This window comes from Trachurus japonicus, chromosome 9 (genome assembly GCF_045865225.1).
Source record: "Trachurus japonicus isolate A0001 chromosome 9, Traja_1.0".
NCBI lineage: Eukaryota > Metazoa > Chordata > Actinopteri > Carangiformes > Carangidae > Trachurus > Trachurus japonicus.
This window is the reverse complement of record NC_140915.1, coordinates 18,535,764-18,607,852: the sequence shown is the minus strand read 5'-3', so window position 1 is coordinate 18,607,852 and position 72,089 is coordinate 18,535,764. Positions and strand designations below refer to the sequence as shown.

The 72,089-nt window shown below is 41.4% G+C and overlaps 4 protein-coding genes and 1 pseudogene across 6 annotated transcripts in view; 2 read left to right on the top strand and 3 right to left on the bottom strand.

Annotated features, from left to right (window-relative positions):
• lmo4lb (LIM domain only 4-like b) overlaps positions 1–3,401 on the top strand; it is a 4,392-nt gene extending 991 nt beyond the window's left edge. The window contains exons 2-5 of the mRNA XM_085786334.1: positions 283–523; positions 647–743; positions 1,046–1,204; positions 2,140–3,401. Of these exons, the coding sequence (XP_085642460.1) occupies positions 309–523; positions 647–743; positions 1,046–1,204; positions 2,140–2,148 (480 nt within the window). The 5' untranslated portion in view covers positions 283–308 and the 3' untranslated portion in view covers positions 2,149–3,401. The remainder of the gene's footprint in view (positions 1–282; positions 524–646; positions 744–1,045; positions 1,205–2,139) is intronic.
• A 19,600-nt stretch (positions 3,402–23,001) lies between these two features.
• Positions 23,002–25,388, bottom strand: LOC146981281 (protein spire homolog 2 pseudogene; annotated as a pseudogene). The gene is made up of 2 exons (XR_015036641.1): positions 25,350–25,388; positions 23,002–25,318 (listed from the first exon to the last, which is right to left on the bottom strand). The product of XR_015036641.1 is annotated as a protein spire homolog 2 pseudogene (transcript).
• Positions 25,389–34,002: 8,614 nt separating this feature from the next.
• bcl2l16 (BCL2 like 16) lies at positions 34,003–38,754 on the top strand. Of its 2 annotated transcripts, none has more exons than XM_085786346.1 (3): positions 34,003–34,256; positions 34,353–34,964; positions 36,804–38,754. In XM_085786346.1, exons 2-3 carry the CDS (start codon positions 34,482–34,484, stop codon positions 36,930–36,932), a joined length of 612 nt encoding a protein of 203 aa, XP_085642472.1. In that variant the 5' UTR covers positions 34,003–34,256; positions 34,353–34,481; the 3' UTR covers positions 36,933–38,754. The 2 variants fall into 2 exon arrangements, with proteins under 2 accessions (XP_085642472.1, XP_085642473.1); XM_085786347.1 differs by having other exon boundaries at positions 34,143–34,256; positions 34,375–34,964.
• On the bottom strand, positions 37,578–40,164 carry tubb2b (tubulin, beta 2b). Its single transcript, XM_085786343.1, has 4 exons — positions 40,054–40,164; positions 39,059–39,167; positions 38,839–38,949; positions 37,578–38,753 (listed from the first exon to the last, which is right to left on the bottom strand). Exons 1-4 carry the CDS (start codon positions 40,108–40,110, stop codon positions 37,693–37,695), a joined length of 1,338 nt encoding a protein of 445 aa, XP_085642469.1. The 5' UTR covers positions 40,111–40,164; the 3' UTR covers positions 37,578–37,692.
• A 9,270-nt stretch (positions 40,165–49,434) lies between these two features.
• LOC146981278 (Golgi-associated plant pathogenesis-related protein 1-like) lies at positions 49,435–59,305 on the bottom strand. Its single transcript, XM_085787949.1, has 6 exons — positions 59,265–59,305; positions 52,495–52,541; positions 51,447–51,680; positions 50,544–50,621; positions 50,168–50,317; positions 49,435–49,632 (listed from the first exon to the last, which is right to left on the bottom strand). The coding sequence occupies exons 1-6, from the start codon at positions 59,303–59,305 to the stop codon at positions 49,628–49,630; spliced, it is 555 nt and encodes a 184-aa protein (XP_085644075.1). The 3' UTR covers positions 49,435–49,627.
• Positions 59,306–72,089: the final 12,784 nt, after the last annotated feature.

Here is a 72,089-nt window from a genome sequence, read left to right as displayed (position 1 = left end):
TAAGTTTCAGTCATGTTGAAGGAAAGGGTTGTGTGTGGACTGGCATGTGTGTGTGTATGTGTATTCTCAAATACAAGGAACCCCTCTTTGTGTTTATAACAACAACATACATCTGATGTACTCTTTGCCAATATTGCCCAATCAAAATAAACAGATTTCACACAGGAATGGTTCTTTAAAAGTATTTAACAAGCTCATTAACGTCCCTGTGTCTCAGAGAGGTGGGTGTACTGTTGTTGAACAAAGCTGGACCTTGACCTTACACCTGTTTCACACATCCAGGAGCCTCCAAGGAGCCACATCCAAACATGGTGAACAGCCAAGCGTCAGGCGTACCACCAGCCCCCAGGTTGTGCGCAGGATGCGGAGGGAAGATCGCCGACCGCTTCCTGCTCTTTTCCATGGAGCGCTACTGGCACACTCGCTGCCTTAAGTGCTCTTGCTGCCAAGCCCAGCTGGGGGACATTGGCACCACCTGCTACAGCAAAGGGGGCATGATTCTGTGTCGGAGCGACTACATCAGGTGAGAGGAAGGAAGGAAGAGGTGGAGGAGGAGGAGGAGGAAGAGGAGCAGGAGAGAAAGCTGCTGGTTTTTTAGATTTTTGAGGCATTACACACTGAGCAATCTGTGTTTTTGTGTTTGCAGACTGTTCGGGCACAGCGGGGCGTGCAGCGCCTGCGGCCAGTCTATCCCAGCCAACGAAATGGTAATGAGGGCACAGGGTAATGCTTACCACCTCAAGGTAAATCCCAAACTCTCACATTAAAGCATGCTGCTTGTTTGACAGAAGAAGATGGAGGGGTCAATCCTCTTCTCCCCTGAGACTGAAGGGATTGATACAGATTGGACCCTCCATCTTTCTTTTTTCTCCATCTTTTCTAGTGATGTGGCTTTTAACCTTTTGTTTGAGAGATATTTCAAGATTTATTTTTATACTTTATTAATAATATTAATTCAACCAATTCCACAACATTTGTTTTAAATGCTCCATTGTATATAAATAAGCTGTAATGACCTGAATTTGATTTGTTTTCACCTCTGCAGTGTTTCAGCTGCGCCACCTGTAGAAACAGACTGATGCCTGGAGATCGCTTCCATTACATCAATGGTACAATCTTCTGCGAGCACGACAGACCCGGCGCTGCCTTGCTCAACAGCCACCTATCTCCGCTTCAGAGCAACTCCGTGCTGACAGACCAGAAGGTAAATATGAGGGTTGCTGACGTGATGCCACAGAGCCATCTGTATTTACAGCAGAGCGTGAAGTGTTCTTACATGAATATCACCGTCCCCCTAATGCGAATAATAAAATCTGTGGATTTCCCTCGGGGACAATGGCTGCCACAGCAGGAGATGCTATTAATAAATTAAAAAAAGATGCAGCAATGTGGGAAAAGACTGACAACATAAGAATCAGGTGCTATTGTTATAATGTGAGCAACAGTGTTTACTCCAAAACAATCTGGAGAGTGAAAAATAACAGTAGAATTTTTTTTACTTCTTTTTACTACATTATTATTTATCTGAGAACGAAGTCACTAGTTTCGGCAATTTTTCATACAGATTACATCCTGAGTGGATAAGGCTTTTTTTTCCAGATAAAACTACAACTAAAGTTAACTCCACCTTGACAAGATGCAGCAACAGTCATTTAGATCCTGCTTTAGATTCTTTTTTGTTTACTTTATTATCATTTACACGAGTATTATTTTTAAAGATTATTTAAAAAAATGTTTTTTTTTTCTTAAATTAAATCAGAGACACTTCTTGTGGCATGAATAATCGAATGTGATAAAAATAAAGATAAAAAAATAATTCTATCTGGCAACTGAACTAGAAAATATCTTGAAATTTTACTTTATAATAGTGATAAACAGCTCATCCTGATGAACAGTGCATTATTATAATGTAACAAATTATTTAACGCTGTGTTGTACTCTGTACTTAGATGAAATATATATCACACATATAAAAACATGGAATTCATAGTATTTTCACAAGGTTTTCTCGGAAAAATGAAAATAACTTTAATTTGAAATAAGAATTGAAACAAATGTAAAGATCCGTGGGGACATACAGATCAATGAAGTGTGTGTTGTGGCAGTGACCTTCACCTTCTCCCTCTCTCTGGTCTGCAGGTTTGCTGAGTGGCAGCAGTGCTGGGTGTCACCATCGCTTTTTCTCCCAAACTTCACTTCTCCTCATTGCACTCCTCCTCCTCCTCCTCCTGTTCTCCTGCTACTGTCGCCGTTGTTGTGGATTTTCATCACCACCTTGCCTCTCTTCCCAGAGAGAGGGGTTACAGTTTTTCACCAACACGACCCGCCCTTCACCGTGTCAGAGACTAAATATGCCGCATACAAAAGTCACATTTATGTTTTGTTCGATATTAAAGTGGTCTGCGCGTTAAGCAAAGACTCAGTGTGGGTACACTGCAACGACAAAAGGCTCCTTCAGGACTAACAGAAAGCTCGAGGGGGGAAAAAATGACGATGAAAGCCAGCGCCAACTGGAAGAGGGAACAAAAGATGTTTGAATGAATGTTTGATGGACTGCTGTAAAATGACTGTGAACGCTTTTGCTTATGCCATGTGGCATTATTTCCCCTGAGCGTCAGTGTTTTTAATGAACTCTTGATCTCTCTCTTCTATATGTTAATGTGAGATCTTACACACTGAGAATTGAATGTAAAATTGTGGGGTGTCGGGAAAAATCCAGAGTGTCTGAAAAAATATCCAGTAATGAACAAGTGCAACCAGAAACTTTTTACAAGCACTTGAGGAAAACACAAATCTTAACATTTTGCTGTCACCTGTGATTACCGATACTTCAAACGCCCTGAACAACTGAAATTATCCAGTGAAGGTTTGGCTTTTTTTTCTTCTGTGGACTTTTATTTCTTTATCATGCCTGTTCAGTGTGTGGAACAAAAAAAAAAGTGGAGTTAACAAAAATCCTATTAAAACAATTTTCCTGTAACATGTTGCACAGTGAGCTGAGGTCATTTTGAAGCCCCTTAGTGGCATTAAAGTGACATTGTATTGCATCGTACCTAGCGTGGTGGATGTGGCTAACTCTCTCACTCTCTTTAACCCTGTATGGAGAAAACATGCCTGATTACCCCGAGGAATGGAATTAGGAGGCTTGAGCTCTGACCATTTACAGAAGCAATTAAACATGAGCCCTGTATCTTTGCCTCTGGAGCTCCTGTGGGGCTGAACTTGTGGCATATCCCGTGGCTGACTGGCTCGGTGGCTGCCTGCCTGCCTGTCTCTAATAAAGCCTAATCTTAAAGCAGGCTAATTAAAGGGGAGTGCCCCCCCTCTACATCCAAGGCACTTGAAACAATCTGATGTATTTACTCTTTACCATGTTCCAATTAAAGCTCCTACACAGCCTGGTTTGTTTCCCATCACAGCTCTTTGTTCTCTGCCACTCTGCATGGCTTCTGAAAATTATTTTCCTGAGCTGCATCTAATTCGCCCTAACTCAGTGTGCCTTTTTAATGCTATGTAAAAAAAAAAAAAAGAAAAGAGAAAAAAAGTCTTCATACCATCAGAGCTCAGGAGTTAATCTTAGTATGATAGCAGTGGTGGAGTGTGCAGTGTGCAAAAAGCAGAAGATAGCATCTGCTCTACTTTCACACCTTGCTTGGGAGCGTGGCAGCCATCAAACTTGCACCTTAATGCGCTTAGCTATTTCAAAAAGTCCCACTTGTCATGGTAGGTGCTGATACTGCATCAATTATTTATTCCACGTCTGATCAAGAAGCGTCACGCAAATTCATTAACGTATGCAAATGATCACAATTACAATTATCTTTGTATCGTGATGGTGAAGAAATAAAACCTCGGCACATTCCCGAGTCCCACCGCACCACAAGTTACACTTTGCATTCAAACTAATCAAGCCTCATCTGCCTTTTCCTAATTAGCCGGAACGTTTTCAGATGCCAATTAGCAGGTCTCATGAAAAGGCTCTTTGCCATGAGGTGATGTCTTTTATCAGAGCTTCTGCAGGTGTGTGGCTCACCATGTAGCCTGTGTCATAGGAAAGTGTTTATTCCCGCTAATTAATCATATTAACACATGCAGATGAGTGTAATTGCCTGAGCTCCTCCACCTCACACTGCGTGAAGACACAAGATGATGCCAGGATATTTTTACATGCTCATCATGGAGGGAGAAGAGGACTGGCAAAGGCGCCTTCTTGCCCAGACACTCCTGTGATATAGATCCAAGATGGCTGCCTTCCTTTAGCCCATTCTGATGCTAATCCACTGCTCTGTCAGCCAGAGACCCTTTCTGACAAAATGGCCTCAGTGCGTGGAGAGGTCCGACCAGGTGTTTGGACCCAAACAATGGGCTGGCACGAGTTTAACCACCTTAGCCCCCTGGTGTCGCCAGATGTGAACTCATCGAAACAGCAGGAAGGCCCAGAGGCTCAGATCTAACCTCAGCTAACAACTGCTGTAAGGGATGTTTTCTAATTCAAAACTAAGGCTCACTTCATTCTGACTTCAATGTTAACACCATCTTTAAAGTTGCTATTTATAAGCCTTGCTATTGCTACACAGCCGATGGTAGCAGTTGACAGGAACGCTAAGTTAACTCTTGTTTGTCGTCTTTTTCCATCTTGACTCTCCCACATAATTTGGCACGCTCACCAGCTAGCTCAAAGCTCTCCGAAAGCCAACCGCTCTGCTTCCAGTCTTCCCTGAAGTAGTGCATGATGGCGGCAAGGCTGGTAAGTACTCAAATGCCCAAACTGGGATAATGTACATGTACTCATCAGGATGGGGGGCAGTTAGGCTAATGTTATTTCAGTGCTTGCTATACCTACAGATCACACCTTTCAACACCATGGATGGTACATGAATGCATTTTTGTAGCTTAAAAAGAAGGAGTAAAGGGGATGATTGGCCTCCTATAAGAAAAAGACTCCAGAACAGCCTTGCCAACATACTGAATGACGGACATACAGAAACCATTTAGTAGAAGAAGTTTTAGTATGAATTTGTATCCACGGTGCTGCATGTTTTCATAATGAGTGGGACAGAACATGAGAAGTATCTGTGTAAGCACTGAAAATAAGTATAATATAGCCTAGTTACTGTTTGCATTGTGGTGAAAACCAGGATATTAGGATATAGGATTTCTTGTCATTTAGTTTTCCTGGAAGAGATAGGCTAATACATCTTTGCTTGTACGGGCTGATCTAGCATCAAAATTCATATTATCTCTATTGGAGTGGTTATTCTCTGTTTTTACGGATTCACAAAACCATACATCGCATGTTGTGTGAACTGTGCCTCAAACACCAAAGAATATTTGACCTAATTGCAGTTGTGAGTAATGTCACGCTCTCAGTTCTGGTTTCATTTTTCATCATTATATTTTGGTGGTGCATGATGTGTAAATTAGAGCTCAGGAGGACATATTTTAGGGACAAATTAGGGCAAATGGTATATGATGGCCTTTCTTAGTTAGTGGTTGCAGTTTACAATCTGGATATTTAAAATCTTAAAAATCCCCCCTAAAATGTACATAGCCTACATAACCCACCCAAATCCTGTGTTTATTAAATTGTCTGTTTACCTGAATTAGCTACACAATTCTCTCTTTCTGTAGAAAATTCCCTCAGTGAAAATAGTTTAGAGCGTTTGTCGAATATCCAATAAACAGGACATTAGCTCTCACTGCTATGTATATATCTATGTAATTTTTACCAGCTGTGACTGACTGGTCGTGGCTTTGGCAGGTGTTTTTGTCATTTTGTTAATGCCAGTCACAAAACTTCAGCAGTGTGAAGCTGAGATCAAAATGAAGACCAATTTGATGAGATGAGTGTGGCCCAACCCATGAGTTCTGAGTAGTTGCATAATGACTACTGAGGACTCATGGGTGTGAACATCAGCAATGTTGACAGACGTCGCAGCTGCTCTGATCCCATCGCAACGTGGTCTCTACTGTAGTTTAAATCTGCAAGATACAAAATTACATCCACCTACAGTGAATCAGGATAGAGACATAAATCTAGATACAGTCATCTCAAAAACAAGGCAATTAAAATATCTATATGTTACACCAGTAAAGGAGAAAATGGGTTGAAATTTCAGAGATCTGATCCTTTAAATTACTTTTTAACACCTCTTCAGTTCTTCAGCTTCCATCCTGCGATTGGTAACCACAACATTAATCTTTATGTACTGAATTTGAGCCCTGTAATATGTTAATGAAGGTTGTTGAGATGCTTCTGCCTCTTATAACTGCCCATGATCTATAGGCTATGTTGCGACCAAACCAGGCATTTAAAGTACATTGCATCCTGCCTGAGGAGTTTCCTACAGTACTTGGGGCTTTCTTGAACTTCATATTGTACATTGTTACGCCTTCGTTAAATAACAAATACTGTATATTGAAAATAAACAGATCAGTAAGGCCTACTTTGTGTCTTGTATTTAACTTGTTTCAAAGCCAACGTTAGGTTCTACTATATAACAACATTACTGAGAGGATAGATGGGTTGAGAATGAAGGTTGCCAGAGAGGTGCAGCATGCGCTTTAGAGATGAATGCTGATAGACAGGTCTTGTCCACCCTCAGGCACTCAGCTCAACGTAAGTATGTATGCTGTAAAATCGCCATCTGGTTGTCACTGATTTCGAAATGAGAGTATGTAAACGCAATGGCTCTATGTGTAAAGATGTCTGTGGCATTAAACTGTGCTGACAATCCTTCTGAAAGCTGTTCAGGCTGCGTAAGCTATTTATGGTAGCCTCCAATCCCAGAGCACCAGATGATTGTCGAGAAGTAGCTACTACAATTACCAACGCACACCTAATTTGTCATAACTGTATTGTGTTAAATGTTCCAATGATTCCTGAGTCCTCATTGAACTCACTGAGGTCTCCGGTGCTGCGTTGCGTACCCCTGCATTGTATGTGAGTGAAATATGAGACACTGCTGGAACATGTAGGAAGTGAGGCATGTTGCAGCCATAACTCACTGCCTTCAGCATGGGAGTAGAGGAGCATAATGACAAAGAGAACGACTTTACAACTCCAAGCCTCATACAGGAATGTCAGGGAGGGGAGATGGAGAAAAGTTCTCCTGGCCAATCGGAACGCTTTGAATAATTAAAGTGATCGGCTTAATTAGCTCAATTACGTTAATTTGACCACGGAACACGGCCATATGGTGAAAGGAAACAAAAGAGGGGGGAACTAATTAAAAGTAAAATAATGAGGATTTTAATTAACTGGCTCCCCAGACAGCGGAGCGCAGGGATCAGGAGCCTGCTACCATAATTAAAGTGCTGTAACGCTGGCAACATCTCTCCTCTCTTTCTTATATCTGTGAGGGCTCTATCCATCTAATTAAATCTGTAAATAAATTAGCAACATTGAGGGTTCCTGCTTGACTTAACACCGCCTGCAAACCACCCCCACCTTCCCAATAACACGCTCACCTTACTTTCAGCACACTGCGCCACCCATATGTAGGCAAAGGTTGAGCTAAGGTCTGTCATTAACAGAGGGATGTGAGGAGAGGACCATGTGTTTGCATGTGTGTGTGTGTGTGTGTGTTTCGCTGTGTGTTTCATGTTTGTGCGGGCTGGCGCTTTCTCCCTTTCATAACCAGAATCTGTTAGATTCTGTTTCCCAGCTCTATCTCCTGGAAACACTGGCTGACAGATCACAGGAGGCCAAAGTGGAGGTGACACAGGCATCACCTCCATGTGTTGCACATGTTCAGACTGAAACCAGCAGCCATGCATGTTCAAAGCGTGCCATCTGGGCTTCCCCTCTCTGTCCCCAATACATTGTACCTCAGTGTCTTTCTGTTATTCTGCAGCCACACCTCTCCTGTGCACTTCTCCCCTGGCCTTGTTCCCTCTTTCTCCCCTTCACACACAGCCACAGTCAACCTGCAGAAACCCCCGCCCCCTAGAAGCGGGAGCTTTTTCATTAAAATGCACTCAGATTGACAAGAGACTTATTTGCATATTAAATTAACAAGCACTTAAGAGTTCTGAGCGAACTGTTACACTGCCAGCTCTGAGTAAATGAGGAGCGAGTGAGCGTTCGACTGTCATTACCCATGGCTGTCACTGTTGGACACGGTTGAGGAATGGTGTATTCAAAGATAGAGAGACACACCGAGACAGATAAATGTGACAGAGTCAACATATGCATTGCCTCTTCCACCTCTGCTCTCCCAGCTATAGTTAGAGTGATGCATGGGTTTGATGATAATAAATGGTTTTTCATTATAATCAGTCAGTTTAGTCCCTATATGGAGTTATACACTGATGGGGAAGACCCCAACCTGATAATAATGAGTCATTTAAATCAAACTACATGTTTATGGATAAGTCCTCTCTGTACAATACAGTACATTAGAAGCAATATGTTCAGTAGAAAAATTCAACATGGCAGGTGCTAACCCTTTTTTAATTAGAAGAGAAATTGTAATTTGTAAGTGGAAAAGGTAAGATTATACTGTATTAATGCATTAAAAGTAAGGACTGGTCCCTATGTTGTTCATAGAGACAAATCCATCCAATACGAGAGGGGAATGACTGTAAATGTTTTAGGTATTTAAAAAAAAAAGTTTACATGGCCCCATCATACATGACATAGTTGTATATCCATGTAATGTATATCCATCCACTGGTCTATTTAATGTTAATGACTCTGACAAAGTAACTTTATCTTACTGCTGTATTTTAAGCTCCTCAAATCCAACCAAGGCCTCTAGAACAGAAGCTTCCATTCTCAAAAAAGCCCTGTTTCAAAATAAAAGCCCCTTATAAATATTATATTGTAAGGTTAATGATGCCCCGTGTTGGGGAAGTTTATGCTGAGTTTACAAATATATAACTCCACCAATTTCTGTGATGATTAGACAAACTGATTTGTAGCACAATTTGTACCCGGCTCATGCATATGTTTGGAGCTGGCGGCGACCCCCACTGAGTGATTTCAAAATAGATTTATACAGTACATGCGATTCAGCATTGTCATCAAACATGGCGTACAAGTTGTTTGTAGTGGTCAAAGATTCTCATTTATAGTCTGATTTGTGGAACATCATGCCCATTATTACCCCAAGGTATGTTTTAAGTACTTTAGTGGACACATTCGGTCAATTCAACGAGGTCAAGACCTTCTTTAATTATAGAGAGAAATGCAAGAGTTCCCACAGAGAGCAGCACTTGGTGACAGGGGGAAGGAAAAACTCCCTTTTAACAGGAAGAAACCTCCAGCAGAACCGGGCTCAGGGGAAGGGGGGTCTGCCTCAACCGGTTGGGTTTAAGAGGACAAAGAGGGGGTGGGGGAGGAGTGAGAGAGAAAGAGACTATGAAGAGCAGTATATTTTGTTGACTGTTAATTGTAACAGTGAAAAAACAAGAACTCATAGATAAAGGTGTTATTCTGCTGTTAATCATTAATTGCCAGAGTGGAATTAATTATACGAATACTTATAGCACTAGTGTTATCAATGACAACAACAATAATAATGATCACTAGAAAATGTCCTCAGAAAATTTGAGAGTACCGACGGGGGTGATCTTTGTCAACATGGGAACCAAACCCACAACCTTAACATCAGGAGTTACACATTGCACAGACAGAGCTAATCAGTCAGAGCAGAGCAGTCTGAACACTGACATGAAGGAGCTGTCAACCTGTCTGTTTGACAAAGCAAGATTGTGTATAAGAAAAGGTATATAGACTGAGCAGACTGGCCATTTACAGTGATTTTATCAGAACCTATTGGGTTTTGGTTCATTATAGGTACCAGTATTATTACAAAGTGTAATGTTAGACGTTGATCTGTATAACCGTTTTGAAGCAAGGCAAAGTGGCATGTCTGTGGTAATGGCACTGGCTGTGGATTGGAAGGCAAGGGGTACGAATCCCACTCATGGCTTGTACAGTATGTTGATGCTGCGATGACAGCAAAGAAGAAGAAGGAGAAGAATACAACATTATTATTTATTGCGCCCGGCCCTTTGGACAGCTGAAGACTCAGCCATGACTCATGCATGGCCTTCACCCAGCACTGGCGAATAGTGGGAGACAGTGTGGCTTTGGACTTGGAAACACTGTCAATCCAGTCTAGAGTAATATTTTCATCAAAGTTTGTGGGCCCTAAGTGTAAAATGCTTCTGTAGTGATAGGTGGGATTGCATCCACCACAGTAGCTGCTGAAGTAGGAAAGGTGTCAGGTGCAGGTAATGATGGCAACTTGCTGAAAGTCTGCAATGTCTGGAGTGTTTCTGGATGTCATGTGACTTCTTAAGTCTTGAATGGGAGAAAAAAGTATTTACCTTTCACATTTTTTTTACATTTTGTTTCTATTTACTTGTTATTTTGTTTCCAATCCCAGGTTGCACATTTAGTGGGTTAATGGATGGTTTCTAAGTCCACAAACAATAATGTCTTCACATGCTGACATTTATCAAAAACTACCTTTTGGAGCTTTTCAGACAATGTTGATCAATGAATTCACACCGATCTCAACAATGAACATCAAATGAATACTGGCTCCACTTATCAGGTATCAATTATTCCCGTTACGTCCTCCATCTCCTGAAAGCCAGGTCTCGTCAGTCTTTCTTCTGACCATATTAAAAATGATGCACCTCCACTCAGTGTGATAGTAATGACAATGTTCCCAACAGTGCTCTGTGTCGGGTGAGCTCACAGGGGTGTTGTATCAATACGAGCCCTAGCCGGCTGTGGGAGAAGCTCAAGGGAGGTCTTCTCACTGCGGAGACTTGCCGACAGCTGCAGAGCAACAGCAGAAGCCTGTTTGCAAAGTGACTGAAGCACCAGTTCACACCCCTTTTCCCTGAAGTGTTCTGCTGAAAAAACACAGCACCACCTCAACATCAGACTCCAAAGCATTTTAATGGTTGATTTGTCCTCTTAATTTTCCAGGGTTAATTCATCTTGAGAAAATTTGGTAATGTTTTCATGGTAATGTTGTTTGATTTTAGAAAATTGGCTTATGATATGAATTAAACGAGTGCTTAACAGAGCAATGACCCCTCCTCCACGAGGACCCAGCTCTGTGCGAAATGTTGCCAAGCATTGTCAGTCACCTCCTATGAATCACTCCAGAAACTTTCACAGAAATCTCTTTACTTTGTTTTTGAGTTTGACTGATTGCTCTGATCTTTCTGATTGTCATTTTATCATGTGTTGGATTTATTACTGTTCTTTATCACTAACAAAAACAGCTTCATCAATTTTTCATTTTGGTTTATTGCTTTTACTTGTGTGAAAATTCTGCAACTTTGTCTTGAAGAAACCCAACAACTTTCTAAATAAAGATATTCACAAGTATAATGTAATTCTCTTGTAAATTCTCTTCTGATTGGCTGATATTTTTCTGAGTGATCCAACAAAAACTGAAATCCAACCCTGGTTCCTGTGCTAAAAACTGCGATGACGGCTCACAACTGCATAAAGTTGACATTTTTAAATATCTTGGTGTATGTCTAGATTCTGAACTCACTTTTACACCTCATACTAATCACCTATTACGCAAAGTGAACTTTGGTATTAATATGTAGTATCGCTCTTGTAACTGTTTTTCACTTAGTGAAGCTACGTAAGAAACTGCTCAACTTATTCTCATCGATTATTGTGATGTTATATATCAAAATGTTCATAAATCTGACCTTGCTTCACTTAACATAGCCTACAATTAAAAGACTCTGTAGATTTGCCCTTGGATGCCCTTTTCTCACCCTTCACTGTATACTAGTCTCAACTGGCCATCATTGAATGTGAGAATACACATGCACTGGTTGCAACTTGTATATACAAATGCATTTACTTTAATTACCCACCCTATCTACAGCAGTATCTTAATACTGTATACAGTACATCAAATTATCATACCAGACATTCTATATTTTTCAGTTCCTAATTTCAATAAATCATTTGGTAGAAGATCTTTTCTGTTTAAAGCACCAGGAGATTGGAATAACCTTCCTGCTAATATCAGATCTAGCTCCTCTTTTGGTACTGTATCTTCAAGCATGCTCTGTCTTCTCACCTTATGGTGGCCTGCTCTTGTTTTCATTGAAGATGCATGTTCTTACTGATTATGTGAATTGATAGTAATCATTGTCTCAGTCTCAGTTTTGACCACTGTGGCCTTCTTACGGTTGTATTGTTCTAATGTTGTTATCTGTGGTCTGCCCTTTTTTGTTTGTTTGTTTTATTGTTGTCCATATTTGTCTATATGTTTGGACCCCCTCGAAAACAAGATGATTCATCTTAAGGGGTTTATCCAATTATAGAAATTTCAACCAGTAACTAATCACTCTGAGAAACCAAATCCTACAACAGATGGTCGGTCGGAGAGTGGTGGTTGGTGACTGTAATTGTGACATCACAAAGTGATAGAAGTTCTGACAGCCCTTTTCAAGACTCAGTTTTTGAATACAGATTGTGCGTATTTCCCTGTAGACTGTAGTACTTTCACAGTTTTAATACAGAACCTTGACCTGCTACATTTTCTACATTTACACTGTATGGACCTTTGATATTTTGTCTTCTCATATCCACTTGACTCATTATTCTTCAGGAGGAATCAAACATGATTGTGCAATGATTTATCCATCTGGTACGAAACTCGCCTGATATTAAGCTTCTCCAGAATACTTATTGTAAACATGCTTAAGTCTGAGAAGTATCCACTGACAATCATATGAATCCAGGAGATAGTTGAGACATATCGGAGGACTCCTGGGTTCAGCGTCACTATCTCTCACCAGAAAACCCTGATATCATGTGTTGTCAGTTCAGAATTTAGGTTGTATTTGGACAGATGGGTCAAACAAAGATTGTGACTGTGACACTTCTGACTTGTTAATTGCCTGCTTCATACCCACAGTCAGCGTTAGTTTCGTGTTGCCTGCTCTATGGAGGTGTCTGGCATGTAGGACGGTGTGTTTTCCTGCTTTAAAGGGTCAAGTCAGAGCTCACTGTGTTGTTCAAAGCATTGAAAAAATACATTTAAAATATTTATGAGGGAAATTTCCTCTCAGAAACAGCGTCCTAGTTGCTCCCTGATATTTTACAGAACTCGCTCTCGACAGTGTGAGAAGAACAAACCCCACTGTTTTGTGATAGAGACAGAAATGTCAGAGACAGGGAACCAGATACGAATAAAAACAAACATTATTTACATGGCTGGATTTTAGCAGCGCGAAGTGAGACAATATGATTTATTTTGTAATTTGCATGAAAATTCAGCAGCTTCCTTCGATCATCAGAAGCCTCCTACGAGAAGTACAGCTTATTATTGCTGCCACTCACTTTGAAATCATCTCTGGCAGATGTCTGCTGAGCTTCACTTTTACTGAGGATCCTGAACTCATCTGAACACATTGTAAACTAGCACAAGACGTTAACAGCACTCAAAGGTACATATACCTGTAGAGGCCTGATAGAAAATGCAAGTGTTATTCCTGCAGACATTTTCCCTGACTCCCTGACTGAGGTCCATGCTCCGTAATGGGAATCACATTTGTTTCCACAAAGAGTCACAGTCTTGCCCGGCAGTGCGGCCGCTGAGCATCACCTTCATCATTAGAGGAGGAACCGCCAAACTGTTGTCAGATGAGCGTCTGGGGATAGAGCTCCCCTGCTTGTCTTGAGACAGCTTTTACGATAGGAGAGCTGGGAAAGGCCAGGCCCTCATCAACCCCCCACTCCACCAAACCAGGTGGAACACACGTGCGTTCATTAGCGCCCTTTAATGAGGAGCAGATGCAACAATGCTGCCTCTTGCTCTCCTGCTTTCACACACAAAGAAAATGCATGACAGACACACATACACACACACACACACAGATACTCCATAATATGATGGAAGGTCATAGTAGAAATGTTTATATTCATGTGGAGACATTAATGCACAATGATACAGACTGTTTTTTTTTTATATAGTAGAATAAATAGATTCTAACACACAAAAATACATACTTGATGTGCACATGTGCTCCCACACACACACACACACACACACCAACACAGGCCCATTCATTCACTTCTATAGGGGCGGTCTTTCACAGCTCAGACGTTTGGGCCTCATTTGTCCAATTTAGATGAATGACTGAGATCATATATCATTCCCCTTATGTCAGACTATTTTTATCTTGAAGGAAGTCCATGTAGACGAGCGACGGAGGCCAGAAAAATGTCCCATCTGTGGAGTTGGGCTGAGCATTTACTGGTGTGAGAGGCTGAACTTGTAATCATGGACAACAAAAGCAGAACGGGGGGGTTCAATGTCTTGCAGGGAACATGCACAAACTGCTGATGGGCATATTGGATGTTCCTGTTATCACTTAACAGCAGAACAGCCTGTTTAAGCCTGAGGGTGAATTCACTTAATCCCATTCTGGATGGAAAAGTCCATGCTTTGAATATTTGCCAAAGCTAATAAATTTAATATGTTTTGGATGAAAAAGTAATAGTAGTAGCAGTACAAATATTATTATAATCTGATCAATTATTGTGTGGCTCACCAAGCCCATAAGCCTGATTTAAAGAAATTGTTTAACATTAACCTCATGTCCCTGTGTGTTGGAGTCTGGATGTGGTTAGCCTAGCATAGCTTACAGACTGGAAACAGGAAGCAAGAGGCTGCAATTAGACATAATGCTGCTTTTTTTGTTATATAATTCATCATCTTGCTTACACGATGCTCCCAATAGTGATACTAACAGTTCAGTTTAGGCCCCAAAATGCAGAAGACATTCTTGGAGACAGTTACAGAGGGATTTAGAGCACACTGAATATCTTGAGAAATGAGCTGATGGATCCAGTGAAGCAGGTGGTGGAACAAGGATGCAAACGAGGGGCAAGGAACGAGCACAGAGCTCAGTGAGGCAGGTAACTGAAGCATCAGAAGCAATGAGCCTTATTAAGAGTATACAGATGAACAGAAGGAAACAAAGTGGGCAGAACTATGGTCGCGGTATTGGTGGGACAACAGTGAGTAAAGAACTGGTGGGATTCAAATACTGCAGCAGCTTGGACAGAGTTGATGGGCTGATGAGATGAAAAACCATACACAAGGGAGCAGAATAGAGGGGAAAATAACAACAGATATATAAATAGGTATAATGTTTAACATAACTGTCTCAATTTTGCCTGCTTGCTGATTACCGCAGCGGAGGCAGAGGGTACTGAGAAACAGGAAGGGAACCTTAAAGTGTTATCTGATGATAAGTCAGAGCAGCATCAACAAGGTCATAACGGATCATCCTGTTTGCACAAAACAATCCAACCAATAGTAGTTGAAATGTTTCAGCCTGGCTAACAGACACTACCTCACAACACTGCCTGTCAGAGGCTGACTCCCCAACATTTAATAAAAAGCACATATAATTAGAATTTAGAAACTATGCTGTTTCTTATTCGTTTAATAGATTCAGTAAGAAACAAACAAACAAAATGCATGTATATAAGAACTTTTATAACATTTGTGATTGTATTTATTAGCAATATATAATATATCTGTAATACAAGTTTATCAAAACAACATATAAATACATTTTAATATAGAGACAGACAGAGAGCTTCTATCAACACATCTGTTTTCTAAAGGAGTTGGTTGTTTTGTCTTGAGTTCCCCACCACGTGAGTTCTTCAACCCCGACTGCTTTCTACTAGAGGGCCAGGCTTTAAAGTCACTATCCCTTTATTGCCCATTAAAGTTAACTCACAACATCCCAGCCTTCTTCCCTAATTGAGGCCTCTGAACCAGGGGAGCAGGTGGGGTTTGTGCTGCCACGTTGAATTTGGACTCAGCATGGGTTTGCAATATACTCGCTTAGCTAAGCTTGCTAAAGAATCACAAAAATATAGCAGGATAAATAGGCTAATGTACAAGATGTAGTGGTAGGTATTATAGACTGATTGAGGCCGAGTGTCTGCTAAGGTCTGCAAGTGTGTCCGCAAAAAGAACTGATCAGGATTATGCATCACAGACATCCTTGTCAGCCTAAAAGCATAATCCAAACCTGAACCTGAATTTAAATGTCTTCTTTGTTGGGTTTACACATTAACTCAGAGGGCATAACCCTGGCACTGGATTCCATAACTTAACACCACTATGTCAACTGGGGACCAGTTAGTTAGTTGACACCCACTGGTGTTTTCTGATTGCCAAGGCAAGGCAGTAAATCGTGTTTCAAAATGTGTTTCATTATAACAAATCAGTGTGATAGCGTATGGGCTCAAAATAGCAGTGTGATGAGGGAACTTCGCAGACAGTGGAACAGTGGTGATAGCCTAATGCCAACATACTGGGAGTGAGCCTGTGAATGCTGACTGGCCTGTTACAGTTACCAAGTGTACGTCAGCACATCACCCCGAACTAAGCTGCCAGTTTAGATGCCTGAGGTCAACTGAAAATATGAGCACTCATGCAACTGGATCTTTCTATTTGCCTCAGTTGCACGAGCAGTAAATTCACCATTGTTTTGGTGGTAGGCTAAAATGAAGTGAAAATTCACAGCAACATGAGTCATTTTGAAGGATTTTTTCTTTACTTTAATCATGTCCAGCAACAACTCTCTCTGTACAGGCTGTAGCTATAACTATGGTATGTGTTTATAGCAGCTTAGGCTACTGATCTAAACTTGCGAAGAACTACGGTCATATCCACACAAATAAAAAAGCAGTTTAAAATGTAAATAATTTCTATCCAGATAACTGTTTTAGCTATGTATCACACCTGAAAAATACACATTACATGACCATTCATGTACACTGTGGGAACTGGAAGCAGAAAGTATTCCCTGCAGGGAGTTGAACAAAATGTTCTTTACGAGGAACAGCAAAGAGTTGTAGAACCAGAAAATACAGAGTTACAGCAGATAACAGCTGGTAGCAAAAGGTCTGTAAGTCTTGTAATTCATCATCCATGTTGTATTTACCTCTAGTGAGGCTGATACCCAGTCAGGGAGCAACCATTTGTGTCTATATCATTGTTTCAAAAGGTCGCAATATCTGTCCTCCCAGACTATACAACCCCAGAGTTTTCATACTAAAACTAGTCCAGCAGAGTTTCTGACAGTCTCTGTTTTAGATCATCGAGTTAGAGTGAACACCAGACAAAATCCTTTCAAAAGAGACATGTTTGAAATTAAAATATAACAGTGTGGATGAAGCCTAAACCCCCCTGATACACACAAGAATAAACATTATTCCCTCTGAAATCAACAATACAAGCAGAGAGCTTTAGGGGCAAATGTCACAACTGTTACAGTGAGTGTCAGATTATAATGATTACATTGTTCACCTGGTAACGGCACAGCTGGGATCGAGTTGATACATGTGTGATTTTACTGCTATCATGAAAGTAACACTCAGTTTTCATCCATTATTTTCAATCAGTCCAGTTTTTTTCAGCTGCTCTTCTGTTTGTTAATGAAGTACATGTTAAGATTGTTAACATTACTGTCAGTAAACCAAAATGAAAGTGGGCGAACAAATCCCTCGCAAAACACAATACAATTTAGGCAAAAAGATGTTATTATAAGGAAAATAAAAATATATATGATCTTTAAAAAAGAGTTCAGCAGTGGGTGTATCGGACCTTGGGAATCAAGCTTCTGATAATAAATACGCAGACGGTCTATCTTGGCCACCATGGTTACTATAATAATGGTAATAGCTTGGTTAGGTTAGGTTTTGGAAAAAATCATGATTTGGGTTCAGATGTTTCCTCAACATTAGATTGTCTTTGTTGTCAAGGTTACACCAGAAACTGCTGGTAATCAAACCCACCTCTCCTGTGTCACATTCATCAATTCATGGACTCTTTTTACTGTCATAATTACTACAACCACTAGATGTCGCCTGGCAGCAAAACGTAACTATCGATCATCATTTTTTGCACAGGGTTCCTTTTTACAGGAGGACAATTTTCCTTTTTATTATTCCTCCCTTTGATTGTGCACTTAACAGACACAACTATAGCAAAAACCTTCAGAGTGAAAATGGATCACTGATAGCAACAGGAACGGTTAAAAGAAGAGACAGGTGGTGGATCAACCCGTGATCTCTCATCTGTCAAACAAAGAAGAAAACTGAGCTTCCCCTGCTTTCAGTTAAGACTTGAATGATCATCATTAAGATAAAAAGTGCACTGAGAATGTGGGCTTATTAATTGGCCCGTATATTGTTACCGGATCGGATGTTGGCTGCCGACTCTACCGTCAACACAGCTCGAGACAGAAGAACCACAATTCACACACTCTGATATAGGCTAAAGTGGCACTGACATTTTTCCCCTAATGAAAGAAATATAACCAAATATTGTTATTTTATTGAAAGTATGACCTCATTGTGTTGCTGCACGGTTAACTTACTTTACCTGAAACTACACAGTAATCTACACAGCTGTGAAGATCCAGCAGTGATCAGGGGAGGATGCTGATTAAAAGGGGGTGCCGCTGAAATGTCAGTGTGTGCGTGTATGTGCGCGCGTGTGTGTGCGTGAGGTTTGGCATTTAAGACAGAGATATCATTGCATAGCAGGGTGAGAGGTGTACAACACCGATTCAGACAGGGTGGGGGTGGGAGGGGGTTTCGTTCTCACCCTGACAGTGGTGGACTGTGGTTTCCCAGAGTCACGCAGAACCCTGCTGCCAGACAACAATGGGTGAGATGCTGTGATGCAGGGTAGGAGTTCAAGTCCCCGTGGCTCTTCTGGGTGCCTGGTGCTCAGTCCCTTGCTTGATAAGCGGCGTCGCTCCTGCCTTTCTCAGTAGAACCTCCCCCTGACTGGAAATGCCAGCATAGGACCCAGGGCTCAACTCGCCCAACACGGCCTCACCTCCGTGAATCACAGGGCACCTTTGCTTCTTATCAGCGCTCACACACCTGCACAGTCGCTACAATAGGAAAGACAGACGGACAGAGGAAAGCCTGGTAGACAAGGTGGCCTCTTACTGGTTTGTCTGGTGTACGAAGGAGAAACCAGAGCTGACAGTTTGAGGTTTGCGGATCCTTGCGTGCCTCTGACTGTATCTGCTGTTGAACTGAACTTTTCTATTCACAGTGGAGGTTAGCAGAGGTGCTGCTAGATAAGAGATCAGGCCAACAGCCCTCCAACAATCTCTGGCCCCCATCTTTTGCTCTGTTTGCTTATTCTGCTGGTCGTGACCTCAGAAATAAGAGGGAGCTGAAACAGAGCACCATTTCTGGGATGGTAGGTGAAAGCTATGATGGATTTTTGTAATAAAACAGGCATGGGATTGCTGCTGCTGCTGCTGTCTGTTAGGCCTGTAAGACTTGTGCTGTAATGGTCTGTGCAGCCACTCTGCTGCCTCGAGGAGGTTAAGTTGATCTATTTTGGATTTAAGTGGGCAGCTAAATGCCTCTTTGCATCTGTGTGTATGTATGCACGCAAGCGTGGCTTTGAGTGTATACGCCGCTGCACACTTTTGTGTGTGTTTTCTATAATTGCGTAAGCCAATGAGGAACTGATAAGCCTGGTGGAGCCAGACAGCAGACACTTAAAGATGTCTGCATTGATAATAAAGGGAGAGTTTAGTATAGCAACCTTTCTTCCACACACACACGCACACAAAAAACACTCACTGTATTTTAACCTGCGCTCCTGCAGTGAACTGTATACACAGTTGCATGTGTCTGAATAAACATTCCTTCAAGGAAGCAGGTAAACAGATTAATCTCATCACTGCTGGCATGGCAGGTAAAGCTCACTTTGAGTCCTGGTCTGTGTGTGATATTATCAGGACGCCATTTGTTGTCATAACCAGCCGAGCCCCGGTTCTGCTCTCTGCTGCTCTGGCGACCACAGACTGAAGAGGAAATTTATCTCTTCCCTCCAGTTTAATGTAAATCTCCATGTTGGAAGGAGGAAATCTAAACATGTGAATGTCTGTGGAGCCTCTCCTCTGGTAGTGGGAGATCAAAGCGCAGGACGGGCAGGCTTATCTAACCGCTGTGGCGAGGGGTCAGCGAGCTTAGAACAGCTATGATCCTGCTGCTCGTTGAAAGGAACCCTCCGTGGCCGTGCTCTCTGTGACTACGGCCTTGAAAGAAAACGGCCTCAGAAAGGAGGTTAAAAGCTAATTGATTTCATGTCGTCAGAGCGCATGAATCGTGTTTCGGTCTGTGCTATGTTGAATGTGTGTGTTTTAGCACACAGACCAACGCCTGCGAGCGTGTATGCGTGCAGTGCAGCGGTGGCGTCTCTCTCTCATCCCTCCTGTCTGTGTTTTTGAACTTGGAGATGAAGCCATCTGCACTGCTCTCTGGAGACACCAGGCTCCCTCGTCTCCTCATCTCTCCTCCATTTTCTGCTCCCGCTGTAATGGGAAAATTGCTCTGTCTTTCCGCTCTAGTTGGGATTGGCAGCCTTGATAAGCATTGCAGGGACAATTAGAGGTAGGAGTTTTCATTGAGAGGCTTTCAAACAACGCTGAGCTGTCACTGGTGGCTGATACCCCTTGGGACGTACCATTGTGCTGAACATGACTCCCTCCTCAGTGAAAGAACACCCTGCATTGAGGTAAAGTCCGTCTGGGTGAATACACAGTCTTTACATAGTTGTAATTGCATTGATCTGAAGAGCATTCACCTTCAGTCTGTACTCAGACAATAAACGATTGCAGCAGCTGGTCTAACTTCTCTTTGCTTCTTTTCATTTAGCCGTGATGTGAGTCACACACATTGTACACACCAAAAAAAGGTTTTTTTTCCCCCACCCACCAAGACTCAGTTTTGTTTGGATGTGTATGATGAGCCTGTTGTTATCTCAGTGGGCTGCAACCAACACAGCTTTACCTTTCCTTCCTCCTTCTCCCAGAGATGGGGATGAATTAGGGAAATATCTCGCTGTGCTGCAGTCCCTCAACTAATTACTGTTAAAAGGTCTGATATGACTTGGAGGCAGGCAGGCAGTGAGAGGCTGGAGCTCATAGGCAGGCAGAAATATGAAGGTGTGGAAGGGGCTGGGGGCATTGTTTATGAGCTAAGTGAAGTGGACCATCACAGAGGGAGTCAAGCAAAGGCCAAGTAAGTGATGGAGGGAACGATTAGAGGAGAGTGAGGGTGGGATGAAAGAGGGGGGAGGCAAGAGCAACATTCCTGCGTAGGACTCAATCCCGCCTTTCAGTAACAGGACACTCTTGTCTCTGCAGCGAGGGCGTCACATGAGAGGAGCCCAGAGCAAAGTTACAAGCAGCTCTGACTGCTACCACTGCTTTTGTGTTTTCCTGTACAGTGGTGAAGCTGGACGTGCCAAGTATCCACATCTGCTACTGGTATGTGTAGTTTTCAACCCCTTTCCAAACAGTCTGAACCATGATTCAGTCGCACAGATGATTCTCAGCTTTCTTGGAGCCATTCATCACACTCTGCCACCGTTTCCACTGTTTAGGACCGGCTCTCCAGTTTCATCATGCATCAAAACCCCTAACTTAGTAGCCACCAGGTTTCTCTTGAGCTCAGACAAAAGCTGTAATAACAACAATGCTAGGTGAATCAGTGGTGCTCCGTTCACAGCACACTGCTAATTGGCCATAAATGAGCCCATCTGGTTTGATTTGCTGTTCGGTGAGGCAGCAGGATAGCAGCTCCCTCCCAGCTAAGCTCCCCGAGCTGCCTGCTCAGCCCACGGCCCCGCTATCACCCAAGACCACCTAAGCTGAACTCATAACATGAAACCCAAACTACACCTCTCTACACCAGCAAAGTAAAGGAAGTTAAAAAAAACTGTAAGTGCAGATTACTCCTAAGCCATCTCTAATAGCTGCATTATAAATAAACCCTTGGCTAAGGCCTTCATTTGAGAAGTTGCATGCAATGTTCATGCCTAAGATTAGGAAAATTAAATACTGGAGTGAAACTACAGACAGCCCGAAGAAACATAAAGGGCAGTGAGGAAAGTTTAACTTTCCCACAATGCAACATGATGGAAAGGGGAGGACAGTGCTTGTACAGTTTGTCTTTCAGCTGAAAATGGCTCGCGTCAATTGTACATTCAGGTCATTAAATTAAAATTGTTACGTAATACAATAATGCAAATAATACATCCTGTCATAACACTTACCAAATTTTACAAGGCTTTATGCCTGTTTTATGGGGGAGAGGGGTTAAACAAAGTAACCATAGTATTTATCTTTTTAAATTCCAAAAATTTAATTGATTGCTGCTTGTCATTTTGATGCTTTTGTTATTGTAAGCAGAATGACTTCTATGAAAGGTGCTATATAAAAAAAGGTTGATTGATATTGATTCCTTCCTCTTTGATCTTCTCTTGATCTGGAAATAATTCCCATCTGTCATCATGAAGGCCACTTTGTTGCTCTTATTTCTCTCTGTCACTGAAAATCTATTAGTGATCGGAAGCTGTAACTGACTGCTCTGAAATCAGTCTGTCAATATACCTATGTTGACAGACATAAAAGATCTTAATTTCTTAGAAAGAAGATCTTTTATTTCCCCATTTTATCTGCATCAAATGATGAGGATTTTCCTTGAGTTTGATGTTTTTACAGTAACCAGTAATGAAATGATGTTCTATTCAGACCACTCTCTAAAGTTTCCATCACTTTTCTCTATACTAGTCAAACATCACATTGCTGAATAAAAACTCCAGATTTATTTACAACCACTCTGTAAAGATTCCGTTTGTTTTAAGATTAAAATGATGGCAGCATATCACAGGAAATCAAACACATTTACAGTAAAACTGGAGAAGCCGATGTAAAGACTTCTGCGTCCTACATCTGACAACTGTTGACTTGACTATACACTTAGAAGCACAACGTTATATCCAGGGAGTACATCTTAAAGATTTTAGTTTGTTTGTTTTTATTTATTTTTTAGAGTCACTGTTCTGTCTCTCTCAAACTCTGTGGTGAGCTGAGTGAGAGCTGGGTGTTGAGTTGAGATTTCAGCTCCTCTGACTCCTTCTTCAGAATCAGTTCCTGCTCAGATGTTCTTCGTTTGGCAAGGCTGATCTGTTCTGTCTGTCATGGTCTGTCTCTTTAGTTCCTGTTTTATTTTGAAGTTCTGTGTCCTGTTTTCATGGTCTGTGTCTTCTGCCTGAAGTTCAGCTGTTAATTTTTCTTGGCTGATTAGATTTGCCACATGGAGCTTCTCATTGTCCGCAGAAGTTCCTTTCTCTTCTGTAACATGTTTTTTCGCACCCGAGCAGTTATTTTAGCAGTGCGAAGGATTTCTGTATCAATGAACCTCTGGAGCCACTCCAGTTCCTTCCTGGTCTTTTTCTCCCTGTTGATACACATTTGTTTCAGGGATTTCTGTCTAGCCAACTGCTCTTTGGTCTGCTCCAACTCTCTGGAGAGTTGGATCACCCAATTATGTTCTTTTTCACAGTTGGCTCTCTCGTTACCCAACATGACATTCAGGGTGAAGATTTCATTTTGGAGATCCTTTGGCGCCATCATTTGGACATTGATCTTGTCCCTCTGTTGTTGGACTGTAAGCTCTTGTTTCAGTTCTGAACTACTAACCTCCACTGCGTTATCCATCAGGAGCTGCGGGTGATGCTGTGACTGTGGGTAAGGTGGAGAGTGACACTGAGGTTGAGGTTGGGAGCAGATGTCGTGCTGGGACTGATGTTGCAGCTGTGTTCTGGCGGCAGCTTTGGCTTCCCTCTTGGGGGTGTTGTTGAGGATGTCCAGACTCCGGCGGCTGGAGGAATTGACATCGGCAACAAATTTGGTGCATTCAGCACAGACGTCGTGCAGCGTGCAGCCGTGAGCGTACAGGTGGGGGAACTCCTTCTCCACCGAATGGCGGGATAAGCTGCGCAGGGACTTGTAGACTTGGCTTTTGTGTCCATAGCTCTTTGGGGTGCTGTGGAAGCCCACAGTGTACACGGGAATATGGGCCATCCTCTTTGAGGGAATCGTCATCTTTGCACTGCAAGAGACACAGACAGATCCTTTGCACAGTAAGCAGGTGGGTGGCTGTGAGAAGAGAGGGAACTTCACTCTGCAGCAGTAGCACACCTTGCCTCTCTGCAGGTTGTTATAAAGCTCTTTGCTCTGAAGAAACTTCTCCATCTCTGCTTTAACAAGCACTCGGCGCACCGTGATGACCTCATTCACTGTTGGGGCAAGACTCTCCACAGGGTGACTGAACTCCTCCATCCAATGGTGTTCATCTCCAGCTCTGGAGCCTGATGCCATGTCTGAGGCCTCAATGGTCTCGTCTGGGTAGCTGGGTAGAACCACAGGCCTGAGCTTCCTCCCCTGCTTGATCTCAGCCAGGAACCGGTCATGGAGAGACTGCTGCTGTGGAGGAGGAGGTCGTAGGCTGCGCTCTGTAACTGGTTTAAGACAAGGTCTGGATCTCATGAAATCCAGTATCAATTCATGGGCGTTTGCCTTGCCTGCGGTAGGAATGTCTCCGTCCACCATGACTTTGCCCACTTCCCAGAACTCTGTGGGCGGTGGGTTGAACGGCTGCTCCTGCACCTTCTTCAGCTTCACTCCCTGCCTGATCTCCGTCATTAACGGCACCCGCGCGTCTAATTTAGCTGTAGACCAGTCCTCCAGGACTTCCTCTGTGGTGATCTTCTTCAGCAACTCCTTAGCATCTCTGATCTTGAAAAGGAAGGCCTGCAGATCCAGAGTCTTCAGGAACAGAGCCCTGCAGATGGCCTGGTAGTGCTCTGGAGCCAAGCTCGGGTTGGCTAGACGAGACGCACACATTTCCATCACCTGGCGGAACGTACACACCGGCCTTATCGCTCCCTCCTGCTCCTCCTCCTCTTGCCCACTGCACCCCTCATCTGAAGTGCCGTTTCCAGCAGTTCTATTTCCCTCTCCACTTTGCTCTCCTAGAGCCATCCGTTCGATGAGGCATTCCAGCTGTGGGCTGAGCTCCCGCTCCACACTGTCGTCCAGTCCCCAGTCAAGAGCTCGGTAAACGGCCACGCCCAGTGACCGAACAAGCTCATGCTCTATGGGAGGAGGAGGAGGCCCGTCATCGTCATCATCATCGTCGCCTCGGGGCTCCTGCTGTAACGACACAGTTCCGTCCCGGTGTAGGATGATGGACGACGGGTCCTTCACCTGGCTGACTCTCCCGGCCAGCGGGTGGGGCATCCTCAGCCCGCTGCTGCACTGGTAGCACACCGCCCATGCCTGCTCCTCGTCGATGGGCTGCTCGTGGGACTTCAGCACCTCCTCCAGAGACAGTTCCCATAAGTTCCTGTCCTTGGCGCTTCTGTTGGTGGATCGAGACATGGCTGTGATGGGGTGGTGCCTATTCTGCACTCCGTAGGTAGTAGGGCTACAGTATTTATGATGTGCTGCCTCCAGTTTGGCCTGGTGTCTTGCCCGCTTCTTCATGAGCTACTGTGTTGCCTGACAGACATTTTGACTTTCAAGCTGACCGTTCCATTTGACATCTTTGCCTGATGTCACTGATGATGTCACAAAAGACATTTGGACTGAGCATTCCATTTTTTCTTATTAATTCATTTATTGATCGATTTATTGATCTATACATTGATCTATTTTTTGCGCCATGGGGCTAACGCTCCGAGGCACTGACATCTAGGGGTATGAAATAGCAGTTGATAGGTATAATGGTTGTATGAAATTGTCTGAATTTTTTCCCTTTATACGCTGCCACAAATTACACTGTAGTCTACGCACATGATCTTTTTTCCACATAAGCTTGTCCTCTCTCTCACAATATGCTCAAAAAAGCAGAGAGACTTACAGAATTTAAAATATGAGCATCTGATAGTCCTTTGGATGCGTCTGCTTCTTTTTCTGATCAACTTCTGACCCCTAATCTCCCATATAAAGTCTCTCTGAAACACATTAACCAGGGCTTAAATGTGTTATAGCTACAAGTTTAATTCCTCCCGGCCACTAAGTGTCACACTCCCACTCGCTTGCTCTCGCTCGAACTTTCAATTGTACTGGTTGCCAGGTACGCCTATAGGAAACGGCTAGTAGCTAAAGGGTTAAACAACCTAACGGTTAAGTATGTCCATGATAGAATTATTTCCCCCGCACATCCCACAATATGACAGTGATAAACAACAGTGCAACCACTATCAGTGATGATGCAAAAATGACAATGATGATGATTTACTTATTGTGGAATTGTGGTATTGTGGTTTTATATCTATTATATTATTATTACAACACAAGACAGAAATCCATGGTATAAATCAAACTAAATTACAGGCAGCCGTTCATTTTTAACAACACGCCCTTTAGCGTCTAGCATCACAACAATAAAGTTGCATTCCCAAAGTCAGAAACTCCATTAACCTTTGCTTAGTTTCAGCTCAAATAATGGTAAATTTGACTGGTTCCACTCTGTAGGGTCCAGGCCTATTGGCACCACTTCCCCACCTTTAGCCTCAGAACAATCCCAGCACACCCTGTCGGCTCTGTTTGCACAGCTTGCTGGCCAACACTCATACTAATACAGTACATTACCTCAAAGCAGAACAAACTATCGCAACCTGTCATAATGTGAAGTGAGTGCAGCTGGATCATCAAACAGGTGAACCTGCCAGCTCTGTGGTGCTCAGGTCAGAATTTGGATAAAATAGAGTAGAATAGAAAAATACTTTATTCGTCCCCTGGAGGGAAATTCAAGATTCAAGAATAAGCAGGTAAACTGACTGAATGGCTACTACAAGACACCTACAGTACTACAGTGTTTCTGATATAATTTTATCATCAGAAAAAAATCATTATGTTTATTGATATCACTGCTCCATTTAAAGGACCCAGGAGGTAAAAATGATACATTTAGGACAGATCATAATTGGTTATTATGAAAGTTGATCTCTGATGCTACCTATTCCCACACATTTTCACCTAAATTAGCATCAAAGAGCTGAAGAGGCATGTGGTGAATTATTTTAAGGTGTGAAAAATGTTGTGCTTTACTGTTATGTGATGACTAATGTGTGACTAACATGTAGTCTAAGTGATCTGTATTTAAATTACAGTTATTAATCTCAATAAAAAACATGTGAGATGTATTAGCTCAGTGAGTGGTAACAACTTTGTTGTGACATCACAAAGTTACAGAATCCCTGATGGCTTATTTTAAGGCCCAATTTATGAATACAGGTCATGTGCATTTTTCTGTGGACTGAGGCCTCGACACTTTCACGTGTTTATATCGGCCCTAGAATTTATTTATAGTCAAACAACACATGGACATCTACTTTTACATTATATGAAACCTTTAAACAATGGTGTTTAATAATACTGCTCTGCTGTCTGATTTGGATCAGTAACAATCTAGTAAATCATTTTGATGCAAGTGTGTAGTATCAGATGAGCATAAACCACAGAAGAGTGTGTTTCCCATCCACCCTCTTTATGTTTAAATGTGTACTTAGATGAATTATGTGATATTATAGTGTTACTAAAATTATGTAACCTCAAGCATGAGTGACACGCCACTACCCTCGGAGTCACTGAGGTTGAGGCTTATGCTGGAATAATGTACAAAACAAATAGGGGTAGGTAAGTGAGATAAGCCTCCACTAACAGCTGTGTGAGTGTGACAGGCGTTTTAATGGGAAAAGCTATTTTATTCCCATTCATTTTTGGTAATGGTTGTAGTGTACTGTGCTGCAGAATGTTTCCACTAATGCATCACTTGCAGGTAACTGACTGACAAAAATAGATTTTTAATCTCATTATCTCCAAAACAGCTATGCAAGAGGAGAGAGAGGGGAAGAGTGTGTGTGAGAGACAAAGAGTGTGTGTTTCTGTGCTTGTGCGTTATATTCCATGTGTATGTGTGTCTATGTGCGACTGTTCATAAATGAGCGTGTTTCAGAGGAAGAGAAGAGAGGAGGGAGGGGAAGCGGGAGAAAAAGCAGGAGGGGGTATGAGTGTACAGATATGCACCCTTGCTTCCTCCCACCCCCGGGTGCTCTAATTGAGAGGAGGCTTTTGTTATATAAACAAGAGGTACACCTCAAGTTGAAAATTAAATATTTGGAGAGCAGGTTTTGAAAGTGATATATATTCCAGTGAGTGAACGCTGGTGTCAAAGGGGTGCTGATGAAGAGGTGGTTATTGGCATGGAGAGCCTGCTCTCTGCACCGGAGAGTCAATTCTCACCTCGCCTCTCCTTCACAACAATGAACACAACAGCCTCTAAAGCTCTATTTCTGTACGCTCCAAATGGATCACGCTGCTGCCGATTGTTCTACATCTCAATAGGCTGTTAAAGTGGTAATCTGCAAGTTCCTTGTTATTTTCCTCTTTTACTTTGTCTCCATGTTTGGTGCTAAGGGCTCATTACTGCAGTTTTTGCTCTGTTCCCGGAGATCAATCAGTGTGTCGGGCGCTCTGACATCTTTTTCCTTGAATTTGTCAAGTTTCACTTTCTGTAAGTGGTAAAGCTTTTGTGTTTTCAGCTGTGTGGCTATTGCTGCTCGTGCTCATTTCTGTTCCACAGAGTTGGAAAGTCTCACTTCCTGTCAGGAGAAGTGCGAAGGAGCAGCAAGTCAGAACTCTTAATTGTAAGGACAATACTCAGACAATATTTCCTCAACGCAGATATGCCAGAAAAATATAATTGAACAGTGATAACATCTGAGACATGGCACTGAAGACATTTTCACTTATTAAAAAATGATTTAATCATATACAAAAATGAGGTTTGTGTACACGGAGGGTCATTATAGACGACAGCAACAATTAGCTTTCAATCACATCTCAGGTCACCTCCTTTTGCCTTTGAACAGAAAAGCTGGATCAAAAACCATTCTTCATAACAATTTCAATCTCTTTCTTGTGTCCTCTAACCTCCACCTCCTGTATTTCTCAAAGTATGACTGGTCTGCATGACTACCATCACTCCTGACACTTTTCTCCATCCACTCCACCTTGTGTGCACTTATCATCCTCTTACTTTGGGTGGTTGTCCCGTTTCCCTTTTGTGCCCCACCTTAATGTGTTTCACCTGTGTTTACCCATCACTGCAGTGTTCTCCTGTTGTCAGTGTTTTGTTTTTTTATGGACTTCTTCCGTTTGAACTTCATTGCAGTGAAGCCTTATGAACAAATGGAGCTTACTCAAAACTTTTCAAATGCACAGATGATGAATACATGATTAATGTATGAATAAATGTATAAATAAATAAAACTATTCCACAGTTTAGTATTGTGCTTTAGTTCTTATCTGTCCTTATTAACAAAGTCGATCCATTGTGAAAAGCTTTACGAATTAATGAGATAGAATCTGCATTTTACATTTTCAAGCAGGATTTTTGAGATTACACTACATTTGACTGAAATAAAGCAATACAGGTATAGTCAGCGGTAGATTTGGGTGTTCTGAAAATGTTCTTGTGCCTGCTGGAAGTGCCAGAGAGAAAGGTCGGGACTATTTCTTTCTTCTTGTAACAGATGCTGCAATTAAAGAGATACATTTGAAAGTTGAACAGCTTTAGTTTGAGATACAGAAAGTCCACATTTTCCTCTGTCTGCATTGATCAGGCACACATGAGGAAAAAAAACACTATGCTTATGCATTGCTAGAGCAGAATAACACCACTTAACAATAGCCACCTCTGCAGATACAGCTTCTATCTAAAAAGCTTGTACAGCTTAGCGGAGGATAAATGGGCGCTCGACAGTCTGGTTCAAATCGATAAAAGCCATCAAACACCTGAGGGGTCCCCCAATTTTCCCACAAACCACTCCACCCCCTGGGTAGGGGGGAAACAATGGCGGGGCATCAATACCTGCAATTGGGAGAAGGTGGGACAAGAGGCTGTGAGCAAACCACACAGGTGGGTCACCTCTCCTTCAGACAGCAAATGGGCGTGCAATCGTTTGCATCAATTCAGTGCAGTGGGAGATGGAGGACTGGATGGGGAAGGGGTGCCATTAGGAGTGTATTGGTATAGAAAGTGGGCGCCAGGGAAGAGGAAGGGGTGTGGAGGTTTTTAAAGCAGGTAGCGATGGATACACAGGGGGATATAGGTGTTTTCAATTACCCACAAATTCAGAGCAATTTCCTCCTCTTTCTGACCACACCTCCCACTGTGAGGCTGATGGGAGTCCTGAACAAAGAGGCGTGGAGATTGCGATTGTTTGACTGCAGATTGGTGGGGAGGAGCAGGAGGAGGTCGGTTTTCATCTGTCTGCCTTGTTCAACCTTTCTCTGTCACCTTGCAGCTTTTATGGAAGCCTTCTTTTTTTTTTTTTTGCAGTAGGAACTTCAAAGTGCATTTCAACTTGTGAGTAGATGTTGATAAGCCACTTCCTGAGAGCAAGAGATACTCTTACACTGCTTGACGATAACAGCCAAATATACACACACTGCATTGTTTCATTCAGCAGAATAGGGCTGTGCCATTTCTGCTTTGCAAAGTGGTTTCATTTGCTCTGTAGCGTCTCACTGATCACTGTCACCTTCAGTTAAAAACTCCTCTGCAACTCCTCCATCTGCTGTGTGTTCCTCTATTAGCAGAGAGGGAAGGTCTGTGATGCTTTGGATTAAATTATCACAGATACTTCGTGTGTGACATGTGTGCGTGTGTGTGTGTTTCCAGGAGCAGATACGTACTGACAAAAACACCTCAGCAGGGATGCAAAAAGACAGAAATGGAACCATTATGTTCATTAGAGAAGGGGGTGTGAACCATGGTAACAGTATCCACCCATTCGGGCCATTCAGGGTTTGATCCAGGATTTAAGGTATGCTTCAGAATCACTCCTGATCATACACTGATTAATTTAGTTTTTACTCCCGTAAATATAAATTGAACAGTAGGAGAGATAAAATGTCACAAGTCAGTAGGTGTAGGGAATTTCATCTGAAAAATAAAATAAAGCAAGTGGAACAACAAAGCAGCCCCACTGGCTACCAGTCCAGGACCCTCAGACTCTAGGGACCCCCATAAACCCATGCAGGTTCATTAATTAGGATTTTTGATCATTTGTAAGAATTTGCTGGTACAAGCACAAGTACAGTTTCAGCCTGGAGGTACTGGAGCAACCCTAATGCTGATATTCATTATTGGTTTCTGTATTCATAAGTGACTATGAAATCAAAAAGATATTTAAACAAATTGTGCCCATCCAAAGTCCTCAAAGCCCAAGGTGACACCTACAAAAAGCTTGTTTTCTTGGACAGACTGAAGATACTGAATTAAAATAAAAACATATTTGAGAGGCTTAAAATGGAGAATGCTTAATACTTTTGTTTAAAAATATTTTTTGGGATTAATAACCATATTGCTGTTCAGGTTCCTGTTGGTCAGCTGACTGAAAAGCTGCCATGTTCAGTGAAGGTCAACAGGGCCGCAACCACATTTTTTGGCCCTGGGGCCCAGTAGGTTGATCTGTCCATGAAGTTGGGGCCAGTGAATCCAAAGACATTTTTACAGCCCTGTGAGCAGCTCCAGGGATGGCAGTGAGCTGGAGGGATTGCCATGACTGTTGCCGATCAACTTCCTGTTGGTCAGCTGACTTATACATACTTTTAAGCATCATTAAAATGTAAACAGGTGAGTTATATAAACAGTTGTCACAAAGGAGGAAATTAGCTGCAGCTGTTTTTGTATCACGCTATTTATTGCCGTAAAATTGAACATTTTGGCTAACTGTTAGAGCTAGTGGTCATTAGAAGAACTGCATGTTTTTCACTGATTGTGCACCAGTCAAATCGGGTGACCAGTGCTAGTCAGGTAATGTCGCCAGTGAGCATTGCAAACATGTAGCTAAATATCTACACGTTAGCGCATAACCGCAGACACACAGTCAGCTGCAGCAAGTCACGTAGCAACAGTGAGTTAGACCATGTTTCCTGTTACCATTGCACCTTCCTCACTAATGCAACTGTACGCACATGAAAATCCTCTCTACAGGAGACAGGAAGCTCCCCCTGCTTGCAGATGTTGCCACATGAACATTGAGAGGCCTGATAGCAGCCACTATCAACCATGTCACTTCCTCTGTTCCATGGCTCAGCAATGAGGAACAACTAGGTAGCCATTTTACACACTGATGGTACATCTGAAGAAGTGTGTGTGTGTGTGTGTGTGTGTGTGTGTGTGGGTGGGTGTGTGTGAAGGGGGTAGGTTAGGGCTCTTTCTGGATGGTTAGCCATATCTTCCCTCCCATGCACATTCACAATATATGCTGCGCCAGATGGCCAGAGAACACAGAGCCACTAATGGTAGCATTTGATCATGTCTTTGTGCTGCTAGGAATCAGTATATTAAAAACAACAAACGTAAATTCAATACACAGAGCATTTGACTGATCCCCAAGTGACACATAAGAATAGATGACTCTTAAAGGGGATTGTGGATTCAGAGCTGTGTGTGCCTGAGTGTTGGTCTTTGGAGAGACTCTGATAGGTATTATCCATAATTTAAATACATTTGCTTGAATATAATTAAAATGGTTCTTCATGCTGCATTTACATATGATTTTAGTTTATAGAGAGATTAGATTACTGATGAACATGTGGGGAGAGTTAATTGGTCCGCATATATGACTAAATGCCTGCCACAGCTCAAGCCACCCCCCACCCTTCCCAAACCACACACAGTCACCCACACGCACATTCACAATGGTAAATGAGAGGCTGTGTGCATCTTCAATACTTTACTGCTCCCATGTGGTGAAAGACAAATCTGACACTTTACGTTGCTGCGGTGGTATTTCTCCACACACTGTTCTGATTTTATTTTGAAAAATGTGTTACTACATTTCTGCTGTTGCACTGCGACAATAGAGGTTAATGGGGTTTTGTTTGTGCCACACATAGCACTGACAAATTGTTTCTTTTTTTCGAGAATCCACAGAACACACAGTCAACAGATTTTATTGAAATTGTTGACAGTATTTTTTTTTTCTTAGCACCATTAATAATTGTTAATTGAATTTTCTAATTCAGATTGGTGTCATTGAGCCATCAACTGCATGGCTTTGGTCAAGCCTTATTATAGAAAATGTCCCACAAACTGGCTAAAGAAAATTTGGTGTAACTGGAAAGAAACAGAATTTCTCCGGTATTTTGACTTGTTAGTGTCCCAGTAAGCCAGTCTGACAGTGGCTTTAGTCTGTATACCACCAAAATGATACCAAAAAATAAAGCGGCTAAATGGATTTTCATCAACTCAGGGGTGTGATACTCAGAGACTGTGATCCTTTAAGTTATCCATTCATTATCCGCTTATATACAGAGTCGCTGGTGCCAGTCCCAGCTGACACACAGAGGGTGAGGACATAGACAAACAATCTCATACACTCACATACACACACACACAGTAGATTATGAGTTTGTCAGCGTGGAGTGAAAAAAACAAAATAATTTAAAATAAAATGAAATTATATTTAATTTAATTTGTAGAGCCAAATCATAACACATTATCTGAAAGAGCTTTACAGGTAAAGACCCACAAAGAGGGGTACTTGGCGCCAGTGGGGGATGGGATGGGATGGGGGGTCCACTTTAACTGGTTGGCTTGTGAGAGGAAAGAGTGGGTGCGGGAGAGACGGAGATAAGAGAGACCAGGGACAACTGAATATACTGTTAATATAACCGTATACTGGAAATAGTAATAGTAATCCCATAAACCCCATAGATAATGATATTATCAATAATGATATTAATAACATTAATACTGATAAAAAATATTGTAGTTATAATTAAGTAGTATAACATGGAAATAATGAAGTACAAGTACTTCAAAATTATTGATATGTAATATATAATAATGATACATTTAGTTGATCATGCCTGTTTCACATTCTACTGGATGTGATTATATGCAAGAGTGTTTAAACCTCACTGTCTGCAGCTCGTCAGCAGCAGCACTGGCTCCGATTGTTCTCTTCACTCATCTGCTGTAACTCACAAATAAACACTCTCTCCCTCTGCACAGCGAACCAGTTTCTCCTCACTCTCCAGGTCCTCTGAGCTCTTTATTTAGCTGCACTGCTTGTGTTGGAATGGGGATGTGTGTCAGGAACCGCTATGATTGTGCACATGAGGTTGGAGATCAGTGTCAGTTTCCAACAAGGGCTCTATATTTAGCCGGTTGAGGGGACTGGGTGACCCACTCTGACAGCAACACACACACACACACACACACACAGACACTCAGACTCCTCTGGACCCTACCACGCTTTCACCTGCTGGCTCTTCTATCTGCACTGGTGTGTGTTTATCTCATTGAAGAGGAGGTGAGTTGTAAAATGCTATATTTCCTTGTCAGACATAACACTGCAAGACATGTGATTACCTCACACTTAATCTCATTTATGTTTTAACACTGACAGTGTCCCTGCTCCGCCATGACAGACTGATTGGACTGAGAGAATGGTTGTGCTGCTTGGAAACAGAACTGTGAGCTGTGGTCTGATGAGAATACAGCTTTCTGATTAGTGAGGTGGCATTTGGAGGCGACCATGTGTCAGTCGGAGGTGCCAGAGGCCAAACTGGGCCTGAACAGTCCTGATCCTCTGGTGAGAGAGGCTTTCATGATGGCCCATGACTACATAGACTATGTAACCCAAGGGGGGGCAGATGGGACCATGAGTCCTGCCCCCACGGCCTGCACCCGAGCCCTGCGCCATGCAGGAGACGAGCTCCTCACCCGTTTCCCCATCTTCTTCAGGCGCTGGCCCCGTGTCTTCCAGGATGTGACGGAGCACACGGCCTGCCCTACGCTCATGAGCATCCTCGATGAGCACTTCTTTCCTCCCAACCCCGGGAGCCACCGCAGGGACCTGGCCTGGAGCGCTGTGCTATCAGTGTATGTGCTGGCCGGCCAGATGGCCCTGCACTGCCATGAGAGGGGCATGATGGTGGTCTTGCCCCAGCTGAAGGAGTGTGTGGGGGCTTACGTGGAGAGAGTCATCTGCCCTGAGATACGAAACAAGGGAGGATGGGTAAGTGAAGATAGAGGAAGCAGATTCTCATTAAAGGGATAGTTCAACATTTTGGCAAATTGGACCATTGCCATAATCCCTATAGTTTTAGGAATAGGTTTGTTACCTTTAATTGTCGGTGCAAGCCATTTTTTTTAGAAAGGCTACATGGGATTTCTTGGTTTCCCTCATCAAACTCATCAAATACACAATCCAACAACTCCAAAACGCTCTCGTGGACAAGTTGTGACCTGCACATTCACCACGCTATAAGATAATAATGTAACATACGAGACAGAGTTGTTTTCGAGGTAAATTCATGCAAAACCGCTGATGCATGTTCCCGTCTGGGGCAGTTTTTCGGCAAGCAGTCTCTGCATTTGCCTCGAAAACAACTCTGTCTTGTAACGTTCTGTTATTATCTCATAGCGTGGTGAATGTACAGGTCACAACTTGTCCACAGGAGCGTTTTTGAGTTGAGTTGGATTGTGTATTTGATGAGTTTGATGAGAGAAACCAAGAAATCCCATGAGCTTCCGGGAAAACAGCTTGCATCGACAATTAAAGGTAACAAACCTACTGCTATGACTATGGGGATTATAGCAATGGGACAATTTGCCAAAATGTTGAACTATCCCTTTAACATAACACACACGTGGTGGGTCAGCTCCAAGAAAACATGGGATTCACCACTTCCCATGATGCCACTTGATAGCATCTTTCACCAGAGCCTGATAAACACCCACTTCTTCCAGACTTCATGGCCTCTGTTTTTTTTTTGTTTTTTTTAAACACAGACCATCTGTTCTGCTCAGGTGATGTCACATGAGTCATTTTCTCCTGATTGACAAAGCTAAAATTTAGCTGTGGGATCCCAGTGACTTCCCTCCTTCTTGCACTGTCTGTGTATCAGTGTTGCCTTTGAATAGCCATTAGTGCTCGCTACAGACTGACAGTTGTAGCCTACCTCGAACAATGAAAATTGTATTCATGTATCAAAACCTACAAAGTCAGTCAGTCAATCACTTCATCACCAGTGACTTAAACCAGCTTAAGGACTTTGACGGCAGATGTTTTGATGAAAAAAAGAAGAGAAAAAAAGAAACCCTCTGACTTTAGAAAAAGAGAAGTGTGGAAAATCTAATGTAAAAATCTATCCATCTAACGAAGAATGTGTGTGGCCTTGCTCTTTCTTCACATTTGAGGACAGTTTAAAGTGATTTGACAGAAAAAAACTGATGCAATGAAGGACTGTATCAAATTGAGAGGTCTAGTGATGGTAGCCTATATTTGACTTTTCTCGGATTAACTGTGTCAGTGAATTATAGGGGTACCGTGCCAGTATCATTTACACAATAATGATGAAGGTTCTTGATCTAAATTTTGCCACAAGCCAATAAAAACACTACTACTGGGGAATATAAAGTATTTCTGATTCTGATAAGGCTCCTGTCATTTCACCCCTCATTGTGCTTTAGAGATGTATATTCTCAAATGAATCTCAAAATAATATTAGCTAATTTCCAGTTACTGGATTGCCTGTCCAATTTTGAAGCAACATCCTCTTTGAAGTGTAATGATTTAAATTTATGTTTTAAAATAGGCTAATTTATCCAAACTGACCTGTAGCCTACAAGATATAAAAACTGAACAATAAAATAGTTTAAATAACAGGTTGGTCAGTTAATACAGTTTATTTTCTCCAGCCCTCTCCTCTTTTGCACTGAGAGGCTCCTCAACACTGATTGCCTGTGATCATAATGTTGTGCCTGTTATATTTCACATTCTGTTTGCACTGTAAATTGAAAATGAAATTACAATTTCACCTGAAACTTTGATCTACTCACTTGTCTCTGACAGAGTGGCTTTGTGTCACGCTTTGGACGGAAGCAGGACTTGGAGAGCCAGGTGAAGAAGGTGTGCTGCTGGACGCTGCTGGCTTTGGCTGTAAGCATCCTTACCTACTTCATGTGGAAGAGAATGGCTTAGCCTGCACTGCCACCTAGTGACCACAACCAGACACTGTTCAACAACTGGCCCCCACATCAAAATGTCTGCAGGGGCATTTTGTGGTTTCATTTCATTCTATAGGAAGGAACCAGGCAGTGTCCAACCTGTCCATTCATGTCAGGTTAATTTGTCAAGCTATTTGCTGCATATTTAATGTAATAGTGAATCATAAAACGTGTTGTACATCTGTTCCATTCCAGTAATGTGGTAAAAACTGAAAGACAACTATGTTTCTGCAGCAGTATGTGGACTTTGATCTGGTTGTTTATCTTTACACCCAACATGATGTTGTCAGATGACTAATATAACTGCATTCATGAGTTTATTAGGTTCATTTACATCTTTTATGACATCACTATATTGAGAGTTGTATTCTACCCCAGTGGATTAATGCAAAGTTATACAAGCTTGCTGTTGGCATAATTTTAAATTCATTTTATGTAATTGCAAGCTGATGTGAAGGTTAGCTTTGACAGCTGAGTAGTAATGTTCACCGTTTACACTAACCTCACAGGTTCATGCCTGAAACCCTGATCAACCAGTATCTCCACCTGTGCATGATTAAGTCACTTAAGTGTAATGCAAATCAAGTTGCTGAATGAAGAAGGAAAATGTCAAATATGGAGAAGAACTTTTTATTTTTTACATGAACATAGACAGAACACTGAAAACTTGAAGACTTGGAACGTTACGTTTCACTGCAGAGAAAAGACAGCAGAGCTTTGTAAAAATGATACATTTAGGCCAGCTCCTCCTCACCCTCCTCCTCAAACTCTCCCTCCTCCTCAGCGGTAGCCTCCTGGTACTGCTGGTATTCAGACACCAGGTCGTTCATGTTGCTCTCTGCCTCGGTGAACTCCATCTCATCCATACCCTCGCCAGTGTACCAGTGGAGGAAAGCTTTGCGCCTGAACATGGCTGTGAACTGCTCGGAGATGCGCTTGAACAGCTCCTGGATGGCTGTGCTGTTGCCGATGAAGGTGGCAGCCATCTTGAGGCCGCGGGGAGGAATGTCACAGACGGCGGTCTTGACATTGTTGGGGATCCATTCAACAAAGTAGCTGCTGTTCTTGTTCTGCACGTTGAGCATCTGCTCGTCCACCTCCTTCATGGACATGCGGCCACGGAAGATGGCAGCCACTGTCAGGTAGCGGCCGTGACGTGGGTCGCAGGCAGCCATCATGTTCTTGGCGTCGAACATCTGCTGAGTGAGCTCTGGCACAGTGAGTGACCTGTACTGCTGGCTGCCTCTGCTTGTGAGGGGAGCGAAGCCGGGCATGAAGAAGTGCAGACGGGGGAATGGCACCATGTTTACTGCCAACTTACGCAGATCAGCGTTGAGCTGTCCGGGGAACCTGAGGCAGGTTGTGACACCGCTCATGGTTGCAGAGACCAGATGGTTGAGGTCACCGTATGAGGGGGTTGTGAGTTTGAGGGTGCGGAAGCAGATGTCATAAAGGGCCTCATTGTCGATGCAGTAGGTCTCATCTGTGTTCTCTACAAGCTGGTGGACTGACAGTGTGGCGTTGTAGGGCTCGACGACTGTGTCTGATACTTTGGGGGAAGGCACCACGCTGAAGGTGTTCATGATGCGGTCGGGGTATTCTTCACGGATCTTGCTGATGAGCAGGGTTCCCATACCAGAGCCTGTACCACCACCCAGAGAGTGGGTGAGCTGGAAGCCCTGCAGGCAGTCGCAGCTCTCTGCTTCCTTCCTCACCACATCCAGGACAGAGTCCACCAGCTCTGCGCCCTCAGTGTAGTGACCCTTGGCCCAGTTGTTACCAGCACCACTCTGGCCTGTAAGGTAAGAATTCACCCATTAGCATCACAGAACCCACAAGTTCAACAATTTCTGGACCATGTTAACAATTGAGGATCTTACCAAAGACGAAGTTGTCTGGTCTGAAGACCTGACCAAAAGGTCCAGACCTCACAGAGTCCATAGTTCCAGGCTCCAGATCCACAAGCACAGCGCGGGGCACATATTTACCGCCTACAAAAAAAAAAACCCAAGATATGTTAGGTTAGAAAAAATATATATACAAGTTAGAGTATACATCAATTAAAATCAGTTTATCAATTTAAACACTGCTGTGCTCTACCTGAGGCTTCATTGTAGTAGACGTTGATCCTGTCCAGCTGCAGGTCACTGTCGCCATGGTATGTGCCAGTTGGGTCAATACCATGCTCGTCACTGATGACCTCCCAGAACTGCAGAACAAAGCATGAAAAGCTTTGTTAGATGGTGGGGGAATACAAGTATGACTAGTAGACATCATGCATAATTAATCACTTTAACTGGTATAAATCAATAGTGTGTTGTAAATCATGTTAATGTAATAATCATTGAACAATGACATTTCATTTCCCGCCATGTTAACTTAGGCGCGCGCGCCCTGATCCCCTATTGGCTGCGACTCATGGGTTGTGAATTTGAAAATTCTTTGCTACGTCACTAACCGCCAACGCCGCCTACTTCAGGAAAAAGCCGGGCGCAGTGAAACGCATTGCCAAGTAGGCCTCAGTCAGCCCGAGGCTGCTCTCATACAAAGAAAATCTTATATCACATTCAAAATGGTGAAATTATGATTTGTCATTACACACACACCAAACCGTTCATATCACGCCTCAGGATTGTGGCGCTGTGTGTTTCTTAGCCGACAAGCATTACTTCCCTTTTATCCGCATTGCACAAACGGCTGTCGAAGAACAATGGTTCTGTTAAAATAACGGGCCGTCGTTTAAAAATCAATATATCCAAACCGGATTCTACCGGTTTCTAAAGATGCTGATTTTCAACGGAAATATTAAATGATTTGGACAGAAGCTGTAAAACACGCAAAAATGAAATGTAATCATTTTTTATTTGTATCCATTGCTCCTAATAACGATCCTACAGTTGTCCATAAATAGGATTTAGTTAGGATGTGCCGTTAGAAGGGAATTTCTGGTAAGTAGGACACATTGATATTCCAGGGTGTGGTTTCTGGGACGCGAATGGGCACAAAGCATCGACCCCCGGCAGCAAAAATAACGTTATTCTCCCCCAAAAAACCATCAAAACAGTAGTCAGACAAACAAATACAGCTCTACATACCTTAGCACCGATCTGGTTACCGCACTGGCCGGCTTGGAGATGCACGATTTCCCTCATTTTTTCTGGTAGTAGACTGGTCCTTCTCACACACGACTGAGACTTTCTTTATGTGCGTGCTTAACGGCTCAGCTGCCTATTTATAATTCACTTAAGCCCGCCCCTTCCTCCTCAGCTCGAACGTCTATTGGCTGATACATGGGCACATAGTTAACAGACACATATGTTGACCAATCAAATATTGAAGTACTAGTCTGCCATTGGTCGAATCCGCCTGTCAATCACATTCATCTCAAACGTGTGACTAACGTATAATCTGCAGACGTTGGCCTACTTCCCTCATGGTGGCGGAAAGATATGAGATTTGACATTAGGATTTTATTATGTATTTCATTGCCGCACCACGACCACTTTTCGAGCCAGTGAAACCGTTTCTCGACGATTAACATAAGATATTGAAATATTTACGTTTGATTAGTCATTTCCAGAACTAGATGTCCGCTAGTTAGCCGCAGCCTACGTGGCCGACTAGCAGAATACAACGATATAGCAGGGCAGTGGTTTCGTTAGCGGAAAGGAAACTGTCGCAGCAACAAGACTGACCACGACTGCTTCAGCTACAGCACTGATTATCAGTCATGTGCCTCTGAGCTCAGAAGCATACCCTTCTTCATCCTAGCTCAGAACAAACAGCAGCTCATTTCACAGATTAGTTGCTGTTTCTATGGTTCAGTTTGTGGTCATTGGTGAGCTGGTATGCAGTTTTGTAAACAGCTTCCTCCCCCTCCAACATGAACGAATGAACTCAGCTTTTTCTTCCCTATCAGACATAAGTCATAAAGATTAACAGTCGATTCTGTTGATAACGTATGAATATTACAATAGCCTACAGCCTTAATTTAAGGTTGGAACACAGTGTACACAACAGACAGTGTAGAGAGAAAACTGTATGTGTACCGATTTGTTGTGAAATGAAATGAAATGATCAGTAAATCTGTATGTTATGTGGTTACCATGTATGCCTATGGTTACCATGGCCATGTCTCTATGGAATATCTTTCCCAGGTAGCTGTCGCCATGACGATTAGGCTTTTCCCACTAGGCGTTGTAGACTGTGGTGCATTAGCCCAGAGGTTTATGTAAGCTTTCTATGGCATTCACAAGCCTACAGAGCACATTACATGCATTTTTATGTAGATCCATTGTTGTGCATGAAAGTAGGCTTTCTGTGCATGTATGAATAGCGGTGGATTGAGCCTGGCTCATTAAGTCTAATGTAATTATGAATACATTCACTTGATCTGGGCTGGGTATAGGAGCACCATAACTACATTTATCTTATCATAGTAGCCTATGTAGGTCACACTCATAGTCTGTGTGTGCATTGTAATGTGACACACAAAGACCTCCTCTGTTTGCCTCATGACAGTGGTATGTCACAGACAGAATGAGTCAGATATAAGCAAATGTGACCAGTAGGAATGTAACTAGTAGGCTATCTTCTCTACACTTGGTGCAGAGAGGATACACTGTTGCTTTCAAGTGCTCACTGTAATTATGGAGAGGAGACAGTTGGGTGTAGGCTAACTGACCAGCAGGTATAGCTTACTAATACTGCAGTGGGAATATGACACCCTGACGTGTCCTTATTGGAGATAAAGTGGATCCACATACTTTGATAACACACAGTGGCTGATGTTTTTGTTTGTGTACATTTCCTCTTTGTATAAAGGGCACATCACATTACAACAAGATCTTCCTCATTCAGTTTTTACACTGTCAACATGAGCATCTCTGCTCTAACACTGAGGAGACAGAGAAGGGCGTGTCCCACTATATCTGGGTAATAGCCTATGTGGTTTGAGTTAAGATTTTACTCTTTCACATAATTAGATATTTTAGCCAATGCCAGTGCGTTAGCCTAGACAAAAATATCTCAGCAAAGTTATTGAATAGACAATGACATTTTAGAACACATTGATGGTGCTGATGATTTTCCAACTCCTTAGGCTACTTTTGCCATTTGTGTGTTTTTCGAGATCCTAGGCATTTACGCACATTTATGTCCCCCTCATGATGAGTTGTAATCAGTGGTAATTTAGTCATCAAAGTAGGCCTAGTGGTGCCTAGGTATAGCCTCACAGAGTTGCCATGGCTATCACATCTTGGTCTAGCTTGGACTAAATTTGTTTGCTGCAGGACTTTGGACCCATGCAAATCCTTACTAAATCCACTGTATTGTTTCACATGTAAAATACGGTATATTTCAGTAGGAGTGGTTGCAGCAGCCTCAGGATTTGGTGGGTCTTCTCTTTGATCTAAGTCATTTTGTTTCCCTGCAGTCTGTTGCCTTTGTGCTATAAGCGATCAATTATTCATTGACCTCTTTCTTTGGGAGGGTGGAGTGTGTGTACTGAGTGGTGTGTAGTGACAGCAGGGCAGCTGAAAAAAGCTTTCAGTGCACTGGGAGGGGATTTTGCTGTTTGATGCTTTTTACGAGTAGGCTATGCTATGCTAGTTCATGACGAGGCACTTCCCAGTGTGGTTACAGCACAGTAACACGCAGTGTGCCTCTGTGTTGAGCCATTGCTGCTACCCATGACTCAGCATCTCGCACTAGCAGGGCACTGCAGCATTCAGCACTCACCCCCCAGCAGCCAGATCAATACTAAAAAGAGGAAACAGATGCTGCTGGAAAAGATCCTGCTCAGATGATATGGCCTAATGCTTTAACAAGATTATCTGTGATGCCACTTATCATAAAACATCCACTATAGGCTTGATTTACAGGAAGTCTGACAAGGGAGAACAATCAAACAATTATAATATTTCCATCACATGTTATTGCTAAAATGTAAAATGTTGAGGTAAAGCATGGATGTTGCGTTAACCCTAGTGGACATCATATACCAGTTTGATTTTGATTTAATCATCAACGTTCTGAAAGCAAACAACCAGACAACCCAAGCAGATGAATGAACCAATGGTATACAGGCTATCTGAATTCAGCTGTAGCTGCAAAAGGACTATAATTATCTAATATGTTTGAAAGGTTCACCCATAGACTGTAAAAAGAAGGGTTCACCTAGACAAAATCAAAAGAAACATCAATGATTTTGTCCTTCTGGAATTATAAGTTTCTAGCTGACATCAGCTGGGTTCTTCAAATATCTTGATTTTGTGACTCATCCTTATTATGTCAGGTTTCTTTCTTTAAAAAAAAAAGAAGATTTTATGCATTTTTGTGTTTTCTTGCTCCAGATTTTTGCTAATGGTTCTGGCTCACTCCTTCCCAGATGAGCAACTGGAATAAAAATGATAATAACATGCAGTACAATTCATGTCAAACAATGTTATATATTATATTTTTGCACCATGTAAAATGCAACATTCTTACTGCAGCTTGCACATAATTATTGTGCAGGCACAGACAAACATTTGCACTTTAAATTGAAACTTAATGCACTTTGGGGACAATAATGCAGCAGCTGGTGAAATGTTCATCTAGTGTGTGACTGGTCCTGTTATAGATACTGCAGGGAATGGGCTATTGGAGTGGACAGGTGTTAGACAGGAACAGCTGGGTTCATGTACAGTATGTTTGCTGAGAGAACCACTGATTCACTCTAATATCAGGTTACTCACTCCCGACTGTAAGCAGCATTGAGCCAGCCACAGCCCTCCCACTCTATAGACACGCATTAGACACAAAGTGTGTCAGGACGAACTGGGTTTGTGACTCCAGGTCACACCCTGAGATGGCTTTGTAAAAGATGCTGGGAAAACAAGCTAGTTTTGAATAGATGTCTTACAGAGCTTTATGGTTGAAACAGATCATCTGATAGGCCTACTTTTGGATTTAGGCCACTGGTAACTGAGCTTTGAAAGAGCATTTACAACCAACACCGCTCCACAAAACACATTAGATTTAGTTTTATTTAAGGTGCAGATTAAACTCTCAGTTTTCTAACAATATAATATTTAGTTCTCACCTGTCATTAGTGGCTCGTGTGGCAGAATTTAAACTTGAGGATACATGTTTGTTGCTAAAAATTTTACTTACTCATGGCAAGGATGATGGTGAAGGGGGTAGAGTGGAGATAGTCGCAATGGTTTTGGCTTTAGGTTGTGATCGGGTGCAGGGCTATTGGATAGGCTGTGGGTCACCAGACTCCCACTGCTGATTAGGAATTGACCTGATGATGGGCGGCTCATATAGCCTACAGCCTTGGAGACTGATGAGACCTCAGCTGGGATGACAAACTCAGGAATGAATTGGACTGGGACCCCCGTTGCAGGATCAGACTGACTGAGGATTAGCTGAGATGTTACTGGTGACATTAACATGAAGGTGGCCAGGAAAATCTGATAACCCATCAACTACTACTCTTCAGAGTTTTGCTACACGTTTTTTAAGGATTCACTTTCCTGGCATGTCCGTGTTGGATGGCAGGCCAAAAAAACTCATTGTTCATATACATTTCTACTATGTAAAAGACCTCACCCCTGCATGCTCTTTCCAAGCAAACAGCCTCCTGTGGTGAGATAAAGCTGCAGCTCTGTGCATAACATCCTGACCAAACATGGCTCAACTGTGGCTCATCCATGTAAAGGAATAAGGACATAGTCCCAGCTGTAACCACATCCTTCTGTGTGCTGTTATGGACAGCTGGTACATCAAGTGACACTGTGCGGCCCTTGTGCATGTTGTCACTGTCACCATACTATAGACATATAGGCTATTGTGTGTGGGCTGTGTTTGCTCAGGTGCTACTGGACATTCCCTGAGATATTCCAGACCGTATGTGACTTATATCCCATTGTCCTGATGTTACAGTTGACCATGTTTATGCCATTTGCTGTAGAATCTAGTTTCCTATTGAAGTTCTTGCATTTTTTTGTCATCAGTGCACAAGTTAACAATTCTGAGTGACATCTACATTTACTATACCATCAGCCATTGCTTGATTAAGTTTACAAAAAGATTTGATACAAATTAATATGGTTTATCGCTGCCTTTCAACCTAAGAAAGCAGCACAGCAAGACTGGAGTCTCTGCAGTAGCATCAGGATTTTGATGATAAAATTAGCAGAGAAAATGGAGGCCACTCGTTCTGTGACACGAATCTTCAAATAATTTTTTCCCCCTCTCAGCTCCACTATCTTTGTAGTGACAGGCCTTTAAAGCTAAAAATATTATAAGAAAGCCTCAAAGTGACAACTGGAAATGTGTCTGAATCTGCCAAATCTTTAGAAAAAAAAAAGAGAGAAAGATTTTCCTTGATCCAGAGGGAGAACTGCAGCCCTCCATCCTCTGTGCTTTGTGCCTTTAAGAGACACATAGGAGCGTCTGTTTGGCTGCTCTCCAGAGATTGGAGTGAAGAAATCCATTTGATGCTAATATAGCCAGACAGTCAGCAATGGGTTATGCACAGTCATGGCTCCATAGTGCACAAAAAACATGGTGGTCAGCGTGGTCCAGGGGAAAGTCCAGGATGCATCTGCCCACACTGCTCCCACAGGATATCACGTTACAGAAATACACCAACAGCTCCATAATGTCAGGGCGTTGTTGCAGGGCCAGCTGTGTGCACCAGGAGAAAGGTCTGGTTTATCTACTGTCAGTCTGTCAGATTCTGTGATTCAGTAACAACTGGGTGAATTAATATCATTTTTTAGTGATGAGCTTAAAAGCGCTGCATTGTAGCATGATGTCATGACACATCATGTTTTATTCATCATCAAATGTGATCAGCAGAGTGGCTGTCTGCCTCTAATGGCTTCAGGACTGCAATGCAGAGTTTGGGGGCTGACGGGAAAATCACTTCCATTATGAGTGGATGCCAGCAGCAAAGGGGAGGGTCTAAAACAATGCGTGGGGGTTTATGGGAAATGTGGTTTTTTAAATGGGAGAAAATTGTACCAGAAAAATGTCTTCCTGCCTTAAAACTGGATCCTTCAACAACACCCACCCACATCCCTTTCTCCATCGCATTGAATGTCATCGTGGAACAACTGTCCGCGAGTGGGGTTTCAGCATGGATGTATGGTTGTCAGGCCTTTCAACACTGTCTGCGTCGACAATGACTACGCGCACACCACGCCCCGAGAGGTGCAGCACCGCTATGAGCTCGACAGGGACGAAAAACCACAAAACCGGGAATGTGTGTTCCGCTCGAGTAGCCTACTGCCAAAGGAGAAGGACACACAATAGACCAAACAGACAAGTAGCCTACAGGATGAAATAAGAGTAATAACATAGCTTGTCAGTGTGTGCCAAAAAAGCAGTAGCCTGCATGTTTTCAAAATGACTTTCTGTGTTTTAGGCTATAATTTCGGGAACATGGGAAAAACATTCAATCAGATGCAAACTAAAAAAAAAAGGTGTATTATTTAAAATAAAATAAAAAATAAAAAAAGAAAGGACCTACCCAGAAATGCAATGACGTAGGCTACTGTGTTTACCACATATGACGTTGACATATGGTATGCCTTTTTATCCCACAGTCTATGGATATTTGTCATCCATAAGGTGTCACATGTCCTCCTCCTCCTGATATATGACGAGAGAAGTTCTAATCCATCAACCATTCATTTTTAATACTTAAATGTATGACCATTCAATTTAATATTATAACTACAACATACATTGGCAGGCCTTGGTATGTCTATATTCATGTAACATCAGTGTAGGCCTACAACATTTAAGCATACACATCCATATTTGCATTAGCTACATACAAGTATGTCATTAATCTTCTAGTTTATATGAAATATCCATCCATGTATCCGCATACAGCTGACATTTACATGCATTTTAACATGCAAAAACAGTATTTACAATTCATATGTGAAGCTGATTATGGGACATTTGAACTACTATAGACATTATGTTTGATATGTATTTTAAATGTTGGTTTGTATACAGATTTAGTCACCATTATAGTATCACAAGTACGTAAAATACAGTCGAAAACTCCTGAGATGGAAATGAAAGCGAATTTGAAAGTAAGTGTGGAGACATGAATAGCCTACAGTTATATAATAATGTAATAATAACCACAGAATAGTCAGGGCTGGTGGCTTTATGTGGTCTGCACAGGTTGGCTATTGTTTGTTCTCATTTGCATCTTTGTAACACTAGTTTACAGAATTACATGAAGTAGCCTATTTTAGAGAACTAATATGATCACATTCAACATTTAAAACTCTTCAGTCAGTGGCACTGACACACATAAAAGTGTTTTTTTGCTGGTAAAAAATGATGTGATTGAGGAGTATGTGTAGACATCTAAAACCCTGAGCAGGTGTTGATACAATGATAAAACCACAACATAGAGGACTTACTTCTGCATTGTCTGCGTTTATTCTCTTTATTCAGCAACAAACAGTTGGACAACGGAAGAACAAACCTCAAAGAAAGCACGAGACAATCAGGTTTCGTCACTGTCTGGATTTCTGACAGTGTTGTCTGTGAGGTGGAGTCACCACGTTTCTGTCTGAGAACCTGCAGTCACAAGGGGGCGCTCTATGTCAGCCTACAACATGGAGGATGGTGATCAAACAGATATGTTTGAAACCATGGAGATTTCACTGTCATCTATTAACACAGCAATAACGACAGCCTCCACATAAAGTGAGAATTTTGCTTTGACCGTGTGTGAGATTCAGTTACACAGAGTATAAATCCATCTGTTGCACAAGCTGTTTAGTGCTTTACCATCTTATAACAGGCAGTGGTGAATTCTGGGTAAATAAGGTGTGAAAAAAATATCAGACTGAGGAAGAACATCAAATTACTCAGCTCAATTTTCCCCTCACTAACTGTTACAAAGATGTTTTCATTTTGAAATTTAACAAAGACTGAAAATTTATAATCTGGAAAATCAGACAAACAAAAAGACAAAACAATCACTTAGTCTCTAAAAGTCTTCCCGTTATCTTATTGTTGCCATGGGAAAATTGGTCATAAGCCTGAGATGTCTGAAGTTTTTGGCTTCAAATGAGCCAGTCTGTAGGCTACTCTTGAGAGACTGGCCTATGAACATGACTGACCAGTCTGAGATATGAAACCAGTGTTTTTTTATTCTGTTTAAATAAAATTACTGCCTAGTCATGAATATTGAGAGAAGAAAAAAAACAGAGAGTTTATTCATTTATTCAAATGTAAATGTGATAGGCTACTTGTTACTTCTCTTGTGGTTTTAAACTGGTGCTGATTTCATGAAAGCAAATATGTAAAATGGTTTACAGGGAAGTGTTGTCACTAGCTGAATTATACTCAGTGTGAAAGGCTGGTAACACAATCTATCAGCTCACATTTTTGTGTCCTGTTTTTCATACAAGAGGAAGAGCAGGGAACAGTGTTTTGTTGTGTTATGCTGCCACCTAGTGGAAGTTTTCTGAACTAAATTTGAACTGGTGAAGTTCTTTGCCTCATTAAAACACTTCTCTGGAAACCGTCCAAGTTTTTTTTTTTTTTTCTTGGAGTAACTGTAACCACAAACCCAGCTGTCCAACTACATTCACTTGAACCACAAGCCCTGTCATCAGATCATACACGAGACAACCACATTAAAAACACCACCTTTGTTCATTACACACCACAGAGAACAATGGATCACAGTGTTCAGAACCTGTAGCGCCAGAAATGTTTGTTCTCAATAACAGAATGAGGAAATTTCATGTTCTCTAAAAAGCATTCAGGACTCGGTAACAGTATCTGAATACTTGCATACAGTAAAATATAATTTTGGTAGGCTATACAAATGAGGAACACATTGGGAAATATAAAATCAAACTCAGGTGAATTATTCAGCCTCAAGATCATGCCTGTGTACTGGATAAGGCCAAAGGACCTCATCCACATCACAAGCTATGTTCTAGGCAACAGGGGAAAACCCCTCTGGTGTGTCAGATCCAATCTTGGCCTGGCTCCATAATTACATCACCACAGGCCATTTCCATAGCCTGCAGGCTCTCATAGGGTTGTTGGCCCGAAGAAAGGGAGGGATGGTGGAAAGCAAACATTCATGAAGGCTGGGTTGTTATTGAACCAAGCTTGCAAACCAACAAAATATCTGAAAGACCACCCACATTGTGGTCTTTTATGCAATGTATAGGTGAATGAGTATATTTCTCAGAGAAAGAGAGTGTTGTGTGCATGAGAGTTTAATAGTGGTAAATAAAAGAAAGTGACTGTGCTGAAAAACTTTTTCTCCAACTCAATCATACTTTTGTGGTGATATAAGAAGTTATAGGTATGTGGTTAAACTATAGGCTAACCCAACCCTAAAAATCATAAACACAAATTCCACAATGATTCATCTTTTTTTTTTTTTTACTGAATCTTGACATGATCAAATACAATCTCCATTTGCAATGTTTTATTGAATGTTCATTTATTCATTCATTCTTTTGTTTTCTTATGTACAGCATGGAACATGAGGTATGGTGGCATGTTGAACTGCAGGGATGGTCCAGGTCATCTACAGCAGTGTGCAGGTTTTCCTTTGGCTCCCTCCGGCATCCTGTCCAGAGGTATTGTGTGTTCCACCAGCTGTAAAATTCACAGCCTTTATGCTGAAAAGTAACAGTAAATATTGGTGTAATATGAAATCGTCAATGATGATGATGAAACTGAAGCATCAACAGCTGCTGCTGTGGGAAACATGCAGCAGATGAACAAGTGAAACCTGCACACTCACAGTAAAGCTGCTGCAAAAGAAGGTGAAGTTAAAATGTAATGTAGATTGTGATGTATGGCAATGTATTGTCTTGCGATAGTGTGTTAACATTGCAAATATTTGAGCTAATGTCAGATGTGACTTTATTTTTACTGTGATTATTTCAGATAGTAGTTGGATGTATGGGAGACATTTACAACAATCTACTAATGTGTTATCTATAGAAGTTGCTAATTTCTTTTCAATATAAAGCTGGAATTCTCAAAACAATCAACAAATTATAGATGTAAAATAAGTAAAGTATATAGCTGTTAAATTGAATATGTTGAAAGGAAAAATATACAATGTTTACATGATATCTAGTATAGTAAACATGGAAAACATGCTTAATGTATTTAGACAATAAAATAGACTCAGCGGTAACATCTTACCTAGTTTGAGGACATTTTTCTCAAAGTATCCTGCCATGTTCATGTTACCAGCCGGCCGATACTGCCCCACAACAAAGGCCTTATTGCCATCAGTGGCCATGCCCACGCCCAGTTCAGTGCTATCCTTCCACACCACCTGAGTGAAGTGACCTATACAGGAGGAAGCACCATAGTAAGTCAGGTAAAAGTGTGGAGTTTAAAATGACATTTTAAACCTACATCCAAAACTAAATGAGACTGACTAACATCTAAACAACATATCACATAGCAGCATTACAAACCAAAGACTTCATCTAGTCTTAGGCTTTAACTATTAAATTATGCATATTTTAGATTCACATTTATTTAAATTATGATCAGGTGTGAGATACTTCACCAGTTTTGCCAGTGAATCCAGGCTCGCCCCAGTTGTAATCCTTGATCTCACTGTACCATGAATCCACAGCTTCTTTCCCTGTGGGAGAAAACATTTGCATTAGTGGTTGTTTTATAGCCTGAATGTAGGTGCTCGGTTTGACTCACTGGTGACAGCAAAGAATATTGAACTGAATCATTGGAAATACAAAACAGTTCCTTTACTGTAATATGGATTCCCATCTCAATAAAGCTATAAAATATATAAATGAGATGATGAATATAAGGAATATGTAAATATAAACATATAGGAGAGTGAATAAATATTTATTATTTTAAAAAAAATACTTGAATAAATATTATTTACTGTATTTATTTCAGGGGACTTTTGTTATTTAACTCCACATTTAATTATTACTGTAGTCCCTGAAGACTTTTATTTCCTAATGCCACAATCATCTCTTTTTATCTCCATGTGTTATGTTCAAAAGTCGAGTAGTGTGGTTTTTTCACAGATTCAAGCCTAAGCAACAGCCCCAGAACAGCTATATAAAAATATTAATTAAAAATCTTCAGACATCTCTATGAAAAACTAAAATATAATTAAAGGCTATTTACCTGTTTATGTTTAATTATTTACTCACTTATATGTGTATTCATTTTTACACATTTGACCTAATTTATTTATTTGGGGGCTTATTTCATAGCTGCATGTTGTTATTTTTATGTTTATGTTTATATTTATTTATTTAACATTCCAAACTTTTAAGCTTCTGAATCTGTGTGTGAAAATAACTGCATAACAGAATATGTTAGCAAATGCAAGAGTAAGACATCACTCACTGTGATGTGGAAAGTTTGACTGACTGAGTTATACAAAAGAATGACTTGATAAAAGAATGAAAAATAAAATAAAATAATGCACCTGACAGTGTGATGGTTGCAGAGCTGTACATGTTGAAGACGTTCTCTCCGTCATTTGTCTGGCTGTGAGCCAGGGTGCCGCTTGCCAGCAGGTGGTCGGCCCATTTCTGAGCCGTAGCGGTCAGCTCACTGTTGAGGGTCATAGGAGGGGTGTTGTGCTTTGCCCTGTAGGCGTTGTGGGTTTCCAGGAACTCCTTCTGAAAGCTTGCATCTGGAAAACAAAATACATTATCAACTGATGAGACATTAGTGCAGATAAGAAGCATAACTGTGGAACAACCACTGAGGATATAGACAGTACGATTCCTGCCCCGTGATGATGATGATGCAGAACTCAAAGCAAATAGTGCACTGACCTGTCATTTTTGTGTTTGGTTGTGGAGGCTGAAAGGAAAACACATCAATTAAAAATGAGAGAAAAAAAAGACAACAAATTCACAAATAATTTCAACAAATACTCTCAGGGTGGTGATAATTAAAAAGTGCAATAATCTAAACATAAACGCCCTCCTCTGCCTGCAGTGATCTGTGGCTCTCACCTGAGTCTCTCTGTTTTCTGAAGGTCTGGAAGACACCGTTTCCTCTTGTTTCTTGCAGCAGGTATTTATTTACAGACGCTGTACCTCTCCTCCCTCACCATACATGTAGGAGGAGACTCACACCCAGCCTCTGCTTGTAATTATTCTACTGTACCACTTCTTTTTTTATGACTGGAATTGCATGGTGCTGCTGTTTGCAGGATGTTCCACATTCTGCCCCCATATTTTACATCACATGAAACCTGCAGATCATAAACACATTTTCTTAAGAAATGGTTATCCATCGGTGTACTGATTGTTTCCTTTTTCCGGGTTTGTCCACATGATGGTCATGTCAAGATTAATAACTGCCCAGTCTGGGTTAACACCCTGGATTTAGTGAAGTGTCTTTTGAATAAAATGGATTAATAAAACAGCTGAAGAGCTGAAAGACAACATGTAAACAGAGAGTAAATGAGTCACAACAAGTTGCGGGGCCTCAGACAGGTTGTGGTAAACTTTTCTCCTTACCATCTGACAGCAATTGCCTGTTGCTGGTGGTTTTAACAAGCTGAGGCCTGAATTAAACACAAACACAGACACAGTCTAAGGACTGCGAAAGCACATGAACCTCATTAGATCACTAAAAACACACTCCACTCCCACATCCTTAATACTTTTAATCACCACAAATTCAACAGTGGCATCAAGATTATCAAAAAGCTGAACCTGTTTTTTCTTCAGCAGTATTTGCACGATTAGGAAGAAGTCGGGTTTATCGAGAATCTCAGTACCAGCATTTAGTGGTTACTTACGAGGAAAAAACAACAAAATACACATTTGACACAACAGTTTTTCATTCATCCAGCCCTGCAGCATTCCTGTTTGTGGTGTTAACCAAAACAGCCCAGCATCCACATGCTCATGTGTCCCTTGTTTTGACTCCTGACAGTAATGAATGCTTGTGCAATGCATGCCTTTAATTACCACACACTGCACTGATAATGGTGACACGATGAATTGTGTCTTGGTCAACTGTCACTGTGTCGCTCTCAACTGTCAGTACTCTCAGTTGCTGAATAATATACTTTCGGTTTGTTTGTTTGATTCTTCCTCTTTTTTTTTTTGAGCTGGCAGTATAGCTGTATCAACTAGATCCTCCATGAGTCAGACGGAATATGAGGGGGTCACCACCACCACCACCACTGCAAACAACAAGCTGCTCAGAAGAATGCTCTGATGTGTTTCCTCATGCAGCCCTGAACCTGAACCCAAGCATGAACATTACATTCAAGAGTTGGATGTTTCATAAGAACTGGAACAATATAGGTTCACCATGGATGATTGACCGTGTTGGCAAATCATCAGTGTACGGTGTACATTTTAGGACATCCTCAGGATCAGACTTCAGTGTCAGACCTCAGATGAAAAGGTATATGGTCTGAGGAAAACCTCTGTCATACTCGCACCAAACTTCATCAGGTCTTCATCACTAAGCCTTCAGAGTTAGACTGAACGGCCTCACACGTTACGCTGTCAATTATAAGCTCTCAGAATCATCATGAACGGCATCATGAAAAAATATGTCACAGTGTGTATCAGGACAGCAGCTGATTCGCCAGCAACGACGCTGAAGTTCGCTTCCAACACACACACACACACACACACACACACGCACGCACGCACGCACGCACACACACACACACACACACACACACACACACACACACACACACACACACACACACACACACACAGGAATGAGTTTTGAAGCGGGCCGACATATAGGCTAGTGAGTGTAGATTCATTGATAAAACTGTAAGGCACACACAATGCCATAGCCTACAGTACACTATTTTCAACATATGTAATGTTGTGTGTCGTTTTTTTAATGATTATTATTATAACTCTCAGTTAATGTAGGCTTAATTTCCACCCATTTATCCATAAACGGACGATGGACGATGTATTTCACCGGCGAGGAGCTGTCATTACGCGCGCGCGACTATTACGCACAGCGGAGGTGATTCGTAGTGGGAGGAGGTCTGGACCATCCATCCCTACTGTTATGAGTGCTGGATTCTGATTTATTTTGCATTTGATGCGGCCTCTTTTAAGTTGCATGTTCTGTCACTGCTGCAAATTTCTATTAAGCTGTGCGTAATAGTCGCGCGTAATCCTCGCCGGTTAAACACTTCGTCCATTTATGGATAAATTAGTGGAAATTAGTTAGTAGCCAACATTAACTGAGAGTTATAATAATAATCATTAAAAAAACGACACACAACATTACATATGTTGAAAATAGTGTACTGTAGGCTATGGCATTGTGTGTGCCTTACAGTTTTATCAATGAATCTACACTCACTAGCCTATATGTCGGCCCGCTTCAAAACTCATTCCTGTGTGTGTGTGTGTGTGTGTGTGTGTGTGTGTGTGTGTGTGTGTGTGTGTGTGTGTGTGTGTGTGTGTGTGTGTGTGTGTGTGTGTGTGTGTGAGTTGGAAGCGAACTTCAGCGTCGTTGCTGGCGAATCAGCTGTTGTCCTGATACACACTGTGACATATTTTTTCATGATGCCGTTCATGATGATTCTGAGAGCTTATAGATGACGGCGTAACGTGTGAGGCCGTTCAGTCTAACTCTGAAGGCTTAGTGATGAAGACCTGATGAAGTTTGGTGCGAGTATGACAGAGGTTTTCCTCAGACCATATACCTTTTCATCTGAGGTCTGACACTGAAGTCTGATCCTGAGGATGTCCTAAAATGTACACCGTATCAGTGGTGTAACTTTGTCTTACACACTCAGGTAAGAACATTATTTGATAAAGAGTGTATAGTATAAGCCCTCTGAATGGTGCATCTCAATGTTTTCTTCTGCCATTACACAAAAAAAGTGGACATGGACATGCTCTAAATGTTTTTGCAGCAGGCATTAAAGGCTGTGTCATTTGAACAGCTGAATAGAGACCTACAGTGAACTTCATCAGGCCTGAGAAGGAGTAGTAGTGTGTGATTTTGTTTGATCTGATGGTACTTTGACCTGACTCAAGGTGCAAAAAAGGGATGGAGTTGATATTTGACACAGAGTTGTTTCCTCATCTGCAGCAATTCCTACAGCATCCTCACTCTCTTCATAGAAACCACTGGATTCAAGGAGCGGTGTCTAGAAACAAATTGCGACACAGTGCAGCATCACACTGGTCAGTAATGTGCTCGTTGCTTGCAACTCTGTTAATTCACTTAAGTAAGGTTAAAATGAGTATTAATGAGTGGTATCCGTTTTGTCTCATTTTGCACAACCTTTACCAATGTAAAGTGTAAAAAAAGACTCACAAAAAGTCCCATATACAAAATTAGACCTAAGTAAAAGTGTATGGGAGCAAAATATCCAAAGGGACTCAACAGCACCTTAAACTCTTAAAACCAATGAAAAGAAGCTGTAGACCTAAGCATCAACACATCAATCTCAGTTCCACATCCATATTCAGTTGTTATAAAGTAATATTCAGTTAGAGTTGTGGTTCTGATGAATACAAGTCCAGTTGCCAACTTCGATTTTTAATGTTTGATATATAATTCATATACACATACTGATACATGTACATGATTTTAATATTTAGATGTTTTTTTTTTAATATGTAAATTGTCTGTGGGTCTGTTACAGTTGAATATGGATGTGTGTTAAAGGAACGCAGTGCCCAACATTTTCACTGGCATGACACATTTACGACAAACTATCATTACTGTGGGTGGTAAACAAAGGATTCAATGCCTTTATGTGCAGACACATACGCTCCATAGTCTGTACTATATGTGCTCTCTGATTGTTAGTGGTCTGATTTGCATTTAGCCCGACAGGAACCTGTTTTGACATGTGTTTAGTATGATGAACTTTACTGTCAACTATAATTATACGGTGGACAGATCGCTCCGCTTCATACAAAGAGACAGACCTTTAATTATGAGCAGTGTACAATGTAAAAATATGATGAAAATGTTGAAACAGACAAGGCCTGGAGGGCACTGTGAGATGTTATGTTACTGTATGTTTGCAAAGTGATGAAGTATTGTGTGAGTGGCATTGAAAAGTGCTACCATTGCTGTCTGTAATATGACAAACCATGTTTCTTCTTCTTCTTCTTTCTTCTTTTTTTTTTTTTTTAGGTCTTTAAACTGGTGTTACAAAATGACAGGAATGCAGTTCTGCAGAGACTGAGTCTGCCCTGCTGTTATAGATGACATCCAGACATGAGAGAGGTTAAAAGCAGTGGTGTAGTCTACGTGATACCCACTAAAAATGCATTAATATTTCAGTATATCCACTATAGTAAAACTATAGTCAATGATACAAGTATAAACGGTGTACTACACCACTGGTTGTGTATGATGATTGTGTGTGTGTTCTCATGTCTTTTCTTTGTAGATGAGGCTTGGAAAGACAGAAACGAAAGGAGGAAAGTGGCAGAGAGGAAGAGAGAGGGGTTGGTGGGCAAAAGTGTGTTGCCACGGTCAATAAGGAATAGTTTTAACTTTGATTGGTCAGAGTCTGATCAGAGACATTTGGGCACTGAGCCACAGAGTGATTATACACAGGGAGCAGGATTTTTAAATCAGTTCTCTGAGTGTCAGGTATAGCCTCCATGGGGAATTTATAACTGAGATGTGGTCATATACCCTTCAGGACCTTTGCAGCAGCATTCTGCAGAGGATGCGGATGATGCAGTAAGAAGACCTACTGATGAGGCACTGGTGTAATCTAATCTACTGGAAATAAAGGTGTGGGTGATCCTGTCAAAGTCTTGCAGTGACCTGAAGTTTCTGATTTGATGTAACTGTGCATGGAAATTCAATTTGAATCAAGTCACAGGTGCTGAGAAGCTGCATCACCTCTTCATTGGAAAGATAAACACAGTACAATCCATTTATGTCTCAATTTTGTTATTGTTATGTTGATTGCTACTGTAATCAAGCTGATCCATACCTTGTTGAAGTTGAAGAACGGATAAGACCAGCTGTGTGACCCCCTTGGTCACAAAGTGTAACCTCTCCTGTGTTATAAGAGAAAGCTGGCTTCATTTTCCTCTATACAACTCTGTGACATGAAGACTCCAGTTAAACTTGCTGTTACAGCCACATTAAGCACACTGGAATTCAGACTGAGGGTGTTTAGGCTACAGCATGTTTTTATATGGGGCCACTATGCATATGAACAGTGGAACGAGACATACAGTAAATGTCTGAGATCAGGTTTATCAGACTCATTTGACTGAATTTGAATTGAAACCTCCTTTAACTTTTACTATAAAACCACAAGAGGCACAAACACATAAACAAACATAAAACATAAAGAATTCTTTAGGTTGTCAAACAGTTGATGAGGGGCTCATAAATGGTTTTTATTGAAAAAGGATGTACCATATGCTCTCAGGACTCATTATGATTCCTGTTCACCAGGACCACCAAATTAAAAGTGTAGGGAGTAAAGCAATAATAACAGTGCCTGTGTCATTAATAGAGGAAGCTGCTTCCATTAAAATGTTCTAATACTGCCACATATTTGGATAATTGCCAATTAAAGCCTTTACAACAATTAAAAAATGTGACAAGTGAAACAAACAAAAAACTTTCCCATAGCCCTTTTTCCACTGGTTAAACAATTCTGCTAAGATGCACAAAACTGTGTTTTTATTGGCATTCAAAAAGGGAAGAATTGGGATTCACACCCAGGTCACATGCAGTACACATTATATAAGGCATTGGTCTGGAGCTCACGAGACAGGTTCAGGTGTGACCATGTATTATTATTTTTTTAACAGCTACTGAGAGATGCATGTTCATAGGGTTAAACATATACTTATTCATGGGAGTGTATCGGGTGTAACATCCAATAAACCATTCATACTGTAGTTCTATAACCCATTTTCTTTTAAATAACAGGTTTGCTTGCTTCTCACTTTCTATTAGCTGTCAGTAATCACACATTGTTACTAACTACTAGAGTGTCCTGTCCTGTAGCATTCATGTTGTCTATGTCTAGATGTGCACATCAGTTGGGACACTCCTTATACATTGTCCAAGAGAAAAACAGTGGCCCTAAATCTCAGGTTAGTTTGTGGGCACTTAATATGTGCATCCTACTACTTCCTTACTGCAATTTTCTATTTAAGTTTACCTACAGTGGTATTTGTATGAAATGCAGTGTAAACGGACTGGCCTGGACTTGCAAAGCATCACCTGCTTTACATATGAGGAAAAATGCCTTCACCACCACAAATCACCCGCTTTCAAATTTAAAGCTCTCAGCTGCAGCACTTCAAATGTCAGAAGTATTTTCATAACCCAGTAAAACACAGCCTGCTATTTACAACACACAACGTATAATCTAGCTGCAGATTGTCATGTGTAGGTGGTGCCTTAGATTTTCTACACACATGTTATAGCCAGTTTTAACAAGCATAGTCCTCTGTAGTCTGTGAGGACAAGGCAGAGGCTCATGTTTATGGTCTGAGTCAGTCTCTTATATAAGAAGAACTGACTCCTTACATGCTGACACTGGCAAGTTGAATCCATCCATCCATCCATCAGCTACACCTATTATCCTTGTAGGGGAGTAAATTCGAGTGTGTGACAATCTCACACACTCAAATCTACACCTAGAGGCACTTTCCAATGAATCTGATATGTATGCCTTTAAACTATGGGAGGATCCCATTCATGTATTTAAACCCCTCACAGAAAGGCTGCAGGCCAAAACATATTTGATGCTAACAAGGCAGATTTGCACAAGACTGACAAACTACATTAGCAGAAATAACACATACTGAACAGACTAAATTTCCCAATATGCAATTATACACAAAAACATATAATGTACCCTATATCTGAAAAAAAAAATGGTATGATATAATTAGAAAAATGTCATTTAGCCTGTATGTTTTTCCTATTGAAATTGTAGCCTATATGCAGACTATCAGCAATGACAGTAAACAGGTGTTGTGTCAGTGGCCTATTATAAATTCCGGGCGAATTCAACCTGGGGCTATAGTTTTCTAATATTTTAGGTCTAAAAGAAGAAGATTCTCAAGATTTTCATTTTAATTGCTCTGTGTCCCCGCATCGCCACAGCAGCGTATAATGGGAGCAGACCGATCTTACCTGTTAAGACTGTTTACATCCCTCAAAACCGTTCTGTTGTATTTAGTCTTGTGTGTCTTTCAGTTCCTTGTCGGATTATTGTTTGTTTGTCATGGTGTTCTGTTCCTGCCTGTTAAGTATTAAATGTCAGTTTGCAAGTACTTACCTGTGTTTGCGCCTGCGTTTGGGTCCTCCTGCTTTCCTCATCCTCACATATCTTGCTTGTTCAATGAAATGTCTACAGTCTAGATGATGATAAACAAAATATTACACAATTTTACAGTTCATACGGCACAGAATGTACCACACAAACAACTTTTGCAGTCAACTGTCACTGCTAGCAAGTCAGACCCACACACCCACCCTTTTTTCTTTTTTTTTTTTTTACACACCCACCCTAGCAAACCCTCATTTCTGGAGATCCACACAATGCTGAACCAGAACCAAACACACTAACTACAGTACATGATGGCAGATGTGTTACCATACATGCTCTAGTCTAGACAGATTCACATACTGTAGGCTACTGGTCCCAATATTGGAACTAATGGATTAGATGGACTCTATAGTCGGCTCAAAAGCCTGAGCTAGTAAGTGGAATGTTTGTGTTGATATAAGTCTTAAATAGTTATATCTTCCGACAGCAATCACTTAGAGTGTTTGGTCCAAAACACGGGTCTGTCAGTCACTCTGCTCTGCTGTAAACCGAGGAGAAAACTTTCCTTGTATCCTACAACCTTTATCCAATGAGGAGAGAGAACGGCATGAAGGGCTGTGTGTGCAGATAAGGGATGCGCGTGAATGTGGTGACGTAGGGACGAGGACCAATAGATCCATGACGAAGGCGGGGGCTGCTAACTTCATCGGCGGCTGACAAGAAGTTAGCCAAAACGACCGTATCGCTTACTTCTGCTTTAATTCAGAGGTGAGAAATTAGACTATTTTAAGAAAACAGCTCACAAAGTTTGATTTTGAGGTCACCATGTTTTCAGTATTAAAAATTTAAAAGCCCAACCAAACCACCACTCAAAGACTATTAAAATTAAATTATAAAACTTTTTTTTAATGTGCTACATAGGCTACACTAATAGCTCAACACTGCACTACAAACACTCAAACATCCACATTAAACTTCTCATTCAATTATGTTGTTTCCAAAAGGGGGCAACTGTCAAACCTGGCAACGCAGCTTGCGGCATTATTTGTTTACAACCTGATCCAGTGCGCGCCGCGCATGCAGGTTACGATAGCTCCGCTAACTAGAGTGACGTGCACAGCACAGGGCACAAAATGGATCGATTTCTAATAAGAAAAACTAAACGGACAGACACGCGGCGTGGTGAGGAAACAGCATTATGAAAATCAACATGAAGACGCCAGAGAGGGACAAGCAGGGCAAAGGCCAAGGTGTTGCTAGCAAACAAAACTAAAGGTAGGAGGCACACCTAGGCCTACAAGATGAGCTGCAGACACCTGACACAATATGATTCTGAAACTCTTAAAGTTAGTAAGTAAGTAAGTAAGTAAGTAAGTGTATTAAATAGCTAGGTAGCTATACTTACATTAATTTACAGCACTTCATGAGATGGCGGGAAGTCTTTTTTTTTTTAATGCATGCGCCGATTTGGATTTGAGCCAGTCAGAGACACACAGGCTCAGGCAATGAAACGGTAGGCTAATAGTCCACTAGGGGTGTCTCAATTGTATTTATGATCACTAAGTAAGATATCTTACCTCTTTTAGGGGGTTTGTTTTTGTAAAAGGAGACGTAATACAAAAAGTCTTGCTCGAACTCGCGAAGTCTCGCGTGAAAGTCAAGTTGACTGTGTTGGTCGCAGGAAAAAAACAAACATTTGGAGCCCTGTCTTGTCAAAATTAAAGCAGAAGTAAGTGATATATTTGTGTTAATATAAGTCTTAAATAGTTATATCTTCCAACAGCAATCACTTACATAGAGTGTTTGGACCGAAACACGGGTCTGTCAGTCACTCTGCTCTGCTCTGAGCCGAGGAGAAAACTTTTATCGTATCCTACAGTTTTTATCCAATGAGGAGAGAGAACGGCATGCAGGGCTGTGTGTGCAGCTTGGTGCAGCCAAGGGATGCGCGTGAATGTGGTGACGTAGGGACGAGGACTGTTATGGTGCGTTCAAGGAAACTCGTATTTTTCCGACCGTGAAGTGGTACCAGTTCGATCTGGTACGAGTTCACCGGTCGGAAGTTACGAGTGACCGTTATAGTGACTTTCACCGGTAAAACAGGTCGGAAAAACACGAGTGGGTTGCCTGGAATGCTACAAAGTCGTAAGTTGTGACTTGAAGCTGTAATTTACGATTTCAAAAGCCTGCCTGGAACGCAGCATTAGCGAAAACGACCGGACCACTTACTTCTGCTTTAAGTCAAAATCAATATGGGCTTTTATTTTGAAGGGCCAAATACAGGAAGTCATGACACTTGATACTTTTTTGTTGTTGTTTTTTTTACACGGCACGGCGGGTCTCTCTCTCTCTCTCTCTTTTTTTTTCAAAAGCGACTTTTTCCAATGTTGTTCCAGACGTTTCTGGTTTGGAGACTGTTTTCAAGCTGCCGTGCCCGGCACCGTGTCAAAGCGCTCACCGGCGGTCAGTCTCACAGCAGTGTCACGGAGCAGAGACATAGTCCCCGCTGCAGTCAGAGTCCCGCAATGCTCCACACCGCGGACCCCCCGCCCCACCCGTCACACAGCCTCAGCTCAGTCACTCACCCTCATCTACTGTGTTTATTGGTGATAAATGAGCATACTGCCGTGCCGGTATATAACGGTAAAACCCGACCCCGACCGGCTTGTTGAATCTCGGACCCAACACGGCCGGAGACGAGCATCAATTAATTAATTCACAACCCGACCGCGGTAAAAAAAAAAAAAGGGGAAACAGAAAGCCAGTGGCAACACTGGTTTTGAGACAGATCAGTCACTCTGCTGTGTGCTGTGACTGAGGTGGTAGTAGATGGAGTTTGTCATGAGGTCGGCGCCGGTGCGGGGGAATCTTTTCAAAGTAAAACCAGTAGGTTTGGCCGATTACCGATTAGTCTCAAACGGGCTATAATCGGCCGATTTAATCGGCTCGCGATATCGCCGAAATCGGTCGGGCCCTAGTTCTAATATGAGCTGTTGTTTATTCTGCCTGTAAACATACTGAGCCTGTTGCGCGAGATTTCGTATTAGGCCTACATGTCCGCTTGTTTGAAGTAAACAAACCCCTCAGTGTTTGAATAGCCATCTGATGCTGTCTGCGAGGGGGCGAAATGCGGTTTTGAAGGATGTAAACGGCCTAAACAGATAAGATTGGTCTGTTCCCATTATAGGCTGGTCCTGCGGGCTACTATAGTGCGCTGGTGTGTAGGGTAGAGGAGCAGGGAGACCGGGCTTGAGCTCGGACTCTGGAGCTCACCACGGTGTTCCTAGTACCCACGCAGGGAAGTTACATCCGGCGTGACCCCGCTCAGATTGCAGCGGCGGCACCACATTTGTCATTTGATTTGAGGCTAATTTTCAGTTTACATTTCACGGCGTCATAGCTCAACACATACAAATAACTAAAAAAAATAAAACACTGGTCAGTCAACATCCAAATGCGTCACCGGTCTAAGTTAGTGATCCAAGTGTATTATAGAAATAGGCCTACATTACATGAATGTGTACTCATCCAGGCTGACTTTGGATCTGAAAAATGACGCCACAGCCTTGACACAAGGTTTGCTTACTTTCCTTGCCAGGTGGGTAAATGCTTTCCAACAAATGTTTTGCAGGATGTGATTAATTACAGTATTAATGGTGGGAAAGTCCAACAGTTTTGTCACAATTTTATCATGTGTAAGTTACTGCTCTACAAAATGCTTATCTACACAACTTCCCTCCTCTCTAAGTGAATGCATTAATGACACTATTACAGCAATCTCATGATGTTAAAGCAGTGGTTCCTACTTTTAAGTACCCCTAACCTGACACAAACAGTCTGATAGATTTTTTTATAGCTGTTCTAGTACATATAGTTCATTAAACAACATTAACCAAAGTTACATGGATTTGAAATACATGTAGTAAAATATTAATTATTAGCATTTTTTGCAAAGCCCACTGTGTGTGAACCACAGGTCTACACAACACATACGGTACTGACAATGTCATAACATAACATGGTGATACAAAAACTGCTCTTGAGTATTAAGCAGTTTGTCATTCAATCTGTTTGTGTGTATTCTTTCTTTTGTTCTCTAGCTACTCGTTATGAGGCAACCTGTAAACTTAATAACTTAATTAATACACTGCTGAAGGAAAATGAACCTGCAGAGCTGACCAAGAGGGTATCAGTCTGCCCTAAAAAAAACCAGGATGATTCAGATGTCTCAGATCCAAATGAGACTCAGATTCTGACTCAGCCATTGCAAGTCAAGGTGACATCTATTTGCTTTAACTATTTTGAGGTTACCATATTTTTCAGTCGTATCATGTAAATAGAATGTCAGATCTTTCTCTCTCTCTCTATCTCTCTCTCTCTCTCTCTCTCTCTCTCTCTCTCTCTCTAGTCTGTATACCCAGAAGTCAAAGGCTCTCACAAGGAAAGACCCTGCAGAGCAATTCCTTGCAATGTACAGCGATTCACCACCTTCAGTCATTCATCGTGATAAAAATCTGACAAAGACAGTGGCTGAATTAAAGCGGGAGATCCAAGATCTGAAAGAAGAGAATGCAAATTTGAGGGAATTGGTTGTCCAAGGTATCACTTCTAATCACTTATTTAACAGTTAGACAACCAAAACACTTTCAAACACTGAAGCCTTACTTTATATTGTACTGAAGAATGATGTACCGTTTTTGTTTGTCATCTTCTGTGTATAGATGTGCCGGAACTCCTAAAGACCATGAAGAATGTCATTGATTTGGCTGAAACTCCTAAGACATCCAGTTTGGAGCTGACCACACCACCACTGACCACACCACCACTGCCCCCCCAAAAGATTCACTGCTGTCCCTCCCCAGAACAGAGACTGTTATTCCATCAACAAGGGACTGCCAGTCGTCCAAGGTAATTGATTTCTAAAGAATAAATAAATCCAGTGCATAAATTGGATCTACTGCCTCTCAGATGTACATGTATGAGTATGGAAGATCTAATTTTTGTTTTAATGTCTTAAGTCTCTAGGGGTGAGCAAATTATATTTAAACCCTAAATACTCACATTGTCTCCTTGTTTTAACAGGCGGAGATCAATCCTGGGACTGGAGTCATGGTAGAGAAACATGAGCAATCTCTGAGGGGGGAAACGAGGCAGAGGAGATGCTCGTCTTCCTCTGGACAAAACTAAACTAGATGCCATCTACAGTAAGTTTTCAACCTTTCATGGTATGTGTTTTGTCAATAGTCCATGCTTTTTTCTTTCTTTTTTTTTTACTGATTTCATACACCATACCAGCATTCTACAGTGTCAGACTTTAGTGTCAGTTGTGTTAAATTCTATGAGACACATGGAGAACATACAGTATCTACCCAACATTTCTACATTGTACTGTATGAGTGTTAAAGCAGAACTATGCAGGATTTGGGCTGTAATTATTGTGGCTCAGAGTCACTGTGATGGTTGAGTGACCTGTTATGAAGTGAATGGGGTCTAGGCCAATGCGCTCACCCCCCCCACTGGCTGAAAACCGCACTTGCAAGATCAGTCGTCCGTCTCGGTGTTACAAATCTCGTCAATGGATAGAAGTATCGCGAGAAACTGCCTTACGGCAGTACGAGATAAGAACGCATATGACGTCATGCATGTCACGAATCGTGATTGGTTTGAGTTCGGAAAGTCGGAGGAAACCATGGAAACATGAAATGTTTACTGATGAAGTTCAGCTTGTGGCTAACGGGGAGCTAATGCTAACACAGATACACACACCATGGGTCTTTTATAAGATAATGTAATACATCATGACACACACACGCACACCTTCGCGTTTTGGAACCTTTATTCCTGTGTGTGTATGTCTGTGTCTTTGTGCCTGTGTGTGGCTGTATTAGCGTTAGCTCCGTGTTAGCGTTAGCTCCGTGTTAGCATAGCGTTAGCTTCGTGTTAGCGTTAGCTCGGTGTTAGCAGGGCTTAGCAAACAGCAGTAAACACAAGCACGTGTAGGGGGGGTGGAGGAGGTGGCGGCGGCGAGTTTTTTTTTTTTACGACAGTGACATGTGCCTCCCAGAACTGTGGGGGAGCTCCGGAGAGGGAAAAAAAGAGAAACTAACGAAGGAGCGAGCTATTTCCGGCCGAGTTGCATAGTTCTGCTTTAATGAAACAAATGCCTTTGCCAAATGGAAGAACCTAATTCATAGAATACTGTCTGATCTTCCCTTGCTTATATACTGTATTATATACACAGGTACAATATTGGTCTACTCATGACATGCCATTGTAGGCTACCTCATTCTCTCCTGTTTCAAGTGCCTCTGAATTATTTTTTGTCCAACAGCAAATAAACAAATGAATTTAGGAAAATAAGTATATTTTAGTCTGAAGTATAATCTTGCATTTGTTAGAAGCATCTCTTCATCGAAGGTTATACATTGTGATGTATTTCCTTTTAGTTAACTTCTCTATGCATCTCCAATACAGTGCAATAAAGCTAGCACCATTAGACATTATATTATGTAATGATGCTTTTTTTGGGTTACTTTCAGATTAATAATTGTACTGTTATTCTTTTCCATTTTCCCAATTGTGTTCATATATAGGTGCAATGCTTGAGAGGTGACCTGGGACCCAGCGCTCCAGCATTGGCAGCACAATCGATGCCAAGATCACAGAGCTCCGTGCCAAAGGTAAAATTGTTTCTGTTACAACAACCCCTTAAAACACTGTTTACCACACCACAAACATGATCCACCTGGTCGTAACTGTTACAGTGTCACATTTGTAGCCAAGTTTTACCTGTTAGAGGGAAATTGTTTTAAGTGGGCAGGTTTTGCCCATGTTGATGTTCATTGTAATATCAGTTCACTGCAAATAAAGTCCATCAAATTAAAAGTTTGCCTAACAGCCATTTAATAAACTTATATAAAACATATAAAGACAGCATAATTCACCTGCAAAAAATATTCGCTTTTCATACAGAAAACGTACATATAGTGGTATTTATTCATATGTGTAAAGTATATGTCTTTAAACAGACATAGTAAAAAAGACTGCAAAAATTATATGAAACGTTTATGGAAAACATTTGGAAAGTTATACATTTTTCTTCTATTTCTTTTCCGTATGGGTAAGTCTGGCTGTTGTTTATTCTGCCTGTAGTAGAGTTTGCATTACATCTCCGTTTACAAACATGTCCGCTTGTTTGAATTAAACAAACCCCTCAGTGTATGTTTGAATAGCCATCTGATGCTGTCTGTGGGGGGAAAAAATGCGGTTTTGAAGGATGCGAACAGCCTAAACAGATAAGATCGGTCTGCTCCCATTATAGGTTGGTCATGCGGCCCAGCACAGTGCGCTGATAGTGTAGTAGGTGAGAGGAGCAGGGAGGCCGGGCTTGAGCTCGGATTCTGGAGCTCACCACGGTGTTCCTACCCACGTGACCCCGCTCAGACCGCAGCGGTGGCACCATTCATCCTATTAACCATTTTTCTAACACTTCAGTGAGTTTATAAACATTATTTTAAGGTCGAAAAACGACATAGTGATTTGATTTGAGGCTAATTTTAAGTTTACATTTTACAGTGTCATAGCTCAACACATAGGCTAAATAAATAAAAAAGAATACACTGGTCAGTCAACATTCAAATCAGTCACCTGGTCTAAGTTATGGGTGATCTGAGTGTATTATAGAAATAGGCCTACATTACATGAATGTGTACTCATCCAGGCTGCTTGCTGTTGGAATCTGACTGAATAGAAATGGATGCTGACTTTGGATCTGAAGCTTGACACAAAGTAGTGACACAAGGTAGTGTAGGAGAGTAAGAGCTAGGTCACCATGAGAGCCAGGTCACCATGACCTGTACTGATGCCGAACATCAGTCCACCAAACAACAGGAAACATCTGGAACCAGCGTGAAGTGTGCGCTCAGTGTGGAAAACAATAACGACATGTGTAGGACATATTCAAGCACCAGAAGCTCCATTCAAACACCTAGAATGATAAAGCCAGTACATGGAAAAAGATATATGTTTGTCATCGACAAGTAGCCTAATAGCCTACATGCAGATGGGTGAGGCGATGCCATCTAAAGACCTAGGAGCAAGAACTGTTATCCAAAATGTTACAAAGCGCTCTCCCATCAAGGTGGATAGGACTGTGTGCCCTAGTCAGACTGTGAGTTCCAATGGTAGTGATGTATGAGGAAGTGAATGAGATAAGTAGGCAGGAAATGGAGTCAGATCAAGATTGAAGATCTAAGCAGAAGTTCACTGAGGGCATTCAGTTGAATGAGATAGGACTACCAACAGGGATTCCCAATGAACTCCAAAATTAAGTGAGAGCAAGTTTAGAGTCCATATTGCTTCCATATTGCTATTGCCTGTCCCTGGCACTAGACCAAAATTTATGAAAATGGGGAGCCGTTTTGGCCAAGGCAGCCATCAGTGCTGCCATAGTTACAGGTAATACTCAGAAAATTAGAATATCGTGAAAAAGTTCATTCACTTCCCCATGATTGCGAACTGTACTGAACCAGACAGAGAGCTTTTAAAGGCTCAGGAACCCTTTGCAGGTGTTTTGGATTAATTGGCTGACAATTTGAGCTACAACATTGAACTTTTTCACGATATTCAAATTTTTTGAGACTCTGATTTTGGGGTTTTCATAAGCTGTAAGCCATAATAATCAAAATTCTAACAAATAAAAGCTTGAAATATCTTGCAATGCCTGTTATGAGTCTAAATAATATATTCATTTCACCTTTTAAGTTGAATTACTTAAATGAATGAACTTTTTCACGATATTCTAATTTTCTGAGTATTACCTGTATATTGGCATGTTGCATCATTCCCATGCTGAGGAGACAGTGCTCATTGGATCAATAAGAAAAAGTAGCGAGTAGCGACCGGAATGAAGCTCAATGTAACGGAGTAAAAGTACCGCTTCTTCTGAAGAAAATACTCAAGTAAAAGTAACAAGTATGCTGCATTGAAACTACTCTTAGAAGTACAATTTATCCAAAAAGTTACTCAAGTAAATGTAACGGAGTAAATGTAGCGCGTTGCTACCCACCTCTGCCATTAACATGTTCTTATATTCATATTCATATTGAACATATTAAGGAGAAGGCTGTTGTGACACAGGTGTGAGTCTGAAGATTGCTGTATAACAGTCAGACAGGAAATTGCCTCTGGGAACTGTTGTAGCTCAGCAGCAGTCATTGACAATATGAGATGGAATGACTTGAAATAACATGTAACTGTGTAGAATACTGTAACATTGCCCCGTGACACTTTGAGGGGGATCTTACACCCAACACGCCCATTAATAATTGAGAGGTTAAATTCAACCTTTTAGAAACATGCGCCTGCAGCAGCTGACATTAACATGGCCTATATGCATTCAGACCCTTACCCCTCAGAACACGAACTTTATTAAGAGCTCATTGTTTTCATAGGTGGATAGGTTGGGCTATAGCAAAAAGCAAAGTTGAGACTTCTGGTGCAGTTTGGTCAGTTTACTCTACAACCGATGAATGGTTAACTGACACTGCTGTTAAATGCCTGTCTGGGAGATAGTAAGGGGCTTCCTCTACTGTGTTATGGGTGGGAACACTAATGTTCACAGTCTTTAAACGTCTTCTGAGTCCTCACATTGATAGTAAATGGTTGTGGAAAATGACTTGTTCAGGATGAGTCATAGTTCGAAGGAGCGACTGAGAAGTCTGAATCCACAGCTCTATGATGACAGGTGGCATTGATGTTGCTGTAGTACAAGTTAGTAGAGATATGAATCATCACAACAACCTTGTCAGTACTCCTTTGTCAGGTGATGTGAAAATTATGCCACCAGTAGATCATTTTCTCTGAGAATGGGAGTTTCAGGGTTTATTTTAATCCTCCTGATGATAATTTAGAAACACAAAATGTCCAATATTTACATGTTGTGGACTTAAACTTACTCAGGTAATTACTCAGGTAATAGTAAAAATAGATGGAGTTGAAATAGAAAGAGTTTATGAAATTAAATTTTTGGGGGTAACCATAGATGACAGAATCAATTGGAAATCACACATCAAACATGTACAAAGTAAATTCTCAAGAACTATTGCAATAATAAACAAAGCAAAAAAGGTTTTGAATCAGAAATCACTCCACACTCTTTACTGTTCCCTGGTTTCACCATATCTTCAGTACTGTGCAGAAGTCTGGGGCAACAACTACAAAACATCTCTACGACCATTAATCATCATACAAAAAAGGGCAATAAGGGTAATTCACAACGCTGGCTATCAGGAACACACAAACTCTCTATTCTTACAGTCCAAAGTACTAAAACTTACAGACATCGTGGGCTATCAAACAGCGCAAATCATGTTCAAAGCAAAAAATAATCTATTACCAGCAAATATACAAAAATTATTTAGTATTCATGAGGGGAGTTATAATTTAAGGGGTAAAAGTAACTTTAAGTTAACGTTAATTCGGACAAACAGGAAAGGTTTTTGTGTTTCAGTCAGCGGGGTGAAACTATGGAACAAGTTCACTATTGAAGCAATGTCCAAGCATGAAACAGTTTAAAATGAGGTACAAAGAGTCTATTCTCCAGAAGTACAGGGACGAGGTAAATGTTGGGTAGCACCAAGTGTAATGAAGTTGCTGTGCATATTTATTTTTATCTTTTTATACTGGTCATTATCTTGTGGTGTTGTTTGTTGTTGTTGTTTTTTTGTTGTTGTTGTTTTTTCTTTTTTTCCTTTTGCATGTATGTGCACGTGTATGTATCTGTATGTGGACACATGTATGTATGTATGTATGTTTGTATAATTAGTATGTATGCATAATTAGTGTGTATAAGTAAATTATTAGTAAACGTAAATTAAATTAAAACGTAAAGTAAATTATAAATAAATTATATTCATGATTTTGTAACATAAGATATGTTTAGACAAGGATCTTAGCTAGACATATATAAGGAGAGGGCGTGGGAGTTTATAAGTTTTACTTCTTCTCACTCCTTTTCGAATATGTATTCTATTGTTTTCATGTTTAAATGTTTTGTCTTATTCTCTTTTTTTATTACTTTATTTTCATATTCGAAATAAACATTTCAATCAATCAATCAATCAAACTGATCATCGTCCTCATTAGTGGTATAATCTGTCAAACTCTACTGATCATCAGGACCACTATAATTTTGATAATAACAACAATAAATCCATTCTTGGACAGCTACTACATGTTATCTCTTGCAGTATTAAAGTAGCTCTACGCCCTGTGAACACTTGTAAGGTTGTATTGTGACCGCAGATAATGTTTTAGTGTTTGTCTGAAATCTTTTAAGAGCTAAACATTAACCAGGAAGAAAATGTAATTTTAAAGCTGAGAAAGATGTTTGCTATTCTGAAAATAGCCTTTTTCTTTTTCTTTTCTTTTTTTTTTGTGTCAGCCGCTGGAGCAAACAAGAGTGACATAACTTCACCACAGAAAAGAAGAGAAGCAAGGTTAGTAGTCCTCTGTGTCAGAAAAGTTTTAAAGTAGGTCTACCTTCTTATGGACAGTAAACAAGTTTGTGAATATTTCTTAATGTGATTTTAAAACTTACATAGATCTACATGTAGACTCGAACCATCACAGCATCAGTGTGTGTGTGTGTGTGTGTGTGTCAGCCTGGTGTTCCCCTGCAGTCTGAGCGCCCTCCAGTGGATCAGTCAGGGAGAGCAGCCTGTCCCACTGAGCTATACCTGACATGTTGTGGTCATGGTGGTCTGTCCCTGTAGCTGTTCCCCTTCAGTTGATTGATGTGAACAGTATCAGTGTAAAGAGGGAAGTGGGTCTGTGTGTTACAGCCTCTTTCAACCTGCCTGAATGGCTGCTCTGTTTCTGTTTATTACAGCCTGACAACTTCTTCTGTCCACACTTGTCCTGTTTTTTACTCCATCTGCTGGCATACAGCACACACACACACACACAAAAACCCACAAAAAGAGTGGGAGGGGTTAACACGCATGATACAGTCTCCCATCTACAGTTGGGTCAAAAGGTCATCTCCAGAGATGTCAGTCCTTGTCATAATTATCTCACTCATCTTCTGAAACTTATCCCAAGCTGCTTTTCCAGAGACCTATTCTGGGATTCAACCACCTGGCCACACTTGCTCTTGGTCCCACCAAACATGAGCGTGGGTATGTCACTATCTCCTGTTGTATAGATGCCCAAACATCCCACTTCAGGATATTAAAGAAATATCCTAAGCTGCTTCAGTGCCTGTAATTGTGTTTACCCTTATCCCTCTAGCATTGTTTATAGAGACAGAATCACATAAGTCCATAAAACCTACAGTTGCCTTCTGATTTACCTATCCTGAAGGTATTTCTCGTCATCTCACAGTGCTACATAGGAGATCTTGTTTCATGAATCAGTAATCCCTCATCCTCCCCATAATTTCTTTATGTCCATATTAGGCTACAGTGCATCCATGACAATGCAAAGTTGGTTTCAACCAGGTTTCCTGAGCATGTACTGCATCTGGTGTTTCAACCATGTTTAAAGCAGTGCTTGAATTGCTGTGTATTGTTCTTACAATAGTCTAGTTAGTTCGGCTAAATCAGAGGACCAGTGATTCAGATGTAACTTATTTGCAACTTGCCAAATGTATGAGTTAACAGCATATCCTCATTATGTAAATACAAAACATTACAAATATTTTCCATTTGCATTCAAATGCATCTGTGTTTTAGTTAAATGTATAGAAAGGCCACAAACTAAGCCAAAAACACTAACGATGGCCAGTGCTGAATTTGGATTACCAAGCAAAGCAAAGCAAACAACCACTCAGGT

Coding starts and splice junctions, on each gene's coding strand:
- tubb2b (XM_085786343.1), bottom strand. CDS start 40,110: ATGAGGGAAATCGTGCATCTCCAAGCCGGCCAGTGCGGTAACCAGATC. Junction 39,168..40,053: donor GTAACCAGATCGGTGCTAAG/GTATGTAGAGCT, acceptor TTTGTTCTGCAG/TTCTGGGAGGTCATCAGTGA. Junction 38,754..38,838: donor ACCAGACAACTTCGTCTTTG/GTAAGATCCTCA, acceptor CTTACCTTACAG/GCCAGAGTGGTGCTGGTAAC.
- LOC146981278 (XM_085787949.1), bottom strand. CDS start 59,305: ATGAGGAAAGCAGGAGGACCCAAACGCAGGCGCAAACACAG. Junction 52,542..59,264: donor AAACGCAGGCGCAAACACAG/GTAAGTACTTGC, acceptor TGTTTAATTCAG/GCCTCAGCTTGTTAAAACCA. Junction 50,318..50,543: donor TGGATTCACTGGCAAAACTG/GTGAAGTATCTC, acceptor CCTCCTGTATAG/GTCACTTCACTCAGGTGGTG.
- bcl2l16 (XM_085786346.1), top strand. CDS start 34,482: ATGTGTCAGTCGGAGGTGCCAGAGGCCAAACTGGGCCTGAACAGTCCT. Junction 34,965..36,803: donor TACGAAACAAGGGAGGATGG/GTAAGTGAAGAT, acceptor TGTCTCTGACAG/AGTGGCTTTGTGTCACGCTT.